Source organism: Rhopalosiphum maidis, chromosome 3 (genome assembly GCF_003676215.2).
Source record: "Rhopalosiphum maidis isolate BTI-1 chromosome 3, ASM367621v3, whole genome shotgun sequence".
NCBI lineage: Eukaryota > Metazoa > Arthropoda > Insecta > Hemiptera > Aphididae > Rhopalosiphum > Rhopalosiphum maidis.
In genome coordinates this window covers 65,884,029-65,939,474 of record NC_040879.1, presented here as the reverse complement: position 1 = coordinate 65,939,474, position 55,446 = coordinate 65,884,029, and the positions used below count along the sequence as shown (strand labels likewise).

Sequence of the window (55,446 nt, the reverse complement as noted above, 5' to 3'; positions counted from 1 at the left end):
TATACTGACAAAAATTACAACTATTTAGTGACATACTAACACATTATATATCTATCACTCAAAATCTTTATCTTTATTAACTGCATCGGATATATTATGTACTTAATGAGTAAAACTCGTCAAACCAGATAACTAAAATAAAAACAATAGTTTTTGATTAGAAAAATCGAACAGTGTTCAAAATATAAAAAAGTAGTCGTGACATATGTATATGTAACAACTAACAAGTATTATAATTTATAATATTACCTACTAATTTAAAGTACCAAACGAAATTATTTGTTAATTTTGTCAAGTAAATCATTTAAATAAAATAGATATTAATACTAACTGGAATATTAATTGTGTATTATATATTTATTGTATATACACTGAGTTGTATTATGGACTTTTTTATCTCAGAATTTGACCGGTGCCCAGAATTTTTATTTACTCGGATTTTGTAGTAGTTTACCCATAAAAAATATTCCGTTTTGAAAACTTTCTAGTATTATTTTAAAATATGCTCTAGGTGTTAAAAAGTCTTACTGGCTACTAACAAGTAGCAGGTAACAAGTGTTCTATTCACCGAATATCATCTTATTGTCTATGGTGGGCGGCGGTGGTATAATTTATTGGTGATCGTGATTTCCTCATTTCTGACGTTTGTGTACGGCACCCCGACAACGCTATGACTGCTGTGTCAAAGTCACTTAAATATACACGATCATTGATCTATAAAGAACAAAAATAAATAGATGTTGGTAGAGCCGTACAAGGGCAATAGCTCATTATAGTTATTCATTATGATGTATCGCTATATTGTATGTCAGTGTGTGTATGTGTGGTGTTGTGTGTGTGTGTGTGTGTGTGTGTGTGTGTGTGTGTGTGTGTGTGTGTGTGTGTGTGTGTGTGTGTGTGTGTGTGAGAGAGAGAGAGAGTGGAGTGTGTAAACGAATGGTAAACTAAGACGTTTCAAATGTTTCAATGTCTCTAACTCTGTCACACAACTCATACACAGTCACACATATACATAAGACCTAATATAGTAATAATATATACTAATAATTAATATACAAAATTTGCATTACACCTTGACGAAACAAATGTATTTAAATTAAATTATTTTGTCATGCATAAAGCTCAGATGTAGGTATTATTGATATCACCTATCTATACGATCTACCTTTCGTTACGCTTACGCATTCCTATTACAGGCTATAGCTTTGTTGTTGCTGTTAATATCTTAATTAATTAAATTAGTTATTTATTTTTAAACTGATTTACTAATTAGCGAACTTAAAGCTATTATTGGTGTTTACCTAATATTCAATCGACGGTTTTTTTGATTTTAAAAGAGGTTATAAATGTTATAATTTATAAATACATTTATTTACTATTCTGTTATATTGTAGTCATAGTAGGTATCAAATCAGTAATGACACTATATTAGAATTGTTTTCTAAGTGGGCAATAATTTTTTTCCGACGATGGGGTTACGATATACTAACATTATCGTTATTTCTTCACTTAATATTTTTAAGCACAATATTTTCTCAAACAATAACAGACATAAAAAGTATAGAGAGTAATAGAGAGTATTAAAAATGAATTACCTACTTTAATTATGTATCTCCATTTATAAAATTGTAAAAAAGTATACCTTAAATCATGTTACCTACATGAATACATACAGCTATGTGAATATATATTATTATATTAAATACACAAATACAGTTATCAGTTAACATTTTAATTTAATTTTGATTTGTCAAATTTCAAGGAAGGCGTTGGTGGACAATTGACATAAACAAAATATAAAAAGGGAGAGACACGGGCCTCTAGTGTAGTGCCATCACTGAATGTGAATAATAGATCTAATATACCAGCAGTCTTATAGAATATAATAGTAGTTCACTAATCTTTTTTATAAATACTTACTAGTATTTATAATCAATGGTAGTAGATACAAGGTTATTTATATGTATCTTTTTTTCAGTTTCAATCGACGACTTCGGATAACTATATACTAATATAGTTTCCTAATACACTTTCCCGTTGTCCGAAAGTAACTATATAGGTATATCCTATGGGAATTTACTATACAATAGGAGACGTGTCAAATTGGTGGGATATATAATATACTAATGTACTTATAGATGTATACGCAATCGATTTTAAATCGGATAAATATATCATATCATTCATGTTTTACATTCTACGAATCTACGATGACATAACAATAAGCGATGACAATGTATATAATACAACAACTATAGTAGGTATATTTATTTTTTTTAAATTATGTCCTCAAGGCGATAACCAACTCTTCTAGCCTACTTCGTGTATTTTTTACTACGGTCTGCACGGTGTATATCACTTCCAAAGATGTACTAGCGATGTCTTCTTTAATTTTGTTTTTTAGTTCATCAATATACCCCCACAAAAATAAATCAGGTGATTAAGGTGGAAATTAAAGATCACCATTTTAAAAAAATTTTATTTACTATTTGGAAAATATACGAAGTAGGTTAGAAGTGCTTGAGATCATCTTGGCTATCATCTTGACTCTGGAGGACATAATTTTAAAAAGTAAATAGCAAGTTATATGTACTTTTTTATAATAAATAATAATTCATTTTTATTCGTTTTTTATATTATTTTATAATCTTTTAATATCGACTGTTTTTGTGTCTCACTCTGAATACATAAACTAGATTATTCATTATTATGCGAAATTAATACCTATAAATATACATATAAGTACGTATAACCTAATAAAATTTATCTAATGTTAATTCGATATTCAATGTTATTGGTTTTACAATATTCAAAAAAAAAAAAATCATGAAATAATAGTGTTATAGTATAATTTTCATTAAATACCTACACTGGCTAGTGGCTACACTAAAAAAAGTGTTGTTGTAGAAACACTAGAAACCAAAATATAGTACTGATAGCTTTAAAATTTAGTTGCCTCAGTGACAATATAATATATTTCATTTCTTCTTTATTTTTATTATTTTTGTTTTGGTGTGATAGTATGAAATATTTGTAAATTTTTTCAAAACAATTAATTCTTACAAATAATTTTCATTAAAAATACATCAACGGAAGTATTTAAACGATAATTATATTTAAATTATACAATAATTGCACTAACCATGAGTCAACAATGAACCAACATTCATTAGTATACTATTATACTAGGCATTAATGCATTATACAAATAAGCGCAGTGGCGTAGCCAGGACTTTTTCGGGGAGAGCTAATCAATTTATAAATTAAAATGTTGAAAATGTAAATCAATTTAAAAATGATTTCGTCAAATTTCGAATGGTCAAAATAGAAATATAAAATATATGTATAATAATAATATATTAGTAGGTATACTAAACATGATAATATATTAAGTATGATGTTAACTATTAAATATTGAAATAAAAAATTGAAAATAAAGTTTTATAGAATATAGTTTTGAATAAAATAAAAAAATTAAAAATATGTTGATTTTATTTATTTTACTGTAATATTCATATTTTATTCATAAAATATTATATTTGTTTTTTTTAAAATTATTATTAGATATTAATACATGATTTAAAAAATGTTTTTATTGTGTAGCGTAAATCACATAAAAATGTAAAAGTACTGTACGTCTATACCTAGGACTTGGGGTGATCTAACAATGCATACAGTGTTATTTTTATGATCATAAAAATAATACAAACTATTTTGAGATCCAACCAGATCTCTATGTCAAATTCGATTAATTTGAAGTCAGTCGCACAAGTAGTTTACGAATTTACTTAAAACCAAATAAACAGACATTCATTTTTAATATATAAATTATTGTTGCACGGCCCCTGCAGAGATTGTTCTGAAGTCCGTATATGTTACGGTCTAATCAAAGAATTTTATATTATTTTGTACTTTCAGTATCGCAATTCGCGGGTGATTGTTAAAAACACGTCCGTTTATAGACTGCAGATAATATAATATGGATATATATATAGATATATACCTATATTATAGTAACAGCGAGTTGGCCTTAAACGCCGTCGCGCATGGACTTCAATACACAGTTAGACGTGGACCTACTGTTTAGTCGCAGGTATTGTGAATTTCGATAAGTAGTAAGTATTATCTAAAACTATAATAATAGTTACGGTTGGAAGTTGGCACGCTGCGGTGGCCCGTCAACTGTGACGGAGACGGCTCTTGCAACGCGCGTTATAAATCGTATCACATAATATTATAATACGCATGTAGTATTATATTATTTTGCCACGGTAGAATAGTGCAGTGTTCCGCGTTAAGAGGCTCTATAATTCTATAAATTATAATATTATATCCTGTGACCGCACACCAGCCATATTATTATGTATTGTAAAAATATCATAAAGCAACCACCAACCACCATTTATCATCACCTAATACCCATATAAATTATACATGTAGTATGTAGATAGTAGATACGTTACAGAATAAGATAATCACAGGCCACTGCTGTGTTTATTAGTCATATTACCAGGGCTTACACATAATATTATTTTCCATAAATATCCGTATTAGATATATTTCACATTTTGACAATTATTGTAATAATATTTACACTGAACACTTATTAATTTCACGTCAGATTTTCAAACTTTAGGTGGTGTAATTAAAACTTTTAAGGATTTTAAACTACAAAATTATTTATTCTTGATTTTTGTGAATTTCTGTAAAATCCTAATAAATAACCTTGGAAATTTAACTCGAGGTCTCTCATTAGTTGTATTTCCGGAAAGAAATACCGGAAATAGTTAACATTTTTGGAGGGAAATATTTTACTCATTAACTTTTTATCATACACAAATTGAAGAAAAAAACTGAAAAATGTTAAACATTTAAAATATCTATTAATTGTACAAAAGGATCCAAAATATTATTAAAATTATATCATAATTGGTAAATGCAAATAGGTACAAAGATTTTGTGAAAATTTCAAGTCTCTACGTTTTGAGTTACAACAAATTGATTTTATCGAAAATTAGTTCTGTGAAAAATCCTGTTTTCCCTACATTTTTTTCCGATTAATTTAAATAGTAGGTTTCTACTTGACATTTCCGCTTTAGATCTTTCAAAAATACAAAATGGTTTGAAAAACCATCACCTAAGTAGAAAATTTAAGCATTTTTCATCATAGCCTATGACAATAAGCATTATACGATACAAAAATACGCAGGGAACTATGACGAGAACGTTGAAATTAGTATGAATAAATAGTTAAGTCGCCAATAGGAGTGATTAGAAATTACCGAATTGTAAATATAATTATCAGTAAAACAATATAAAAACCTTGTATTAAAAATGTACATACAATCATACAAATAACAGTCCAAATTGTACAGTCTTTATAGGTATTACAATTACTTTTGTCGTAACTTGGCGTTGACAATTTGACGTTAGGTACCACCTTGATAGGTTTTATTATTAGTTCTTATTCATACTTTTTATTCTTACTTCGACTTAATTATAATACAATTTATAACTTAATTCATAGGTTTATCGGTCTATGGTAGTAGCATTGGCGATAGGTAATTTTTGGTTTACGTCTACTGAAAAATATTAAGAAATACACTTGTCATTTACATAAAAAAAATCATACCACAATACCACCGACCGTACAAACGTATTCGGGTATTCTACTTTCTACTCAAAAGATAAAAAAAAAAGGGTCCAAAATGCATATACAATTATTATAATAACAGACGAGGGCCCATCGAAAAATATCGTTATCCTTCCATCATAGGTAGTTAACCGTACACAGAAAACTAACAACTAGTTGTAAATAATTGTAATACTCGGTTGTGTATTACAGACATATAGTTGAGCTGTCAGTTTGACAATTTGTATATAGTAATACTGTAGTAGTAGTTGTTGTTGTAGTAGTAGTAGTAGTAGTAGTAGTAGTAGTAGTAGTAGTAGTAGTAGTAGTAGTAGTAGTGTACTGCAGTACTGCGAGTATACGGTGTTCTATGACAACAATAATAATATAGTGGTGGCGTCTCGTGTCGTCGAGTGGTGCGATTGTCGTTTACCCACCGCCGCGCCGACGCCGCCCGTGATTCGTGTACAACACCGGTCACCGTTGTCTGTTCACTGTTCACCGCAGCGCGCACACACAACGTTCGTACGTAGGTGATGCACACCTCACAGTAGTGGTTACTCGCAACTGTATCTTTACCGTTAACGACAATATTGTTATATCGTGTTGACTGTTGACTATTATTGTTGTTGTTGTTGTTGTTGTTGTTGTTTACGCGGCGAGACGTTGTTGTTTTGAAATACACGATTTCCCGTCAACGTGCACGTTTCGGTGGACTTTTCACGTTTCGTCTGTTTTCATTTTTTTGTCCCCTCCCCCGAATTTTCGACCGTTCGCCGAGTCGACCGCCGTCCCGCCGAGTGAGAAAACTCAAAAAACGGTCATTTCGCTGCACCCTTTGTTCGCGCCCGTTCGAAACACGCGCATTCCGATCCGCCGTCGCGTCCCACACAAACGTTACACGTATTATTTCTTCAGCCTACGCGTTCCACGTCGATAACATGACCAAGCCTCCGTGTGCCGTGTTCTTGCTGGCCATCGGGTCGCTGTGCCTGTTGGCCGCAGCCGCCAACGGCGTAGACGCCGGACACGGCGATCACCATTCGTTAGAACTGGACGAGAACAACTGGACGAACGTGCTGACCGACGAATGGATGGTGTTGTTGTGAGTATTTGGTCGCACGTAGGCACTGTAGATATTATAGTATCCGGTTTTTAGAAATGGTTGTCTTCGGTGTCCGTACCGGCGGAGGATCGCCAAACTGCGATCGGCAATCGTTTTACACGTGTCGTATATTTTTCGCAGGGGCGAGTGTGTATGTGTGTGTTTATGCGGGTGAAAATAATTGTTCTCAAGACGTGCTATGCAGAAACCCAATGTGAGCGACGCGCTACGTCGTAACGACAATGTGGACATTATTAATTATATTGTGACGAGTGGTTGAGATAGTGAAGATGGTAATTTAATTTAATCTATTTGGTTTTGAATTCCTAGCAACACTGCCAGTCATATGAACTCTAGTTTAGACTTTTACAAACCTAATAGACCCATTTTGCTTAACTGTTTTTTTTTTCTATCCAATGAGTGTATACTAATTTACCACGATGAACTAGTAAGCGTAGATATATTTTGACAATGAAATCTTACACATTTCTTAATAACTCTCTTAAATTGTAATTTTGGTTATTAATCACAAATTATATTAATAGAGCAAAGACTTTAATGCATTTGCATTTTATGATTCTTGTTGATTGTATTGCATTCTAAGGAGGGACCATGCAATTAGTTTTATTATCTATACATTTTTAAAAAGATAGTATAGGTTAGTTTATTTATATTTTAATAAATATTATGGGTTTTGTACTTGTCATAGCTAAAAATATTTAAATAATGTCAAAATTATAATATTGAAAACAAATATGTTTTTTTGCAGAATTACCTAGGTAGTTTCCCGTGAACAAAATAAGAAGTGATTTAAATTTTTTTATTTAGTTATTTAAGTTGAAATATTTATGAATTGATTTTAGTTTATTCGTTCATATTTTTAATTACCTGAAAATATTTGTAAAATTTTGGTGCTGATTATTAGTATTATATGCAGTGGTAAATCTAGTATTTTTTTATGTAGTGGGGGGGAGGGATGGTGCTTAAGATAAGATTTTGTATTTTGTTTAATCCATTCTGATGGCATATCCTTTTTTTAGTCTTCAAAATGAATATGCTTAATATTCAAGAGGTGGCTACTTTAAAAACAAATACACTAGTACTCTAGCACCTGCCCTTTGGATTTTGGATTCACACTTGATTATATGCTATAATGTTTGAAAGTCCTTGCTCGAGATATAAAAATATTATAAATTCTGATTTGTATTGTATAGCTGCTCAGTTTCGGGTTATCCTACAGGCAAAATAATCAGGCGATTAGAGCGGTAAATTTGGCGCACTTAAAAAATAAAAATAAAATATATCTAATATTATATTATATTTGAGACGATGGCAAATAGCTTAATTCGCCCCTGTAGCTACTGCAAAGTTTTTATTACTTAGAAAATATTAGGTACAACTTGAATTAATCCTTAGTTGGGTTATGACATTAGGTTTTAAATGAATATTATAAACCACGAGTAGACCGTGGTTAGGTAAGCATAGTTGCATACGGTAATAGTTCTTGTAGAAAGAAATTTTATTTCAGTTCGTTTATTATAAAATGTACATATCTCATGTACATTACTACATTAGCTAGTACAATATTTTATTACCTTGTATAATACTTATTGCATTATATTTTCATAAAATTCAGTTTAATATACTGTTAAGCACACTATGTCTATTGCATCGAAGGTTACACATATGTGTTATGATTAATATTTAGACTCTAGCTAAGAGCGTTAATAATAGAAAAGGCTTATATACTAAAATAGCGATTCCCAAATTATGTGACACTTAAAAGTTAAATGATGCTAAATAATTCTTGGAGCATTGATTTTAAACTATCAATGAGTTCAACCATTCAATTATAACATTTTTAAATAATGTTTTACATTATTTTGTGATATATAACCCAAAATAAGGTATTGTTTCTTTTGACATTAACTTATTATAATTTAATGAAATATTAAATGTATAATTTTTAAATTATTTTATATTATTCATAAGAGGCATGAAAATTATTTTCTATTTTTAGGAAGCAAAGTTTTATAAATTTATTTTATTGTACATAATTTTTAATGTTGGCTATTCAATCTTGATTCAGTCTGTTGGATAATACTGTAAATATTATATTCATATTATTAACTTACTATTGTTCTACATTTAAAAGATTTTATAATTCATTATAATTTAAAATCGCTTAAATTGTTTGAAATTTATCTTCTTTTATAGGTATATGTATATAAAAAAATCATTCCTTCAATTTAAAATATTATCTAACCAAAAAAAAAAATGTAGAAATTGTATGAAAATTAAATATTAAAATTACTATTGAGATACCTGTTGATGAATTATAAAGAATTTTTTCTTAACAAATCATCAATATGTTGTTATCAAAACTAGTATACATTTTTTTCGAAGTTTTTCTGTTCTGTTATACCATATTGTAGGTCAGATAAGATTTGTATGAATTTATCTAATTTAATGATGAATAGTTTAAAGGCATCATAAATTATGTAATAAAGATAATTATAATATAATAGTAGGTACATATTTATGCAAATATTTGCGTACTCGACTTTAAAAAAAATTCATTTTAATTGGTCTCCTATTTTAAAATCCTAAAGTATATTAAACAACATATACTTGGCAACTAAAATTAAATAAATCAAAGTATAGATAATCTATTTTTATATAGTTAATTAATATTATACTTTAAACTTTTCATTTATTTAATTAAATTCAACAAATAAGTTAATTTTACTTATTCTTACAATATTGTAGATGCAACATATCTAAATTTTAATTACATCTACCTAATGTTGTAAGTATAACCTGGTTCCAAAGATCAAGTACCTAAATATAAATAACTGTTTATTATACATTTATACATAAACTACTTAATAAGCAAAGTTTAATTTTAAAATATGACACTTATAAATATTTATTTTTCTTACCTATGTACAATATTTTAAGATGTTTATTTTGCTGGATGCCAATAATAATAAGTCCTTATATTTTTTTTTAAATCAATTTGATTAAAAAATAAATTATTAAATTGTTAGCATGGTTGAATTTAGTTTATTTCTTGCATACCTATAACGTTTTATTAAATTTATTTTATTAATGTTTTTATACTTTATACAATACATATACACTATTATTGTCAACTAAAAAGTAATACTAGTATACTACATTAATACTTTAAAATAATAAAAATATTCTTTTATGGTTCTAATATTATAAAATTGCAATGAGAGTAATGAGAGTATAGATCCTTACACAATAATTGCTTGATTGACCATAATTTAAACGCTTAGTATATCTGTTAAAATAAAATTGTATATTTATTTTGTATAAAAATTACCTATAATATAATATTAATTTTGGATAGTAATACAAAAATAAATCAAAGATAGATTCAATATAATTTTATTATTCAGTATACTGTTAAGAAATGTAATAAATCTGAAGTTAAATTGTGTACTCGTCTATAATTGTTTGTTTTTTTATTTAATTTATGTATAATCTGATTTAATTAATAATTTATATACCATTAATTAGAGTATTTATTTGATTTTAGCTATGCTCCTTGGTGTCCTGCTTGTAAATCACTTGAACCTGAATGGAGAGAATTTGCAAAATGGAGTGAAAGTCATTCATCGATTTCAGTTGCAAGTACAGATATTACAATATCACCAGGACTTACTGGACGTTTTATTGTTACAACTTTACCTACCATTTTTCAGTGAGATAAATAATTTAATATTTTATTTTAATTACCTTGCATGGTTGATTTTGATCTAGTAATAATTTATAATGTTTACTTATTATAGTGTTAAGAATGGTGTATTCAGATACTATAAAATGGGCCGTGATAAAGATTCTATGATATCATTTATAAAAGAACGAAAATGGGAACAAATAGAAACAATTTCATCATGGAAATCCCCTAATTCAATTCAAATGTCTCTAGTTGCTCAATTCTTTAAACTCTCACAAAAAGTTAGGGTAAGTGTCGACTTATAATACTTATTTTTATATAATACAATTCATTATCAAAATTAATTTAATATTTTTAACACTTGTTGTTATTTAGATTTTACATTCAACTCTGATGGCCGAATATGGACTTCCCACTTGGGGATCATATTTGATATTTGCTATAGCCACCATATTTATTGGTGCCATACTTGGTTTAGTAAGTACACCCTTTTGTTTATTAGTTTTGGAATTTCGTCACTTCTTAAGCTAAAAAAAAAAAAAAACAATCATTAATTGTTATCTTTCAACAATACTCTTACCCATATTAAAAATGAAGAAAATTAATAAATTTGATCCAATTTGTTTCTGTTGATATAAGCATTTAACTCATGTATTATTATTTATTATTTATTTATTTAAATGTATGATTAGGATATTTTATATAGGACATGATAATGATGGTCTTCAATTAAACGATGTTATTTTCTAAACTAGTTCTGAAATTACTCTTTAATGATTAAAGAATGTTTGGTGATTTTTTTGTTATAAAATTAATATTTGTTCCCATTAAGATAGCCATAGAAGTGATAGTAAACTTAATTAGGTTATGTAATATTTTATATTGTCAAATGTATAATATTAATTTTAATTATTTTTAGGTGTTAGTTTGTATTATTGATTTAGTTTATCCTCCAAGTCACCATAAAATGCCAGTTAAAGATGGAAAAGATGAAAACAGCGATAGCGGTCAAGAATCGGTTAGTAATAACTTGAAAATTGTTTTGTTTATTTTTTATCTGGCTATTAATAAAAGTAATAAAACGTAATATTATTTCAGGATGATGATGATGAACTTGTTAAAGATGAATTGTTGGATGATCAAGCTAGTGATGAGCCAACTGAAAATGAACCTTTATTGAGGAATAGACGCAAAATACGTAAAACTGACTGATAACTTTTTTTTTTATGATAAGCCTAACTATTTCTTCAATATAATTCCAATTAATATAATTTATACCAATTAATGTATAATAGTTTTTCTAATATAAAGCATTATATTGATATTATCATTAATTTATTTTTAGGTTCACATTTAATTAAGTTAATTAATATTGAATACTTAACATAAGCAGTCAATTATTTTTTTTAATTAATTGCTTTTTTAAGAAAATTTAGGCTTAAAGCATTAGCTGTATTGCTTGCTTGTTCCTAAATCTTTGTAAGTAGTCATTTTTATAAGAAATTTTTTTAAATGTTTCATTCATGTATATAAATATAAATAAATAGCCAAACCTTATATTAATTCTGTTATTATTCTACGAATTATCTAAACTATTTTATTTTATTTAAAAACAAAACTTAGATGTTAAGAAATTTAAAACAGTATTTATTAAATTAAAAATTTTATAAATTGTAAGAGTTTACACCAATATATTATTGCATGCAGAAAATTTGGGGATAGAAATAAATATTTTTGTTTAATCACAAATATAATATGAATAGTAAATATTTTATCTTAATACGTTGATTGTTTACTCACACCAATTGGCATCATGAAGATCATTTTATCATATTATATTAATAGTAAATGGTTTATTATTCTCTAAACGTGGCTGAATGTTATTTTATTGTTATTTAGCATGATTAAACATATGTTTTATAATATGTACTCATACATAGTTTATGACCATATAAAAGCAGTAAGTTTCTTTATGTTATTTAAACAAAAATATTTACAGAGTCAACATGTTAAGAGGATGTCAATACGAGTACACCATTTATTTATTTATTTTTTGTCTGTGCGTATAATAGACAAAACATATTCACTCAAAATCATTTGTTTTTGTTTGAAGTCTTGCGTAAATCAGCTATTACAAATATTATAGAGAATAATACTTTAGTGCGTTTGAAATGTGAATTTGACCAAATTGTTTGACTTTACTAGTGCATAGGCTTTCTCTTCTCTATCTTTGAAGTCTAATAGTTTTTAATCTATTTATCAGAAAATGCCTAGTAAATTATACACATTCATATCAAAGTCATCAGTAGTTATTTGTACAATTATGTTACTTACTATTCTGAAAGTAAAATATTTGTAAAACATATGTAGTGTTTCATATGATATCACAAATTTTATTAATTTACTTGCCCAGCTCCAAGGCATGGCTAAAATTCACTAAAAAAAAAAATTTTTGTTTTGAGTTTAATGGAAATTATTAACTCTAATAACTAATAAACAAAACTGATAGGACTGTATATAAAGACAAGTTCACAGAAAGTATAAGCCTACATTTTTTTCCAATCAATATTATATTAGCTTATAATTCTCAAAACATCAAAATATGTGTATTCAGCATAAATAATACCATAGTTTAAGCTTATACTTTATCTCAAAGTAGAATAAATCAGGCGGCGACTGGTTTCTGTTTGGCAGCGTGCCTCTCCCATATAAAGGTATATGTAGCGACCGGTGAAAGGGGAAAAAGTGCTCAAAACTGATTCTGCTTTGAGACAAAGTATAGAGTTGCAATTAAGAGTGTGTTGATTTTAAATTTAAATATTGTTTTAATTAAAAAAAAAATGTACAGTGATAAATGCATCATACAAATTTCATCAAATGCCTAGTGTTAGATTCAGGTGCGGATTGGTAAAAAAGGGCACGAGGACGGCCAAACGGTCGATTGCGGATCATGTCGATCATGATAGAATTTATTTTAGTAATTAGTTTATAATACTTGTATATATACACACTTTATGCAAGTACGTTTCTTAATAATTATAGTTATTCAATAGTAAAAAAATGTTGTATGGAAGTCGATCCTCAAAGGTGAAGTATATTTTTAGTAGATTGTGATCAAAAATAGTTTGGCCACTCCTGCTACATAATTTAAAGGGCAAATAACAAAGAATTTAATGTTACATTGTGTTAATAATAAATTAATAAATAATGTATAAAAAAAACTGCTCAACTTGATTAACTTATTTCCTTAATGGCTACTTATTCTATATGATTGTTATTAATATTATATAAATAATAGATCTACCTACAAGTTTATTAGAGGATTGTAACTTTCACCTTCAAAATTTACATTCATTTTAAGTAGAGTAATTAAAGCACATTTATATTAATAGGGGAAAATATATTTTAGAGCAAGGGATGCTGTAACATTACTAAGTATTATGGCACTTTATAACCTGAAATGAGCAACACAACTTTTTGTGAATAATGTATCAATAATTTATACATTATTTTATAATTTTTATGTCTATAGATAATTATAGTTTGCTTAATTTTATACATTTCGGAAATAAAATTTGTTTAAACTGCCAATTTCAAATGGAATTACATTCATACTAATAAAACTTAGTTTTAATTTGCGATTATATTTTTAAATCAGATCTTTACTATCTTGTTTTAAATTTCAATTGTGTTTGAATTCATTATATCATAATAATTTACAAATATAATAATATTTTGGACATTAATATCATATAAATCTCTATATACTTAAATTAATATTGTAAATATTGATCGTAAGATACATTCTAAATTCTATTGTTAAAGCTAGTTTCAATATTTTTAGGGTTTTTAGTACTATATATTTTTAAATGTTTGATATCTATTTTTTCTTTCTATTTTTCATAATAATTGTTTTGAGATATGATTGTTTACAAACTAAACAATGACTAACTTTTTATCATATTATACGGTTCTAAATTAAACAAGAGAGGTATTAATTAAACTTTGTTGTATTTATTTGACATTGCACAATATAAGTAGATAGCTTATTCAACATTTATTCATTGTGTCTTATAATATGACAATTTTTAATTTACTAATTTATTTTTGGTTTTAAATGTATATTTACCCTAGTGAACTTCTACATTATACTTGAGTTTTTGAATCAATGTCAAGGATAAAAATAATGCGGGTGGTGAGCATAATGTTTAAGATATATATTTGGCTATTTCAAAAAACTAATTTTCATTTTCATGTGTATACAGTTTAACTATTTTTATTCAAAAAAAAAATATTAAATACATAAGACCATAAAAATTTAGTTTAAATTATCTCCATTTTTGTACAATTCTACAATTTTTTGTCATTTATACATTTGTAATAGGTCACATGTTCTTATAATATAATTTAGCCATCACTTTTTCTTATGTTAGGTTATGTTTGACCTTTCTCAACCTCTGAATCTCTGATTCAAAATGTTGTAGAACATGCTGCAGTTCAATTAAAAAAAAAACTATTAATTCAAAATCTAATATTTATTTAGTAAATAATAATTGTATTTCTAACCATTAATTATCAACAGAAAATATCTTTCAAAAATGTAATTTGTAACTTATTTCAGAAAAAAAAAAACTTTAATATTGAATAGGATTTTGGAATTTAGTTACTAATTCGAGACATATAATATGAAATATAAACAAGTAATAAAGAATATAAGCCTATTACTAATAAATTTTATATTTAGGTATTGAGGTCCTATGAATGTATTATATATATACAAAATATATTAAATATTTGACTATGACATTGACACCTCTATTTTAAAATTATGTGACTTATCAATTTTCTACTTACACTCTTATCTCATCATATCATATACCTTATACATTATTAAAACATGTGGCAATTTCTTGAGAACTATACCTGAAATTGAAAGTTGAATACAATAATATTGTTCAGGTTATGATGAGCGATGAGCTATCTAATAAAAAAGTTAAAAAATTAACTTATTAAATAGTTACTAGAAATATTAAGTTAATACAGTAATTATTAAGATGTATAGTTCTAAACAGACAATAGAAAATGTATATAAATTAGATAACCTCTTATAAATTATAACTGGGCTTATAGAAATAAGTTAGAGTAGACAACTACGCACATTTCCCTTCTTGTAAAAGTCTTTTTTTGGGTACATACATATTTATAGTAAAAGGTGTTTGAGAAGATTTCAACCATTTCAGCAAGTCTATCAAGTTGTATAGCGCATTTTTTCCCCTATCCATTATATGTTTGATATATTTTTGTAGCACAAAATATATAATATACTATGTATCATATGTATTGCAGGTTGTAGCCAATAAATTGAATCCAATTAATAAAATCATTTATTATATTATATACAACATAATTATGTGTATGAAATATGAATATATAATTAAGTACTTTTTTAATGACCAATGTTTAACATTTTACAGATCACATAAATAGCCAATTCCAATACATAATAAAATAATGCAATCGGCTGAAGTATTATATATTTAGCCAAGTGCTTTACATAATATATTGTAGGTACAATAAATAGGTTTAAACTACCGAGCATATCAATTAACATTAAATTTATGAAACCTTCATTATTTTTATCTCTTCTCTCAAAGTAAACTTTAGTCTTTGAACATAAGCTTAGTAAACCTACCTTCTGATTCATTCCACAATTTATACATTAATGTAATTTAATATATTAATGTACTATGTAGACATGCAGTATAATTTGTCAATTTGTGAATCATTTATTTACAATTTTGATTTTAATTTATTTCTTATAATCTATCACATGCAATTGTGTAAACAAATACCTACTTATTTAAGAATGTTATATGCATTTTTTATTTTTATTATTATCAATAGCCAAAACACCAAGTAAAAGTGACTAAAATTAATGACTATTTAGTATAGATGTTTATTTTTAGGAAATTAGGATTTTAAATAATATTCTTTAATAACATTAGAATTAGAAAATAGTTTTTGTAAAATATTATCAAAATTTGATCGGACTGTTCGAAGATGATAAAAAAACTGAAAGCAATTATCAACAATGCCTAACCCGGCTAAGCTGTAATAAAATCAATTAATTCTACTGAAAGTCTGAAAAGTCTATAATTTATATTTATATTGAGAACAGGACAGTTATCTTTACCGACTAAAAAATGTATACATATGTATTTATACAATAAATGTACAGAAATATAGAATCAAGCAAGAAATTTGGTCCCCACCAAATGCCAATGATCTGCTTTACAGTTTTCAATTATATTTGCATCGTAGGTACACTGATACTCGTATTTATTTGCGATAATAATATATGATATTGATTCAATGACTTATGTGGTGTAGAATTAGATCATTAGTATTATCCACGTGGCCACAGACACACAATAATTATGTAGATAAGACTGATTAAATAAAAAAAAAAAAACATTTTGGAATTCGTTCAATTTAACGTTTTTAGATAGTATTCGTACATTAATCTGTTATTAGTTATACAAACTCAATACTACGTGACTTACGTGATTATAATAGGTTTAGGTAATACACAAAAATTTAACAATTAGGGGGGGGATAGGTACCTACTTATATTATTATTATTCATTACCATGAGACTTGTGTTATGTATAGTTGTAAAAAAAAAAAAAAGTTCACTACTATATCACATGTGTTACACGGCAGGTGAAATAAAACAAAGAACTGCGTCAATATGTTATGGGTATGCTTAATATAATTATAAAAGGTAACAAAATGTATAAATGAGATTAGAAAAAAAAAATTGAAACCTGGTAAAGTGGTAAGCATTAAATTAAATTAAAGCATATTATAACGGTATATATATATATAACACAGACTTGGCCGATTCTCGCGAAGAAGCAGCTGCAAGATAATATATATATATATATTATAGTGTCGTATACGTCACGCGATGGTTTAACGTATAGAATAGGTATCTCAGTATCCGATTCCCAAACCTGCGGTAAGCGCTTGCTCAACAATCCTTTTTGGTGACCACCAGAGCCATAACAAACTCATTTGACGCCTGAGGCAAGTTTGAGTATATGCGCCCCCCTTCCGTCAAAAAAATCTCATTTTGTAAATGTTAATCTATTATATATTTGTTTATTAGATAAGTAGTCAACTAGTATTTATTTTAAAATTCATTTTAATTGACACATAAAAGATAAATCTTAGTAAATTATACTCTTTTTGTTCAAACGTCGTTTGAAATTTATTTTTTTATCTAGTATGCCTCTTCAGCAGTCTTGTAAAAAAGTAATAAAATATTGCTGTAATACTAGTGTATTCGCATGAAAAAGTATTAAAAATACTTATAAAATAATGTATTTTACGAATACTCACAAAGTAATTTTTTAATTTTTACAAATCTAAATACCTAAACCGTACCTACCTAATACTGTACATTTTAAACTCTTTACAGTCAATTCTCTGAAGATTTTTAAAGATAATAGCATGTTGGCCCAAAACAGTTAAAATATGTTCTTTTATAAAGTCAATTTTTTTCGAAATTTTATCTGAACTTTTTTTTTAATATTTAACATTTTACTATTTATTTTTATAAGAAATTGATAAAACCGATTTATTTATAATATTTAAATACAAATATTAAGTATAAAAATACCTCAAAATGTATTTAAATACTAGTTTCCAAATACCTGTATTTGAATACTTTACAAGACTGCTCTTAAAGTCTTAATAAGTGTTTTGTGCCTGGATATAACTCTGGGTTACCCAAACAAAATAAAATAAATAAACAGCAGGGAATAAAACTACAGAAGACGTGAGCTTAAAGTAAGAATAAATGCATTCAAATGCATTATATGCCATACAAACTTTAGTATGTTATTTGAGCCCTCATCGGGAGTTAGCGCTCCCGGTGACAGTTACAAGTAGTGTAATTGAATAGTTAAATATTTTTTTTTAAGTAAGACATTTTTAAATGCTCCTTAAATACTATATATTGGTAGGATAATATTTTAATTTAAACAATTTATCAAAGTTTAGCGCCCCCATTTCATTGGCGCCCGAGGCAAATGCCTCAGTCGCCTCACCCTTGCTACGGCTCTGAGTGACCACTATAACGAGTACTTGAAGAGAAATAAGGTATTATAGTGTCTTGCTATTTTCTACTTAAGTGTTTCCTCGCCACTGACGCTTTGGTGCGTATCTTGATATGAGAATAAAAACAAAAGTTATATTAATCGAAATAAAATAAATATATAATAGCACAACGAAATAATTAAAGATATTAAAATAAAACAGTTGTCAGCCGTAACACACCACGACTGCCCGATCGCTCCGTGTTTGTCGTCGCCGTCGTCAATTTAATTATTAATTTTTGTTGAATCGGCATTTGTTGACTCCCATTCCGTATACGAAATAATATTTTGTTATATATACAACATTACAACAATAGTATATACATATATACGCAGCAAGGCAGCCATACATGAATATTGTATTATAAGTACCTTATACAAAAAGTAGAACAAATTTGTGAAAGTTTTTTAGTTTTTTTCTGGTGTATCAAATTTTGGCCTACATCTGAGTTATATCTCAAAAGTATAACTGCCCTTATTGCAGTTTATAAGTTCATATGCACTGCACTTCGTATTTTCATATATTATGTATATTATTGTAATGATTACGTCATTACGTGGGCGATGACTGAGGGTATACCTACCTTCGACATTCGAATAATTTGGCTAAAGAGTAAAGCTAACTTTTATCGGCACATTTTCGTACTAATTTTGGCGTTCACGGTCGTTAAAAATGTGAAAGGAAAGACATAGTAGACTATAGGTAGGTATCTCGCTAACAATACAACAGATAGGTATAGGTACAATAAGTTCCTACACAATTAAATTTACAACAGCGCTCCATTTAATAATACCCATACATGTGTTCCTATTATAGTTTAGACGAAAGTTGAGATTTCGCACAGACTAAATCTAATATAATTTTATTATCTGTAGTTTCGCGAAAATTTTATTTTCAATGGCCCGGTGTCCATAATAGCACAAATGATTTCAGATTTCCGTTGTAATAATCAAAAATTATGAAGTCTGTTTTTAAAATATTCAACCAATAGGTACATATTGTAATAACACAGTTTTCACGCGCGTTACAAAATGTTTAACAACACGTCAACATCCCCATGGCCTATCCGCCTCTGTCTATGTTTAATGTAGTCTTAGTTTTCTCCTCGCATCAGTTTTTTTTTTTTTTTTAGACAATTCCACATATTTCTCAGACGTATCGGCGTGACAGTGTTTCGGTTTCAGACGATTCTGTCAACAGTTGATTTTCACAGAAATCGTCTCCAACAAGCGGTTTAATTGTATTAAAAATCAATCGTGGGTGGTAACCCATCTTTAGCACACGCCGTATATTTATATTGTTTATATTATATACACAATACATCGTATTATATACCCATGTTATTGTACAGTGAAGATAAAAATATTATCGAACGAGCGATTCGATCAGTAAAAAATGTGTCACTGCAGCAGAAGGCCAGTGGCCACCACCTGGCGGTTTATATATATATATATAGACGTATATACGGGCATACGGTAGATGTATACAGTACAATTTTTTTATTTCGAATTATTCACATATTATTTGATATTCGTGTAATCGTGTTCATAACGAAACGTTGTCCTGAAAATATTTTTCGCCTGTCGTGTTCGGCCATCATAGCGGTAGGTCCCTGTGTACAATGCGCGCGTATATCGATATCCACCTACATTATACCTATATTTTAATAATATACGCGACAACAGCAACCAGTTTTTGGCCCTACCTCTTTCACAGTCAATAAAAATGAAAAAATAATAATAATATTATTATTATAGTCGTGTTGTAGCGCAGAGCGTATACAGATAACATAATAATAATAATACTACGGGTGGCAGCAGATGCCCCTAAATGGATTTGTGGACGACGGCGGCAGAGGAGTGGCGGTGTCTGGACAGCATTATGGATTATTGTGTGTTGTACGGGCGACGGCGGCGGCGTCGTCGTCGTCGTCGTCAACTACACCGTCACCGCCGTCGTTTGTGTGTGTGTGTGTGTGTGTGTGTTGCGCGCGCGTGTGTTATATTGGCGAATCGCTGCCGGGAGGCAATAACATCAAGGTTACCGTATACCGCGCGCTGACCAACAGCACCGCCGATCCCTCCCAGTGAGTGGGCACGTGAGATAACGTCGCCGTCGACCGTCGTCTCACAGTCGACGCACAAGGTACACAACTGTGCGACACTCGGCGTCGTTGTTTAGTTATAAATTATGTAATAATATTGTATTTACGTACGATTGTTTGTTAATATTCGTCATATTATTTTGTTATAATCGTCAGTTGTAGTACCGTTCGTTTAGTTGACACGACCGTCAAGTGCGTTGTATATAATAATAATGATGTTATGTAGTTGTGTTGTATGTACTTGCTCATACAATAATAATAATAATAATAATAATAATAATAATAATAATAACAATAATATCAGTTGTTGTTGTTATCAACAATGAGACGGTAACTCACCGAACTTGTCTCATCGGTGTTTTGTTTGGGTCGCCCATTCGTTTCATCGAGTGTCCCCCGATAGTCGCCGACCAAGGCGTCTCCAACCGACATCGAGACCGACGACGGCTGTGTATCAATATCGATATCCGTTCGACGATAAGCGTCTCCGAGTTGCCGCCCTCGCGCCCTTCGATAGGGAGTGCTATTATGTGACAGCGGTCGCTGGGATATGTGCGACGACAACAAGCGATTACAAAAGCCCACCAATGGATTGGGCTGCCGTCAGGTGCACAGCGGTCACGCGACGTACGACGTTGGCATTCCGTTGGAGAAGAGCATGGACATCATCAATCAACAGTGCCAAGAGATTTACGAATTGAGGACACAGCTGAACCTGGTGATGAATGAGAGGGACATGTTGCTCAGCGAAGTCGGTCGTCTCAAATTTGATATGGAACTCTACGACCAGCGCATGATGTCCCATGACACCACCACCAGGTAAACACTTACCAATCACCGATTTGTTACATTTGCTATATTCAATTTTAATACACTTCTCACTTATTCCGTTAAAATCATACTAAATTACAACTTTTTACCCAAATTTAAAACTCATTAAGTCAGTTTTTTTTGTTAATAAAAAAATCTGTGTATGGCATTACAAATTGCAGTAATAATATTTTTGTCTAATAATTATGTAACACTAATTTTAGCAAAGCCGTGCCGTTAAGATTTGGTGCCCAGGGCATAATTAAAAATATTCGCCCCCTATTTTATTCATCATTATGCATTTCGTTCATAATATATTCTATTTAATTTAATTTTTTTTTTACAACGTATTTTTTACATTGATTTGACAAGTAACTTAAGTTGATTGTAATAGTAATTATTAAACAAAATAGTTTGATTTACAATAATTAAAAATTAATACAAACCACAAATTATATTTACAAACATATCATAAGAGTATATCATATAGGTACTTAGTTTAAAACTTAATTGCCCGTGGCTTTTTTGAAGCAAAATCTTTAATAATGTCTTCAAAATTGATGTTAATATGATACTTTATTATAAAGCCTAATAATAATAAAAGAATAAAACGTTGCAGTTGACTAATTGTTATTACTCAACCATAGTCGGAATTTGTTCAGAAACAATTTGTAAAACAAAATAATGGTCCAAAATAATTGTAAAACAACAATCTTTCTCATTGTATATTTTATTTATGTATATTTTAAAATATTATAAAAACCCTTTAAACCATACACTCAGGATGCATGCAGGCCAGGCCCCCCACCATGGCACGGCTCTGGATTTTAGTATTAATTATTAATAATTTTCTTAAATATTTACCTTATTTCCTACTGTAATTATTTATAAATCTTAGAAGCATGAAAAGTTTTGTGTTTATTTTTAAATTTATCTTATTTATTATTTTTAAATACATTTAGGTAATTAACTAATTGTTAAGTCTATCAATTTGTTCAAATGACATACCAAATTTATTAAATATCTAGGTTATTTAGGTGGGAACCTATCAGGTTATTTATGTTTCCATGCATTCATATTATTATGAGTGACATTTGTACCAATAGTTTTCTTTATAGTTAATCTTAAGTGAATAATTTTCGTTGAACAGATTAATAATGTCAATAGTAATAATATTGTTATAGTTAATAATGAATTAATAGATAAGGTATTTATGCTAGTACAATATATTTACTTTTTAAAAACTTACTAATATTTAATGCATATCTACAAACATTTGATACCATAAATACCTACTACGACTTAATAGTTTTTTTTTTCACATTTTAAAATAATATTTGAAACCATCAACATTTGGATTAAGTTATAATTTAAAATTTAACATAATTTACTGTGTTTAATAGATACATTATTTTTATTTTATGGGATGTCAAGGACTTATAGTTTTATTGAAACAAATTATAGACTTTGTATAGGTACCTATGACAATGATTCATTATTTATTTTGATAGTCTGATAATTGTTATACTTTATTTGTATGTATATCATTTTGTACAATTTCTATTTAAATACTCATGTTTAAAATAGTTTCAGTTTTTAATAAATACCCGTGTTTTATTTGTAATAATTATTATATTCTTATTTATTATCGATGAAAATATTAGTTTATGTTAGGTAGGTAGGTATTAGTGGAAACATTACAATTAGATTCTTAATGACTTAGCAATACTAATTTTATTGATACATTTATTTTTATTAGGCATATAATATATAGCCTACTTATGCCTTTCTTTAAAAAACTATCTATAATACATAAAATCCACAGGTATGTTAAATTAGTAGTTTCATAGTTTATTCAAGACAAATATTCGAGACTTTCTTTTATACATAAATACTGTGAATCTAGTTAATTATGACTAGTTAAAATTGTTTAAAGTATCTAATTTCAATTGTATTAAAATAATATTAAAAAATATTAATTACCTTATGTGTAATAAAGAGATTTATTATATTTTTCAGAGAAGACAAATATGACAAAAGCAATAATCGAAATTTTTTGAACCAATGTGAACAATATAGTCATTGGACAGGCACAATGTCCAAAAATAACATGGTTCAACCAGAACCATTTCATACATCTGCCTCGTAAGTTTTTTTTATACTCAAAAGTAAACAATATGACCAAGTATGTTTTCATATATTTAAAGGTATGAGTTATCACAAGATTTGATTGAAAAGCAGATTGAGTTACTAGAAAGAAAATATGGAGGTGACAGAGCCAGACAAGCTGCACTAGTCATTCAACGAGCATTTAGACATTACATGCTGGTAAAAAAATTTGCTCATATTACAGCAATGGCAAAAGCTGAAAAAAGACTTAGTAAACGATTGGAAGATACCCAAAGTTTACGATCTCATGATAGTCAGCTGAGCATAAGATCAGGGTCATTAAGAGAACGACGATCAGGTTACTCACCAACCAAATGTAACTCTCTGCCACGTTCTAGATCTGGACGATGTGATTTAAATTATTATTACAGCTTGGAATCTTCATGTTCTCATTTTTACTCAAATAACTACTCCTACAATGATATGAAAGTAAACAACGTTAGTACAATGAACCCGGAGACAGCATCTGAACAATTTTTTTTCCAGGACGATATCACTAGTCAAGTGGCACATCAAATGATGCCAAACTTTTTATGTGGAAACAGCCATAACAATAGTTCAGATACTTATAGACAAGCACATTCTGGTTCTGATTGTAATCAGTATGGGAGCAGTAGCTCTTCATCGTGTATGTTTTCAGGGAGCTCAACCGGGTACCCTTCTAACATTTCCAAAAATAAAGTTCCTCCTGAAGTTCCAAAACGAACTTCGTCAATATCATTTCGTTCTTTACGGGAACAACATCAAAACATAGCAGCCAGTACACTGAATAAAATGTCAGATAGTGGTAGCTTATCAAGTGTTCAATCTTCTGGTAGCGATGGTAGTCTTTCTAGTCAGTCACATAATTTAAATCAAACAAATTCTTCAGTTGACTCTTCCATGTTGTCAAATTCTATAGTGTCTTGGAATAAAAAATCACAGGTATGGATATTATATAGATTTTATTATATTACTTTCATTTTAATACAAAAAAAATTGTTCTTAGATTTCTGATGTGATTAGAAAACGTCAATATCGTATTGGTCTCAATCTCTTTAATAAAAAACCTTCAAAAGGTATTATTTACCTTGTATGCAAAGGATTCTTGGACAATGCTCCCCATGCAGTTGCAAGATTTTTAATATCTCGTAAAGGCTTAAGCAAACAAATGATTGGTGAATATTTAGGAGATTTACAAAATTCATTTAATGCAGCTGCCTTAGAGTAAGTAAAACTATTTAAACAACCAAATAATACTTTAAATCAGAATAATTAGAACATGTTATATGAGGCTTTTTTATTTTAACTATTAGTTCTATATTTATATCTATAAATTCATCCAATTGAACTGAGTTAAAAAACCTTTATATCTGCTTTGATAATGTACTGAATAATTGTTTTATTATATTAAATTATAGTGTTATATAATAAATATGCTCTAATACATACATACATATACGATACATTTTAGACAAGAAAAATCGAATTTACAAATTTTTAATATTTATTGGTTTAATTTGTATTTTTTTTTTTTTTTAGGTATTTTGCTCAAGAAATAGATCTCTCTGGTATGCAGGTAGATGTTGCACTACGCAAGTTTCAAACTTACTTCCGTATGCCTGGCGAAGCACAAAAAATTGAAAGAATCATTGAAGTTTTTAGTCATAGATATTGTCACTGTAACAGAGATGTTGTGGCAAGATTGAGAAATCTAGACACTGTATTTATATTAGCATTTGCAATTATCATGCTCAATACTGATTTGCATACTCCTAATCTTAAACCAGAACGTCGAATGAAAATGAACGATTTTATCAAAAATCTAAGAGGTAAAAATGCTTACTACTGTTAATGATAATAACATTATTAATACTTGATATTTTTATTGTTTGTCTTGCACTCTCATTAGGTATTGATGATTGTTGTGATATTGATCGAGATATGTTAGTTGGAATTTATGAGCGAATTAAAGCAAATGAATTCAAACCTGGATCAGATCATGTTACTCAAGTTATGAAGGTGCAGTCAACAGTAGTGGGCAAAAAACCAGTAAGTTAAATGAAACTGAATAAGAATCATAACTAAGTCTGTTCTGTATACATTTTATATGGTGCAAACATAATTAACAAAATCCTGTATATTGATTAAATATATTTTATACTGTAATATAGACAATGACATATCAATTGATTTTTATTGATTTATATGTATTTTATAAAAGTTGTAACAATAATAATTATTATAAATAATATAATAATATTATTATTATTTATTTTATATTTAAATATTATTTTTTTAATTGTTGACAGGGACTATATTAATATTCTAAGAAATACTAAAGTGTGTTATAATTTATAAATATAAAAACATAAAATAATAAACACTCATATTCCTGATAATAATAATAGTAATAATACTCTCACAATTTTTAATTTTTATTATTTCTATTACATTTATGAAAAATATAAATCATACAAATATAATAAAACATGGAAAAACCAATATTAAAATTTTCCAGAATTTAGCATTGCCACATCGTCGGTTAGTGTGCTATTGCAGATTGTATGAAGTAGCTGATATTTACAAAAAAGAACGACCTGGTGTTCACCAACGAGAGGTATTCCTTTTTAACGATCTTCTAGTCATTACCAAAATACTTTCAAAAAAGAAAAATTCAGTAACCTATACTTTTCGTCAAAGTTATCCATTGAATGGTCTTACTGTTTCTTTGTTTCAAATGCCATGTAAGAACATCTTTTACTAAAATATAAAAAATACTTGTTTTTTTTTATTAAATCATTGTTATTTCAGATTATCAATTTGGTATCAAACTTACTCAGCGTTTAGACAACCGTCTATTGATAACATTCAATGCAAGAAACGATCATGATCGTTGTAAATTTGTGGAAGACATTCGGGAATCAATATGTGAAATGGATGAAATGGAAAATTTGAGAATAGAGTCTGAACTCGAGCGTCACAGACATGGTCATAATAATCGGTACATTAAAATCTGCATTCTGCATACAAAAAAGATGATTATTTTCATTTATTTTATTGTATTTTAATATGTAGATCAGTTAATAGTAATTCGGAAAATCGAGATAGTGGAGTTGCAGATATTGATTTGGGTCCATTGCCCTCTCCACCTGTGCGCAGTCCCAAACAACATCCGGATGATACATTTGAAAACAGCTCACCATCACAGCAGGCTACACCAAAACGGGCTGCATTGACTGTTACTTGATAATACAACTAAATTTATTTTTAACATAACTAAGAAATTTCTTTTATAGAGCACCACCATATTTTTATTTGTTTTTTTTTATTTAATACACTTATTTTATTATATAATATTTGTTCTTTATTTTTTGGCATTAAGTCATCAGTATTAATATTGTATGACAAATTAATTATTATTACACAACCATGAGTGTGGTGCAGCTTAGTCAATTTTATAGCACAATCAGTAATGTAATTATCAGAATGTTGACTATGGTATACCTTACATCATATATATTTTTATACAGACCCATGCCAGAGTAAGAGTATGATCATGTGCACTTGTGGGCCAGCACAAAATAACTTCCTCTGCCATCAACGCTAGTATATAGACCTCGCGTATCAATTATTATACATATTATACACCATGCTCAAGTAACACACAACTGACGAGAAGCTGGTTGCACATAACAAATGTAAATATGTACGCTTGGTCATATTCTTATTCTAATATAAGTGATATCTAGTTTAAAAAAATCAATACATTTTTATTTAAAATTTTAAACTACAATATATTGAAGTCTGTAATCATAGAATGTTCTGTAGATGTAAGGTATGTGGCTATTTATGCACCACACTGTGTATTAAATTATACAAGTATACACAACTTTTTTATATTTGTGTTACATTTTTTAAAGTCAAAATGTTTTAATATAATATTTTTAACTAGATTTGCCGTGTCCTTGCTTTTGAATTATAACCTTTAAAAACATATTTACTATAATTTATTGTCTTTTAATGTAACAACTATATGTGTAATTATTTTTCTTTGTCATTTGTATTTATATTGTGAAATGTCAATATTTTTGACAATTTTTAATATAAACGTCAAAATGGCTTATAACGAAAAAATATTGTATTTTTATCTGTTATAAAAATATTAAATGATGTACCTATGTAATAAAACCAAATTGATAATTAAACGTTTGATTAAAGAATATCTCTTTATATTATGTTTTATAATAATAATTTTTATAAATATATAATATTTGATGCATTTAGATGTGTGAGCTCTTATACAATGAGAAAATTTAAGCATTTACTGTAATATTTCATAAATACTAGAAAAACTAAAAGTGAGCCGCGCACAGTGTGGATTTTGTATTTCTGTATTTATGGTTTTTTTGAACATATATGCAATACATTATTTACTGTGTGCTGCGCATATAAACTCACATTTAAGACAAATGCATGCTCATGTATAGTCATATTAAACAGTAAACATTCATATGACGTATTCACTCTGTTCAAATTCGCGTCTTCATGCATCTTGAGACAATTATATGTAACTTAAATTTTGGATAACAATCTTTAAAACAAACTTATTAATGGATTAACTATTAAATAAGTGTAGATTATTCATGGAAAAAAGTTAACTCATTTTTTTAGTTTTCAATCAATAATAACTAGTAGGGTTTTAAAAATAATTTAAATAAAGAGATATTGGCGTCAATAATTACAATATTATTATTTAGAGATAAATATTAGCTATATATACATGTAATCCATCAGTTTAAGTTTATTTTATGATTACAAGCTCACAGACATATTACACATTTTAACTAGGTAAATAATTTAATTTGTAAAATTTCAATAATACATTTATAATTAAATTTCAATAGCTATAAGATTTAAAAATGTAATACAATATTCCTTATAAGTCATAAGTACTTCATACTGGAACTAAAAATGTATAAAAAGATATAAACATAATTACAGGCAACATTGTTTGAAACGTTTGAGTATAAACTTTTTATTGCTTTAGGTCAATTAGGTTTTGGCTTAGGACTGTTCTGGTTTAAATCATATCATTCACAAACCGGTCTCAATTTACCAAAGTTCTTAAATTATTAAAATAAATTGCTTTAATAACAACATCAAAAAACATATCATGTAAAGTACTTGGTCGTGATATAGGCTAACAGTGTCGTTAGTGTGTTATATTATATTTTCATATACAATATCGTCTTCGCTAAGAATCATTTTTCGTTTATAAATATAAAATAATTACCCATGATTAACTCATGAACTTAATCATGAATATACCTATCATTGAAATACAATTTACCGGTCATGTACGTACGATTGCGTACTTTTGTCTCTTATCTTAGTAGTAGGTACCAAAATGAGTGCAATATTGCTGAAATTTAAAATACCAAGTACTCAGTAGGGAGTATCAGTTTTCCGTCAAAGAAAACATTAATAGTTTTAAATATTTCGTTTACGTTGTCGCAGACCGTAGTTTCAACCACACCTCAATTCGTGGTTTCAACTGACAAATTCAGACTGATAGCGAACAATAATTATTAAAACTCGGCTTATCAGTTGCCGCTATTTTGTCAGTTAGCACAACATTTAAGAATTTAAGATTATTCCACATGATATTCCATGACAATTAGACTATTGTCATTATATGTTGTAATTATATGTTCTACAACGTTTACGATTTACTTATTCAATTTATTTTTTATTATTTAACTAATTAATACAATTTATTTAATTTAAAATGCCTGTTTCGTGTGCTGCGTATGGGTGCACAAAAAAATATAAAATGGAACAGAATATACATTTCTTTCGTTAAGTTAGGTTATAATAATAACCAATTAGTAAGAATATTAAACTTTTAAATAACAAGTTAATGGTTTTTGGCAGTGTTCAGAACGTCCATAAAAAGGAATATTATAAATTATAATAATATTATTAATCAATATTTTAATATTTATTAAATAGTTAAAAAAATTGTCTTAAGAATCGTTCAAATTGTTTAAAAATATAATCGTTCTTCACGTTTACGCTCTATTTGATAAAAAAAATATTCTTTGTCTATTTTAATTTCATAATTGTATGATCATAGGTTTCCCATTTATAACAATGAGTTGCGAAAAAATTTTGAAGCAAGTTAATTGTGTCGGATATATGTAGTGTTCATTTTACAGAAAAAGAATTACAAGTTAGACCGGATGCACATAGATTTTTATTAAAGGACAATGCAGTCCCATCAGTATTTCCATTATTTAAGTCCTACTTCAAAAACCGGTTACAATTCTAGGAAACCACCTACAATAAGGAACATTTGGAATAATGGTATATTGTCATAAATCATATAAAATTAATTTGCTGATAGTTTGTTTTATTTATATAATACAGATCTAACTGTAGATAAATTGGAAGACAATATTAATGAATTTATGAATGTGACGACATGAAGTATCCAATTAATAATTGATTGAAGAGTGTGGAAAAACAAACTGACACCTATTATACAAATGAAAAAATTCTTAAAAATAATATTAAAATTCTACAACAAAAATTAAGAATGAAAAATAAAAAAATTGAAAATTTGGAAGACTTATTAAGTAATTTAAAAAATAGAGGACTTCGCTACTAATTTTAAAGGTAAGAGTCGGGGCTCTCTGCTCTGGACTTGACTTATTGCTTGTGCTTCCTTATAGTAATTATTAGATACTTTACAAATTCTGCTATAGTATGCGCTTGCTTAATTTCATAATAGGAATGGTATTAGATTTATTCAAAAACCAGTGTAACTATGATAATAAAACTCATGGTAAAAAATACACTAAAGCTGTGGTTTTTAACCAGTGTTCTATGGACTTGGTATAAGTGTTCCACCAAAATTTTTAAATCAATAAGAAAAATATTAAAAAATTATAAAACGTATATAATTACTGTTGTATTTTATGGCTGTGTTTCGTGAAAATCTTATAAAATGTTAAGTGTTCTGTTATTTGAAAAAGGTTAAGAACCACTGCACTAAATAGGAAATAAAAGAATTTGCTTTGACATTCTATTATTACTCGCCTAAAGCTTATACCTTTTGCCGGTAATAAATATTTATTATGTTTGATTATAAAATATTTGACAGTAAATATATGTAGATATGTTTTAGAGCACAATATTAAACCAGCCTCATCCACTCATCCATCTTCATTGGATGTCTTCTGTTGATGCATAACTAGGGTTTTGGAAGAAGTATTTGAATATGTATTGATGATAACTTGAAAGAACTAGATTTAAATGACAATTGTTTTGTTGTTTTAAAAAATAATTTCCTTTATTAGATTTATGATTTTATTATAAAAAAAAATATTTAAGAAAATTGACTGTACAATATGCACAGAAAGCCTTTTAGAAGGTCAAACTTTACGTAGTTATTGTCATAGGCAGTTCCACAAAAACGGGTATGCAGAGTGCACATGAGCCTCAAGGATTAAATACATTTGAGGGGCCCCCGGATCCAGCCTGGAGCAAACCCTGCATAACTAGATTACTTATAAAACTTTTTAATATCATTGTTTTTTTTTTGTTTCAAAGGATGTTATTAGTGATCTTAAAAAAATGACTATAAAAGATCTATCATTATTTATTCTGAATGAACTATTTTTCCTGATGTATTTACAGCTACAATGATATTTATTACTATGCCAGTCCCTTCTGCTGAAAGGTAGTTTTCAAAACTAAAATTAATAAAAAATTATCTATGTATTTCCATGTCACAGGATAGATTATCAAGCTTGGCTATATTAAATATTGAAAGGCTCCAAACTGCTGAAATAGTTGTAGGCAATATAATAAATATTTTTGCAAACGCAAAAGCCAGAAAAATGAATTTTTTACATTAAAACTTATATTTTGTATGATATTTTAATTTTTTATTTTATTTAGTTAAAAGGTATGTATCTAATATTTAATTTTGTTAAAAAAAAATTGTGTGTTTTTAATAATTATAATAGGTACCTATTATAATTCTATTAAGATTATAATATATTGGAGTAATAAAATATTTATCTAACTCGATAGGCTCATATTGAGTATTTGAGTACCTAGTTATACAATATAAACTAAATACTTAGGTATAGGTACTTCATAAATACATAGTGTTGTACAATATACAACAGTAATAGGTAATACCTATATAGTTTTATATATTATACTTATACATATACAAACAAATTGATGTATAACGTATTTTAAAACCTAATAATGTTGATATACTTATAGATTGTAAGACTTACAACAAAAATTAATCTATAGGAAGAGGCCCAATTTAATCACTGCACACAGGCCCCTATTCTGTAGTTGTAGCACTGGACTCATAGGAATTAATTTTCTGTTTAAGTAGTTTTAAAAAATAGAGGTGGTTTGGTTAAAAGTTCTGTCGATACCATCAAAATAGTCAGATTTGTTGAATTTACAATTTAACAGTATTAAAGTCCTGCTTGAACTCTAAAATCATAGTTTATACTAAAAACCATGTGCTTAATTCTAATATTTTTAAGAATTCAAGTTGTGAAGGTGATAGTATTTTAAAAAACCATAAACTTAATTAAATAATACTTATTTGTAAATTTTACTTGAAAATCCTTTTACATTATGCTGCAAAGTTCAAAACAGCATTACAGCAACCGCTGTTAGTAAATGTCACATGTTTTCAAAATTAATTTTATTTCATAACCAATAGGTAGGTTGGCTTATTTTATAAATAAATTGATATATTTCAATAATTTCTTTATTATTTATTTATTTTCTATCTTTAAAATGTGGTTTTTATTTCCTCGTATATCTATAGTTGTACATGTATATTTTCTATTAATAATACGTTTAATTCGAAAATTTACTGAAATATTCTTTTAATCCAAAAATATGAAACAAGACCATAAAATATTCAAAAATGTGGAAAATAACAATAATATGAAATCAAATTTGTATCCAAGTCAGCATTAAATTGGATAAATAGAAACAAATATGCAATTTCATAAACATTCGTGACCTATTAGGCTATTCACAATCATCATATTTTTATTTGAGATTTACGCTCAAAATAGTTTTTTACTGTATAGGTACTACAATACCTACCTATATAGTATAAACCTTATTAACCCGGTATAATTTTTACCAACCGACAAAAATCATCATCTTCATCCATAACAATGTAAGTTATACAAGAGTTACTTATCTAGTGTAGTATAGATGTCTGTGAATTATATTATCTATAATTTGTGTTTGATTTTTTCAATAAAAAAAATTAATTAATACCGCGGAATATAGCTGATAATTTAAATAATTTATTAATTTTTTTGTAGGAAATCGGAGTATAATCTTTGTTGGAAAGCGATCATGATGATAACGGACGAGGGGGTCATTTTGGCGGAAAATGATTATGCCCATTCAGTATAAATAACATTAGTAGGTAATATTTTCAAATACAAATTATAAATTAAAATCTCGTCGATAACCAGCCCCGAAAAGTTTGGCACTAGGATTAATAGCCACAGCAACGAGTGAAACTTTATCAAAGATAATCAATAATTTCCCAAAACAAGTTATTTTACAGATTTTCATGATTGTGAACCATGACAACGTAGCACTAAGTATGGGCAGGTACAACCATTAGAACGTATACAATTATTGTTGTAATGTAAAAAGTCCACGTGGAATCGTAATGCACTAATTCAACACATCCATCATTGCAGTGACCCAAGCTACTAATATAAGGTTAACTAATGCACTAGGTTTAAAGCAGGGCGCAGGCCGATACTGAATACCAATTATCCAGCTTTTTAATTACGGTCATTATAAGTCTAAACTATCAAATATGTATTTATATAAGTTATCCGACTACAAATACCTTTGATAAATGCTTAGTATAAAATTATTTAAAATACTTAAATACCTACCAATAATAGTATTTAAAAGCATATAAACCGTATTTACTATTTTGTGAATCTATACCTAAGAAGAGTTTTATTTCTTTATAATAAAGAATATGTGGTTTATATGTTATAGTAGAATAGGTACATATAAATTATAAATTAATTCAATTAAAAATATAAATACCAATAAAGTACTTACCATATCGGAAGGTCCATACAGGGTTAAGTATAGTAACAAAAACTAACTACACACTTTTTAGTTCATGTATTAAAAATATTTACCCCCCCCCCCCCCGAAAATTGTTCCGGGATACGTGCTTGGTACTTACAATACTTTTACTACAGTTTTTCGCTGCATTTAATTTTTGCTGTAGACCATTGAGAGCTCGATTGTCACTTAACATCATGTTAATAAAGATACAAATTATTTTTACAGCGTGTCACGTTTTATCTCAGGTCTCAGGACGAATATAAATAATATGTTTAACAATATAATATGCTTGTTATTATATTTTATTATATTATTTAAATTTTAATTATTTATCAAAATGTATAAGTATAAGCAGTGGCTAGTGACAAAATATTGACCACTCGTATGGATCTTTTTCAAATCGTTGTGACCGAGTTGCGGTCATATAAGGTAATAATTGCGGTTTGTATTCGATTGTCGATTATCCTACGAGTATAAGCGCTTACTCAAATTCTAGTCAGCGTTAGGTTTATTTTTTAGTTTATGGCAAAACGAAATTCTTTCAGAAAATGTATACAGTAATTGGTTTTAAAAATAATAAATAATATTTATGTTCCTGTTCGACCTAGACTATTAAAAGATAAAAAGAAATTATTGTTCAGAAATATTGTGTATACGCTGAAAAGTAAATGTTTACAAATTAATTTAATATTTAAGCCACAACAAATAATAGTTTTTGACTTTGATAAAGGAATTTCTTCAGGCTCACCACTTGATTGGATGCAGATTTCATTTCAGTCAAGTCTAGTGGAGAAAAATAGTAAGATTAAAACTGACTATAGAGTACAAAAATAATAACTAGGAAATTGGAAAATGTGTTTTTAGAATTTATCGCAGAACAATATATGATGGATTTAAGAGTTACTCAATTTAGTGAGTAGTGATAATTTGGTCGATAACTATATTGACTATGGTACTACTTTTCTTTAACCACACTTCGGGCAGCTTTGGATAATAACTTTTGGGGAACGAATAATGGAAGTGAAGTTTTCGATTCTAAATTCAAAACTAAAAACCGATCGCTACATCCTAACATATTTATATAATTTTTAAAGTGTGTCAAAAATATTCAGATTGATACCTACATATTTAAAAATCAATTCGGTACATTTCCAATCTAATAAAAACGTTGAGAGTGTTAATTCAAAATTTATAAAAAATAAAATAAAAAAATGAAAAAAACGATTGATTTGTTGATATTTATAAAATATGTTTTATATACAATTTTAAACCAGTATAATTACAAATATATTATTTGTATTCATTAAACGTTTAACTAACAACAAACATCATAGACCATAGTTGTATTTGCCGACCGCATTTAGATACCTACCTATCAACCTTGTAAATACTGAAAATACTTATCAATGTTTGTTCTTCCGAAGATTTTTTATTTTTATAATACAAGCAATTCCTCTGTCCACTGCCATGCCTGTTTCATTGATTTGCCTATATTAAATTATATAAATAACATTAATTAAAATTTTTTTTAATGTTTAGGAGACGTAGTCAGATCTAAAGATTCTAACACCAGCCCAGTATAAATCTATAGAAAATAAACGGGGGTAAACGTTTTGTTTCACCTCTTCCAACTGCCATCAATGATGAGAAAATATAATATGTCTTATGTGCGCAGGATGTCGGGTGGTGTTCTGATAAAACAATAAAACATGTTTCTTCTGCTGTTCAAACCAGACCCGTAGCCATGAATTCTTAGCAACGTAGGACGTTATGAGTATAATATAACCCTATTGGAAAAAAATAAAATGCGCTACCCACTTTATAATTGTCAATATTCAATAGCAATATTTATACTCGGAAAATTTATATTAAATAATGCTTGTAATGTATACTGTACTATAATATATATTTTTAACCATTTCGTTGTATATATAACATATATACTACGCAGTATAGATATCTTTACCTGTAATAAATAAAACGATAGTGGACGAGGAGTGTAAAGTGTAAGTACATCTGTACAACATTCTTTCCCGCCACGTCACTAGTCTAAATCGAAAACTTTTATACGATCCTGGATTCCATATATTTGTAAGACTTCTCATCTTTACAATCGTCGTTCATCATGTCTCGTATATAGACTGTATTTTATACCTATATACCTATAAGGTTTATAATATTTTGTATTGCACGCATGACGGGATGACGGGCAAATAAAATAACGCAGTTATAGCGGTGTAATAACGACAATTTTATTGAAATAAAAATAAAATTTCAGTTTTTTTTTTTTAATAACACATACTAAACGGTATAGTCAATATACACATGTAACACTAACAATAAACAGAACAATAAACAATATTAGTGTAGGTACATCGTAATACAATACAAAAACGTGTCAACTAACACAATATAATATGTAATAATAATATATTTTCATTAATATGCGTATGTATGTGCGTGTACAAAACTATAGGTATACCTGCGCAATATTAACATTATAATCGAGATCTATTCGGTAGGTATATAATCAAGCAGCTGCAGTAGTTAAACGGCGTGATGGAAAACGTATACAATTTATTATTTATTACATACTATATTATTGTATAGGTATAAGCAGTGGGGCAATATTCCTATCAATTACTTAAATTTTTAATATTTTACCATTGTTATGAAAGGTACTCGTCGGTTCGCGACACGCGACCGTAACACTACACGCGCTGATAACGAATGATGGGTGTCCGGCAGACACGAACTGAAAAAAATCGTATCGGAATCGTTCGTCAACCGCAAAATTCTACTGCACGAGTAGACATATTATACGGCGGGATGGGACACAAAAATCTGAAGAAAAACTATCGATTTATTAACCGAGCTAGGTAATATATAGTACTACGACCCTCTCCCTACGGGGAAAAATCTATATGTTTAACTGTATAGAAAAGAAAAGCGACGCGCGAACGAATTCGAAGCAAAATGATGTATGTAAAAACGTTAAATTCCAATTGGTACTTTGATATAGATATTACTTATACAATATAATATATCGTTGTAAAGGTAAAGTGATGGGATTTCGAAGTAAATTAATTTGGTGGTGATCTTTAGACTTCAGTCATCACACGTGTACGAACTTTCCGCGGGTATAGGTATACATAATATATAATGTCATATGGCTTAAAGATAGGTATAATATATAATTTTATACGGTTGTAGTGAGCACTCAAAAACAGCGATCTAAATAACATTATTAACTATATGCCTAAAAAAAAACATAATAATATTTATATATACAGGCGCTTATAGAATATTTCTTATAACTATGTAGAGAGTTGCTGCTATATAATATAACACACACCACACGCATATACCTTATAAAAACGTTTACAAATGTATTTGTGGCCTGTTACACGCTATATAGTGTGTATACTTGTGTGTGTGTATAGTGGCGCAACCAAGGGGGGGTGTTTTGGGCGTCTGGACATCCCCTTTGAACCGTAACTTTTGTCCATATAGTATACAGATTTGGAAAATTATTGGGGAACTATACTGTATACGATACTGGCGGACACCCCCCTTGAAAAAATCCTGGTTGCGCTACTGTGTGTGTGTATGTGTATGATGTGAGGGAGGTAGTAACAGGGTCTCTGAGAAAAGAGTGGACGGTTTCTAAGTAAAAATATATTGCAGCATTAAACGTGTGTGCGTGTTCTCATGCATTTTTGTACTCGGGTTTAGTTACACATGATATGAAGTCGGTCCAGCCCTTATTTTATAGTGTGTGGAGAACGACGTAATATATAATGTTATTGTGTGCAACGCGAAAATACACATGCGTAGGTATAGGTGTACGGTTTTAAATAAATATGCAGCTTAAATAATGCGTTCAAACTTTCCGAATATTTTTTTTTTTTTACAACTTCACGCCTCCGCACATTTTGAGCTTGTTGCAAATAAACAACATGTGCAGTGTAATGATTTTTTTTTGCATTTGTTTAAAATAAAAACTGGAAATCACTAGGTATAAACCATTAACATTAGGACGTTATTAGGTACATATTGTTATTATATTAATTATAATTATTCGTACTATAAATTTGGCAGGGGATTTTTGTGCGGTTGTCGTGAGAACACGTAGTAACGATAATGATGCCCAACTATCGAACGAAAATTTCTGTAAAATCTACCTATGTCGTATAAATTCATAATGTTATATAATTTAACATGTTTACATTATAGTGTTAGGACGCACACGATGCCAATACCGACAGAATCAATATTCCGCTGTGTACACAACACACATACAAACATGAAACACTACCGATCGAAATACATACACTATACATATATACTGATAAGTAATAATTTGAAACGTAATATTATGTCAATACACTGTTATTACCGACCGAAATTGTATAGTAATATTTTAATATGTCGAGAGAATAGTGATATTTAAGTAAGGCGCCGTCGGCATTGCAGGGTGGTGCCACCTCTCGGATATGAAGTGTGACATACCATTATAAACATACAATATTATATCATAAAATTTCGATATCTAAAGCATCTATACATTTGACTCGTGAAATAAAAAGTTCACGCCGTCAATGGGATCGTATAGCCTATTCGCCGTTACCTATACGCTTCGATACCGGGACGACATAGGCGTGTGGATGGTGGTACGAGAGGAGCGAGTCTAGTCTATAGAAGCCGAGAGGAGAAATCTAATGTGTACGGTGGTTTTAAATTACGCATTGATGTATTAGGGTTTAGGACAATTGTCAATTGGGTTTACTTTAATGAACGTGTTTATCCATCGCGGGAGTAGTATACCCATTATCATCTATCACGCAAGTGTCTCGTAAATAGCGCATAATGTATAGAAACTTAAGTTAACGCAATAGAGAAAAAAAAAGGACATAAAAGGTTAGGAACCTTTCTAAGCAGGGACTCGAGAGCGAGATGACCGCATTGATTGAATTACAACAATCTAAGGAATAGAATCTGTTATATGTATATTGTATGTATGTGTGTGTATATATATACACACAGACATACATAGTACATACACATAAATGGTTATCTACGCAATAAAAACGATGAGTTGAATAAGATACTTCTCGCAGAATGAAACATTAAAACTTAAAAGTCATAACGTGATAATAAAATATGGTTATAAGTGCCCGTCACTGTTGACCAGGCGGATATTGATGCAAATATCAGTTATACGTGGATCAGAATAGGACGGACTTGGTAATTATTCGAATTGTTGTTACTTGTTGGTTGTTATCGTTACTAAAAATGAGGGAAAATGACAAAACCTTATAGAAAAATTCGTTTCAACGTGATTGTAAGCTGTTGCAGATATTGCAAACAGTCTTAATACGGATTTTTACATGTTTTTATAATTGATATAATGAATTGGTGTCATGAAGTTCAGTTTTCTGGAGAAATATCCATTAAATTATAATCACATTGTACTACTTAACAAATGTTTCTATTGTGCATATTTAATAATATAACACTGTGAAGCAAATTATACACATTATTTTATGTAAATGTCATATAAATTATAGTATTTTTGATAAAAAAGACCTATAAAACCTAATTTAGAGTCAATTTTAAATAATTAATGGGTTTGAAATTTGAATTACCATCTAAAGCACATTTAGAGATACAAAATAAATTTATCTATTAAGCAGACAATAACAAAAAATAAAAAAAATATTATTTTTGGTTTGAAGCCACTGCCTTCAGTACAATAAAATATTATAACTAATAATTAAATAACATACAATTTATAATTCATATTTCATAAACATCTAATTCATTATGCTAAGTTAAAACCAAATAATTGGAACAATGTTGTTGGGTACTTAGTTATAAATTGGAAAACGAAGCTTGAAATTCATTTAAGCTTTTGGGACAATGAGACACTGATTTGTAATAACGCATTTTTATTAAATTAGTTAAAAATAAATAAATAAATAATAGTTGTATTAAAATATTAAAATACTATTTAAAAATATTTAAAGTTGAATAATTAAACGATGAAATATATGAAATTCAAGTGTTGAATATAACATACAAATAAAAACAAAAGTTCACAATTGATATATGATCATAGAGGATAAATAAAATGTAAAAATGTATGTGCAGTTTGAAAGTAATTATGTGAAAAAATAAGGGAAGACTTAGTAGTCAGCCAATAACCGATCTAAAAAAAAAATAGGAGTAATAATGTGGCATATTTTAGCATATAAGTATAGTCAATAGTAAATAAAATGTAATGATATAAATGAAGGTTTGCTTTGATATAAAAAAATTAATTAAATCAAGCATTAAGTTCAACAGTAAAATTTAAAATGAATAATAAGAGGAGGAGGCTGTTTGATAATTTAGAAATATAATCTATTATTACTTTAATAGACGACACAGCCGTTTGATGAAAAAAAAATATACAAATAATTCAATTTTGTGACACAACCAAAAATGCATTTAGAGATATCCATAAATTCAGAACTATTATAGTTTATAAATTGAGGTTTTTTTTTTTTAAATTATTGAAAAAAATATTGTGCGTTAATATTGTAAAGAAAAACATCAGGAACGTGAATCCACTATAACACGCAATGAAGCATTATAATTTCTGAAATAAGGACATATCTAAATACATTTTTAGACTTAGTTACAATTAGATATATAATAAGCATTTAAATACATACTACATATACATATTTTAATAAAATATTTATACCCATTACTAAACACAAAACATTTAAGGTTTAAATATTAATAATGACTCGAAAGCTATCACAAATGTTTGACATCATAGGTATTCTATATAGTAAATATAGGTATTTTAAAAATAGCTCAGTAACTTAAAATACAGGCACCAACATCTCAACTATTCAATTAACATAATTAATAAATATTATTAGTTTCACAAATTTTAAATCTTAATTAACAAATGCTTATTAATTACAATATTAATCATTAATATATAAATGCATAAATATTTAATATCCTCTCATATTTTATATTATTAATGATTAACTTTGTTCAAATACTTCTCCGCCTTACAAGTTAAAATATATTAAAGTTAATGAACATTAATTAATTAATAGTATTTGAATAAATTTACCATATATAATAAATTGCATTTAAAAAATAACTACAATTATTTCTTTTAAATTATTCCTATTTTATTTTTTATTTCTTATAAAAGTCATAGAATGGTGTTAAAAATATTTAATTTTCATTGCTTTTATTTCAATTATTAATTAATTAAAAATATTTTTTGGATTTTATTTTATACTTAATATCAATAAGAATAAAAAAAATTAAAGTTTTATTATATAAGAAAATTGAAATTAAGTAAATATTATATGAATACTTTTTTTAAAATCTATGTTCAAATCAGTTATTAAAATTAAATGCGAATAAAATTATATAGTTATTTGAATTATTAAAAATTATTTGTGCAGATGGAAGACTAAATAAGATGCCAAATATAATGCATGACTAATTATTTCTATATAATAAGATTATTCAAAGACGGAGAAGTACAATTGAAAAAAATCTGTTTTTTTTTTTTTAACAAGTATATATCATAAAATATAAGGAAGTAAATAATAACATAGAAACAATATAAAGTATCAACAGATTATTCACAATAACTATTAAATAGATAAACTAATATTTTATAGATATAAGGTAGTAAAGTCAATATTATGACCAAGTGATGGTCCTTAAATATAACAAAATATATATATTGATCTAGTCTCTAATTTAATCAGTGTAGGCACAATACAGATTTCTGTCTATTTAACAAAAACTATTTTGAAAGTAAATGCCCTAAAATTTATAAAATAACATGTGATGATATATTTGTTTCAATTACAATTGTGCACATTATTGGTTGTGGAATTCTCATAAAATCAAATCATTCAAACAATATTTTTAATAGTATATTCTTATTTTTAACAGTCTATAGTAAATACAATTGATGGAGGTTGATGCATTATTATAAAGTTTAATAAAATATTGATGAATATACAACTAACTGATACGGTAAAAATAAATAAATAAATAAATAAATAAAATTCACTAAATAAACAAACATTAACAACCTACGATCAATGTCTAATATGAGATTAGAAGATCTAACAATGATAATAACAATCTTAGCTTGGAAAATTTAAAAAATATTATATCGAGATAATCAATTTACAGATCAGTCTATTCGAGGAATTTTATAGGGTGGTTCATTACGGTACCAGACTACTTGACCGAGTATTGTCAGATCTATCATAACCTGAAGTGTGCCACACATCCAGAATTGTAGAGGCGCTTTTCGACTTACAAAGTAACAAGTCTTAAATGCATCTCCAGTTGTCCAAAGTAATACCATTGTAACACTATTAAAAAAAATTTGAAGTTATTTCTAAGACTCTTAACCATTAACAAACTTGAAATTTATAATACTTTATTTGGTTTTAATTCATAACACTTTAATATTCTCTAAGAATAATAAAACCTACTATAATTTATAAACATTCTAAATTAATAAAATTGAAAATTTAATTAGTTTGTATATCACAACAAAAACAAAAACATTTTTACTTTAATTATTGGTAATTAAAAATGAGATTCGGTATTAATTTAATAATATTTAAATATAAAATGTTAACATATTAGTTAAAGCAACCATAAAGATTAAAACTAAGGCATTTTAATATAAATTAATGAAAATTGTGAAAGTATCTGTGTGTGTGTGAAATAAAGTTTGCTGAACTTGATAATAAATAATATTATGTAATTGGGAAATATTTTTTTATAGTTAATGCATGTATTGTTAAATAATTATACTATTGTCTTTATTAAAAAAAAAAAATATAATGAGTATATAAATTAGAACATTCAACAGAGTATAATATATATATTGTATGGGCATCTTAGACTATTATAATTATTGTGAAAAATTTATCTTTATTAATTATCAGCCAAAATATAATACAATTTTGGTCATAATACTATTTAATTATCAAAATTATTTATAACACATCATTTGTAGTACTTACCTAACACACAAATTAAATAATATTATATATAGTAGAATCTCGGTAATTCGACAGATATCAAACCCTGTTACTACCGAATTAATGAGGGTTCACATAAAAACGCATTTTTACTTATTGAAAAATTAAAATTAATTTATTAATTATTAAAAAATTAATAACCTTATTGTACTTCAACATTAACTGAATAAAAATAAAATATCTAATAGGTTTATTCGGATTTTATTTGTTATTACTTAATTTTATCGTTTACGATAGTAACTTTATATATAAATACATATTGGGATGAATGGGTTAATATAGCCTGATTAGTTGACATATCGGATTATCGAATGACCGGATTACCGAGATTGTACTGTAGTATTATAATTTATAATACATTTGAAATATACATAATTAATAAAAGATATATACATAAATTTAAATTTAAAATATTGTTGATCACTCTTCACTCATTTGTTTAATGTAGCTTATAATTTAATAGAGTTCACCTAGAGATAGTTTGTAAACTTTTTTTCACACATAAATAAATGGGTACTATTTTATTTAAAAGCTCCCCCTTAGTTTTAATCTTCATGGAAAATATTAAAAAATAAAATCAACTTTTAGTTTTGATGTGCTAATAGGCAATAGCTATAGGAACTATATATTGATGATAATTTAAATTATTTTATAGCTTTTATGTTAATTTTGTTAAAAAATATTTAGGTACTTAATTGCATACCACCTTAGGGTTTAAGATAAGTCACAGTTTAATAAGAAATAAGTATTTTGTAATTTCATAGGTAAAACTTAGAAATAAAAATCATTTTAATTATATTTATAATAATTTAAATTCAATAACTTTTTTTTAAGATACATAAAGTAAGAATATGTGTGGTCATAGTTAGTTTAAATTTATGTAAATATTAATAAATACCTCATTCCTTCTGTAGATCGATTTCTTAAGTTTTTGACTAATTGAGGAACACCCAACATGGCTTCAGTTAGGAGAGCAAGAAATCCAATAATTTCAATAAATATAACATTGTGCAGAAATATGAATGTTATGATGGAAAGACAAATACTCATAGCGATTAAAAAATCTATGTACGACTGAAAGTCTGTCCATTGCCAAAAGTAATGCCAGTCAAAATCTACAAAAATTATAAAAATGATTACCTTATCTGAATATTGAATAATTTGTAAACAAAATTAATATGAGGCTAAAAATATATTTTATAAAGTATACCAGTAAAATATCTGTCTGGTCCTCTGATTAACTGTGTTTTATTACGAACTTTTACACATAAGTGTATCATAAGTAACATCATAATATTCATTACAATGCTTTGGAATAGCAATGGAAGCTCATAACGTTTACCAAACCTATAATTATGTTTTTTATTTTAAATAAGTGTTTTGAAATAATTGTTAAGTAATTAATACTTACCAAAATAATATTCTCAAAGTGTTCGCAACTAAAAGTGCAAGACATACATACATTGAGAAGCCTTCTGCATCTTGTTTGATGTATATTTCTCGATATTGTGGAATGTATGGTACTACTCCTCCGAATACCATAATTGTTGAACAACACCATCGTGTTACTTTTCGAACAGTAATGTCTCTTACTTCTTCCACAACTGGTTCCATATTGACGTGTCAAATTATTTCCTTTATGTTTGGAATTCACCTTGAAGATTTCCATACTATTGAATATAATTAATTATTAGTAACAAAATTAAGATTATTCAAAGTATATTATACTAAAAAGAGGTCAGTGCACTATTTGTTTTCTATCTAATCTCGTGCAACATAGTAAATTTGTATTTTGTAGAATTAACTTTGTGTTATTAGCTTTAGTATAAGAGTGAACCGATCTATTATCAAACTTAAAACTAAGAATATTATCTGTATTTGTGTTAGCTTTTTTACAATATTAAAATATTTTTACAAGTCATATAAAATATAATAATTAAAATGTCTCATGTCTTGCTTTGAATTTGAAATATTGTAAGATATCCAATATACAAACACGGATAATATTCTTCACTTTCAGTTTGATAATAGATTAATTAACTCTAATATTTAAGGTAATAACACAAGGTTGATGCTATTGAATACAAATTTTCTATGTTGCATGTGTTCACATTTTTAAAATAATGTATAACCTTTTTCACATTGATAATAAACATATAATTATTTTATAATATGAACAAAATACAGATACTTGATAAAATGTTGTTAAGACTTAAAGTGTTAGATTTGTTAAACAACTACTAAGCTGAATAATCTAGTATGCCTAATGCAATTAATCACTTATATTTTTGTGATTTATTATTAAATATTTATATTCCTATAGAGGTTGGATTTTCCTAAAAAGAAAATTTATAAATTAGATTTTTCTATTAGAAGGAATTAAAGAAACTTGATTTGGCAAGTTATAATGTTAAGTAGGTATTATTTTATACTTATGCATATACACTGTATAAATAATAAAAAAAATGAATAATCTATATTTAGACTATTTACTGTAATTAGTAATTTTAGAACTAAATAATACAAAATACAACAAAACACATGACCAGTATAATGTATTTTTGCCAAATAATCAAAAAAGAAAAAATTTGACAAATAACTATTTGTCTGTATAGTCATACAGTTACTAAAAAATTGTATCGCAGAATAATAATGTAATTATGTAATAATGATAAGAAGTTACTACTGTATTTAAACAATTTACAATAAAAATAAGATCACTAATATTCATAGCTAGCAACCAATTTATTCACAGCAAAATTTAGAAAATAATGATGTTTTATAAAGAAGAAAATCAATAAATTAAATATTTAACACAATTTATACAAATTATCCTTGAAAATATTGTTTAAAAAATAAATATACATATAAATGAATAATGGTTGAAAATATATTAACACGATAATTAATAAAATACTGGGCAATTAAATACAAGGACAAAATATCAGTTATAATAATAGGTTATAAAGATATTGCTATAAACGAATTAAGGTGTAAATTTAAGATTATGATGAGCAATCTGTGAAAATAATTTAAAAACTATATTCAATATTTTGTGTTACTTGATCAATTTAATGTAAATAAGAACAAAAAAAACTAAATTCTAATGAACATCTAAAATACTAAAATAATTTATTACAGAAAAGAAATAAATTGAATTAAAATATTCACAATAAATTTATTTATAGTCAAGCGTAAATACGCGTATTTATTATTTTTAGTAACTGTTATGCTAATATAATAATAATATAATGTTCCAAAAGAAATTGAAATAATTATAAAGTTAATAATTTTTCGATTAACTTCAGAAAATAACATAACAGAGTAATTGTAAAAAAATAAAACTATGCAATAGCAATTATAATATTATATTGTAGATTTACGGTTGATAAGTAAGTTGGTAATCTAAAAAAAACATTGAATGATTTATTATCTTTTTTAAATGTTCTCAAAAAATGTTATGCCAATAAAAATATCAAAATAAAACAATTAATTTTGTAAATCAATACTGTTTACAATAAATAGGTCATAATATACGATATAAAATAAAATTATTAACAGTTCTATTTTTTTTTTTTTACATTTGACTAGGAATTCGCTAGGAAATTAAATTTGAGCACAAAATTCAAGCATTTGAAAATATTACAAATAATACCCTCAATTCAAAACCAAATAAACACAAAATATAATACGGTCATAGTATTTAGATAATATAAAATAGTTATTTGAATTATATTTTATAGTACCAAAGTCAAAAAAAGTTGATATGCACTGATGTGCATACTTGCACATTATTTATGAAAAGATACCATTATGTATAATATACTACTAATAACAAAAACAGTTATTGTAGGTGAACTTTATTTTCTTAGCTATTATTTTAATAAATACAATTATAATACTCAACTTGAATTTATATTTAAAATTAATGTATTTTTTAATAAATAAGGACAAGATTTTTTACAGACATAATTTTTTCCAGAAACCTTGTAACATATTTATACCAGGAGATAGAAAAAAAATCACACATCACACGATAGTATAATTTCAACTTTCAGGGTCACTTTCGCAAGTACATTATTTTATTTTTATTGTAAGATTATTAAGAAATTATAAATTGATATATTTATTTATTATTAATATTTAACTTTAAAAGCTAATAACTTCTCAATCATCAACAATTGATTTAAGAATGAAATTTATAATTAATTTTACTTAAATATTAGTTTAAATTAAATCTTTAACTCTTTGTAATTTATTCATGCTTTAATTAAAAACTTTTATTGTTATTATTAAAATATTTACTATACATAAGTAATTTTTTAATATAGTTATAGCTAAAAACACAAAAAGGTAAAATATACAGTTATAGAACCTATTACAGCCCATTATTATCAAAAGTCACCATAAAGTTTATTTGGTTTAAGTAAAAGTAATTAATATAATAATTGGTCTTCAGTTTTATATTCCCTCCCTCTTCTAATAAAAGCAATTTGTGATATCTTGTCTGCAGTATCTTCAGTATTATTAATTATCATTGATTAAAAAAGGTAATAGGTATGTGTATGCAGTTAAATTGTGAAATTTTAACAATACTTCATAAGCCATAATTGTATCCCTTATCAACAAATCTTTTGTATACATTGGACTCACTAGTTTAAACTTATTGGTTTAATTAGAATAGAAACAATAGATTTTATATTCTATGTATTAGAAAACAAATTAATACTGATTAAGTCATAATGAACCAATGTTTCAAGGAAGTGTAAAGGTAATACATAGGTATGTAAATATAATTTATATTTTTTATTTCATATCAATAAATGGTATTATCTTGAGAAATATAATGAACTATTACTATTTAACTTTTATGATTTACTATAGGTTCCAATAATGAAGTATTTTATAAATTAACAATAACTATAAATATTTCAAAACTTTATTTTAAATACAACATAATATAGTTTAGTTTCCAAACAAAATGTAATTGAAATATAGTTTAATATATACTTCAAAACTTATAAAATAAATTGTTTGCTTATTGATAAGAGCATATTGAGTTTAATTAAATTGAAACTTTTGGACTATGTACTAAAAGTGTATGGAAAAAGTAGAAAAATAAATGTAGAAGTAGAAAAACCAATTCGGACTGTTATATTTATTTTGTTTACACTATCTTTTGGTAAGCGTATTGTGTTCATTTTATAATTGACACAGAAAAGCAATTTTATAAAAATCTAAATTACAATGAGCTAGTTTCTGAAAATTTAGTTAAAAATGAAATAAAAAAATTTTCTTGAGGTAAGATAAGAAAGATAAACTAACTATTAGTTTTATTATTCTATTTCTAAAAATTTAGCAATTTATGAAGCCTCTGTTATACATTTTCACTTAAAACATGAAGAAAAAATTGGTTTTTATTCAGTTATTTATTGTTATACTTAAAAAAAAGAAAGATACTTTCTAGCATACCAAACATGTAATATCCAATATAACTAAAATATGTAATTGAATACGCGTTATACATTTTAAATTTAGTAAAGCAATGTAGTGATGTATTACAGAGGTAGTACTACTAGTACTTAGATGGGAATGTCACTGTGTAGGTAGATATATGGGTGTTTGTGTAGTGACATACAAATAATATGGTTCTGATAGTAACTGACAGTATTTATTATTTTTGTATTTGTTGTAGCTCCCAACCCATGAAATATTAATAAAATTTAAAACTTATTTTAGTTTTAAATGGTCTATGAAAATCGCTACAAAAGTATTAAATTGTATTTTACAAAAATTGATCAGACCCCCCCCCCCCCCGACTACGAAAAACCCTGGCTACACTACTGTAGTAAAATAATATATTGTTTAATTTGGTTAAATGAATTTAATTCATTTGGTTCTGATAGTATAAAAAGCTCAAAAAGTTGCATGCATTTCTTTTATATATTTTTTCAATAAAGATACCTTAAAAAATTTCATAATTTTTAAATAAATATGACGCATAATAAATAAACACAAATATTCAATAAAATAATGTAAAAAAATGTCAATATAAATTATTAAGTGATGATGTATAATAGTAACCTCTAGACCTAAATTGTTAAAAAAGTATGAAAAATTTTCGAGAAAAAAAATAATTTATTCCTACATCAATATTATCCCCTTCAAAGTTGTGTATTTTAGATATTATACACTCATCACTTACATCAGCTCTTTTTTCAAGTATTTTTTTTATATATATATATATATATATATATAGCCTAATATGAAATATATCACACATTTTATTCACATTAAAAATTTTAATAGGTAAAACATTATCTTAAAATGATAATTTTTAGAAAATAATTTCTAATTATAATAATTTACTTTAATTTACTGTTTTTTGAAATGGTTTATTAACTATTGTTATTATGCAAGTTGATTAGTCTACCTAAGTATTTATGCAAACAACATTTACTATATTAAATACAATTTTTTTAAATTAATTAATTAATATAATTATTTATTTCCTAAGTATTTAATTACTAAGTGCTCACAATATATAATTAACAAAACTCTAAATCAATATTTGATAACAAAATTAAAATTTTTATTTGAAGCTTAAAAACAAATGTACTGTTGTAAAAACACAAAGGAACATTAGGGTTAATTAATTTTGTGAATTATTACCTAGGTATTGTATTATTAGGTATAATATATAATTAATGGTTCACCCATTGTCATATTTTTAAAAATGGTTATCTTTATGAGATCATAAAAATCACTTATTATTCTTATTGCATGCAACAAATATTCATAAAAATCACTGTTACCTTATCTTTTTGTTTTAGAAAAATAAATCTCATTAAGTAGGAGGTATCATTACATTTGTTTACTGAAACTAATATGTTTACTATCAAACAAATGTAAGTCCTATTTATTACATAATGTGTATTAACCATAAGCACATAATAATACATTTATGGTACTATATTTCACAAACATGTAATCCTATCTAGTCACACAATGGACTGTTGTGGGTTTAATTAATATAAAAAATTCTAATTATGTTTATAATATTAAATAAATAAGCAAATAATTTTAGGTAAAGAAGCAACCAGTAGGGGTTTGTGGGTAACCCTTCATGATATGTTTTTAAAATACAAATTATCAATTTTTGAGTTATACAATACAATGCGATAGTATCTTACAAATGAAGGTATTATAGTTTTAAATATAGCAACAAAAATGTTGTATAGTTTGTGTTCTAAGTATTTTTCTCTAAAAAAAAACTATATTATTTAGTTTTTACATATTTTTTCTGTCAGATAACATTTAGTAACATTATTTTTATCAACAATTATAATTGTTTTTTTCTATCAAAATATTTTTAAGATTTAAATTTTAACACAATCTCAAACACAGTGTTTTTAAGCTTGTATTTATAATCATATACATTTCTTATAAATATGTTAATGGTATTTTAATTTATGTTAAAGTAACTTTTAATGAATATTATTATTAGTCTGGGCAGGTGGTAATAAATATTATTTAGGTATTCATAATAATGTGATTATTATATTTACAACAAAATATTGATTGTTTTTCAATGACTAACACATTTTATATGAATTTAAAAATATTACAAATAAAAGTACCTACCTGGGTAATTTTATAGATTTTTACGGATTTTTATTAAAAAAAATAACAATTAATCTGATTGTTCAAATAAGTTTAATAAAAGTTATAATAACTTATTAAATAATAAAGAAGTTTTGTTAAAATAAAATTGAATATAGTACCTATAAACCATATTATATTTTAAAAATTATATCTAAAATACATTTGAACTAACTGATTGAAATGATAAAACAATTGATTTCACACACAGTAATTGCTGTTTTTTTTTTTTTTTTTTTATCAGTTCAATTCAAGATCAGTGTATTTTTTTTTTTTAATCGATCGTTGCATACAGTGTACCTATAAAATATTTATTCTTAACAATTGCTGTTCAATGACAAAAACATAGGCATAATTGTGTACGCATGACCAGATCTATACCAAGTCAGTGCGATCAAGGTCCTAACTCCTATAATCTGAAACGAAAAAAATTACTACCAATCGAAAAAAACTAGAAGTGTGTAAAAATGCTCTTGTTCTTGATCGATAGAAGCCAAAGGAGAGCGGATGGATATGATGGGAGTTAAAAAGAACGTTGTGGAAAATTGACTATTTCTATCGTATGAATATATTTTCACAGGCTCTCGAATGCCCAATAAAGACCACCCGGGCGTTTAAAGTAGCGCTTGTAGACTTTAAAAACGTTTAGAACGCCGGATTGATGTCCGGCGCTCAACGGCCGATGGCGTTTTGCGACACACACACACCCCACGACCGAGGACGGCAGTAACAGTGTAGGTACACACGAGGGTAGAGAGGCAACACCAGTGCAGCGGGATAGTTACCTAGAATTCAAGGCATCGTGACGACGACGGCTTTGGTCGAGTCGCCGTTGTGTGCGGGTTCGCGCGGACACCGTGGAGAAACTCCTGCTCACGCCGTACGCATGATCGCGGGCAGCAATGAAAACGGTGGCCACGAAACGCCAAAAGTCTCACTGGTAATGATGCGCTACGCGGACACACGAGACACAGCGGCCGAGGAGCTGGTGGCGGATTCGTAACGCGACGGCACGCCGCTGACTGGCGTCTGACGTGCGGACGGCGATGGAGCGGTGCGATAGCGTGCACCGCACTGTGCGTACGGTCGCCGATAGCGGTCGACGGTGTCGTCGTCGTCGTCGTCGTCGTCGCGCGCGCGTTATCTGAGACGACGTCGGTGGCGGCCGTGTGTGTGTGGACGACGACGCGGAGCGCATTAAACGGACGGCGACGGACCGACTGGTACGCTGACGTTGGTCCTACTACTTACTACTATCACGACAACAGCAGCAGCTATCGGCCACTGATGCCGCTGTCGGCTGTCGCTGGCGTTGCTGTTGTTTTTGTCGCTGTACTCGGCGGCGGCGGCGGCGGCGGCGGCGGCGCTCGTATTGTTCGACTCATTTGCGTGCCCGCACGAAACGCCAACGGTGCTGTTATATATGTGTTATTGTTGTTTCGCGTTTTCGACAATGAAACGCCGCCGCGACGACGGACGGCTTTAACAATTTTGACAAATCGAACGTTGATAGTGAAACAATAATAATAATAATAATAGTAATAATAATAGTAATAATAATAATAATAAAAAGCCCTCTCGGACGCGTTATCGCGATAAAAGTCGACGGCGGGTCCCGAGCAGTGGGGGGTGCGCGCGTAGAAGGCGGCGATGATGATCGAGGAGTGAGAAAGACGCGGACGGCGGCGACAAAGGCCGCGTGGAGGGCGAGGCGCGTGGAGGGACTCGGGGAGAGGCCGCCGGCGGTGTGGAGAGCGAACGATGAGTGAGAGTGTCGTTATTCGCGAAACACTATAACAAACGACGACGGTGTGTATAGAGCTAAAAGAGGCGCGTGATTTGCCGGGGGACGGGGTGGCGAACGAAAAAAGGAACGAACACGAATATACACTCTTATTGCTATGCATAGGCCTTTGTAGAGAGAGAGAGAGAGAGAGTGACACGTCGCAAGGTCGTTGTGTAAATAACGTCTATGCGTCATGCCGTCATAGTGTTCAAAAAAATGTGTTACAATAATAATATTGTTTCATAATTGTAATAGCGGTGTAATCACGACGATAATATACGTCATGCGATGTACACACCCAAACGATGAAACACGTAGGAATTTACGATTTTTACCTGCCCCGCTGCCTAATATGAGTCTATTACCACAGCCGCGGTTATTGTCATGCTGCAGCAGATCACAGGACTCGCACTCAGTGTTACATATGTTATGTATATAACTACCGTACGAGAATGCGAGATACGATATGCACACAAAGTGTAGGCCGCTAGTCGTTACAAAATCTGTATATTAATCGATGTAATCACTATTGATAGTCATCGGCACTGGTGCAGTGATGCGCTGACGGGTAGGTACCAGCCTACCAAATTTCCAGTGTATATGGAACAGTCAATTGTTTAATAAATAATGTATGAATATAAAAGTGTGACACGTTCATTGACAGGCCGTGATCGGGGTGGGGTTAGCCTCCTAAATAATTTATACGAGCCGGAATACTTTCAAAAATAAAAATAATTTCTACTTTACATAGGTAGCTAAAAAAAAAAATGTAATAATCAATTATTTTTGATTTATTTATTAATTATTTATATTATTTTTTTATTCTGTATACACACGTTTTCATGTAGATAAATATATATCTACTTAGTATATCCAGTAGATCCAAATAATTAATTTAAAGAGGTACCTTTCCATAGAACAGAATTCGCCTAAACTTGGTACTTGAGAGTTTAGAGAGGTGATTTTCCGAAATTCTCAATAATTCAATAATTATTTAGAAAAAACTCAAAAATTGAAATATTTCGTTTAATTATAAATGTTTTAAACAATTAACCTATTTAAACTATTAAAATTGAACTAAAAATAGTAAATTTGCCAAATCATGATTGATGAATAAAATTTATTTTAATTATTTACTCATGCGGTAGGTATATGATCCAGAATGACAATTTTTAATTTATTTTAATATGAACTTCTTACACCAGAGTTTAAGGTAAACCAACAGTTTAAGAAATGTTTTAGTTCCATAAAATATTTTATTTATTCTCTATCAGTTCGATCGCTTTAACATAACACACCAAAAGTTCTATAAAAAAATAAAATATTTTAACTGTTAGGTAAGACATGCTGGTGGTGGTATAGCGGCAAGGCACCCGCATATCTGTTTATTACCAAATACTTAAACCCCTGCACCCCCTCCACATCACAAATATGTAACAGGATCACCGCCAATATAAAGACATATTATTAGACTTGATCAAATTACCTCATACTTTTATCACGTCATCTATGATTTATTGTCATGTATATATTTTCAAAATCGATTTCTATAGGCAATTATTATACTATATTTTCGACACGTACACACCCAAATTATTTAAAATGACGAACAAATTATAAAGACCAGTCAAGGTTTTGTGGTTGTTTAACATAATAATATGTTTGTTATTAAATTTAATTATAGCTGTAGGTATTCTCAATTTACGCATAAAAAGTAAAAAAAGAAATTCTCTCATTTAACATATAGAAACAGAATTATACTCAAACACGAATTTATTCAGTGTGGAAACCGCATTATCTTTTTGAAGATTATAATAAAAATAAAGTACAAATAAAAAATTCTATATAGTAGGTATATTACTCACATTGGTAATTTGTATAATCTCAATTTTCTCGCACTCGCGATGTTTACGTTTAGAATAATTATGCGGTAATTATTGAACACGTGTAGAGCTGAGCTAATGTATACGCCTATAATAATGGTCGCAGCGAATAATTATTATTATATTAATTTTGAGGTAGGTACGTTTAATAATATTTCAATATAATATAGTCTACGACCGGCGGCAGAAGAACCGACCGACTAATATATAATATAATATTATAATAATAGTATAAAATTATTTAATGTATAAGTGTTCCGATGTTCGCGTATTATCGTACTGCAGCTGTGGACTCGATAAAATTACTACGTGCCGATGAGAATGATTTGAGGTGATAATATTACGTTAAAAATATGATGCGGATATTTTGATAGATATTTATACGTACCACTCGCACCAGCATTATTATTATTATACGATATTATGTTTTATAACGGCGTGTTGTAAATAATAGTATGACGATGACAAACGGCGGAGAGCTGTAGGACCGAGTGGCCGTGCCTTTGTGGACTACGACGACGAGTTTATTCCGCCGGGACGTGTCCGCAAAAGCCGATATTATATTCAACTGCCTGCGTAGCATTTATATAACGGATATAACGTTGGCCGTTGCCGCCGCCGCCGCCACCGCCGCCGCTGTTGCTGCTGCCACCACGGCGCGGTGAACGCGTTGTGTGGGAAACGTTTTGGAAAGGAAAAAAATTGAGTAAAAACCACTCGTACACACCTTTGTACCTATTACCGATACTATACGGTATACGTTTACGTATACCTAAATGCGAGTATATTAAATTATATGTTAAGTGCACGAAAATGGAATAGGTCTTGCAGACGATGTATAAATGTACAACGCGTAGTATGTTTAGGTACCTACACATATTATATACCTATACTGTGATTAGTTATTACGTTATTTCATTATAATTGTGCACATTGTAGGGTAATTATGTATTTTTATGGTAATTATTGTTATATACTTATATTAATGTATATCTGTACATATATGTATACACAATATATACTATAAAAACTAAAAAAAAAATAAATAAAATAAATAATAAATAATATATATATATATATGTACACGTATAGTTTATATTATATTATATGTACTTACTATGATAATAGTAATAATAATATTCCTATTATATACATTTTCTAATATAACGACCACTAGAATAT

At 27.9% G+C, this 55,446-nt stretch overlaps 3 protein-coding genes across 4 annotated transcripts; 2 read left to right on the top strand and 1 right to left on the bottom strand.

Annotated features, from left to right (window-relative positions):
• The first annotated feature begins 6,121 nt into the window (after positions 1-6,121).
• On the top strand, positions 6,122-12,123 carry LOC113556808 (thioredoxin-related transmembrane protein 1). The gene is made up of 6 exons (XM_026961966.1): positions 6,122-6,737; positions 10,306-10,470; positions 10,559-10,733; positions 10,822-10,923; positions 11,366-11,464; positions 11,545-12,123. The coding sequence occupies exons 1-6, from the start codon at positions 6,574-6,576 to the stop codon at positions 11,656-11,658; spliced, it is 819 nt and encodes a 272-aa protein (XP_026817767.1). The 5' UTR covers positions 6,122-6,573; the 3' UTR covers positions 11,659-12,123.
• Positions 12,124-20,722: 8,599 nt separating this feature from the next.
• On the top strand, positions 20,723-27,715 carry LOC113557448 (IQ motif and SEC7 domain-containing protein 1). 2 transcript variants are annotated; one of them, XM_026962976.2, is made up of 10 exons: positions 20,724-21,532; positions 23,543-23,668; positions 23,731-24,121; positions 24,179-24,616; positions 24,681-24,898; positions 25,214-25,503; positions 25,584-25,723; positions 26,193-26,418; positions 26,486-26,675; positions 26,750-27,715. In XM_026962976.2, the coding sequence occupies exons 1-10, from the start codon at positions 21,264-21,266 to the stop codon at positions 26,919-26,921; spliced, it is 2,460 nt and encodes an 819-aa protein (XP_026818777.1). In that variant the 5' UTR covers positions 20,724-21,263; the 3' UTR covers positions 26,922-27,715. The 2 variants fall into 2 exon arrangements, with proteins under 2 accessions (XP_026818776.1, XP_026818777.1); XM_026962975.2 differs by having other exon boundaries at positions 20,723-21,532; positions 23,731-24,616.
• Positions 27,716-41,475: 13,760 nt separating this feature from the next.
• On the bottom strand, positions 41,476-51,827 carry LOC113556881 (PQ-loop repeat-containing protein 1). Its single transcript, XM_026962093.1, has 5 exons — positions 51,381-51,827; positions 44,345-44,603; positions 44,144-44,280; positions 43,832-44,048; positions 41,476-42,252 (listed from the first exon to the last, which is right to left on the bottom strand). The coding sequence occupies exons 2-5, from the start codon at positions 44,545-44,547 to the stop codon at positions 42,069-42,071; spliced, it is 741 nt and encodes a 246-aa protein (XP_026817894.1). The 5' UTR covers positions 44,548-44,603; positions 51,381-51,827; the 3' UTR covers positions 41,476-42,068.
• Between the last annotated feature and the right edge of the window lie 3,619 nt (positions 51,828-55,446).

Coding starts and splice junctions, on each gene's coding strand:
- LOC113556881 (XM_026962093.1), bottom strand. CDS start 44,547: ATGGAACCAGTTGTGGAAGAAGTAAGAGACATTACTGTTCGAAAAGTA. Junction 44,281..44,344: donor ACTTTGAGAATATTATTTTG/GTAAGTATTAAT, acceptor ACATAATTATAG/GTTTGGTAAACGTTATGAGC. Junction 42,253..43,831: donor CGATCTACAGAAGGAATGAG/GTATTTATTAAT, acceptor TTTTTTTAATAG/TGTTACAATGGTATTACTTT.
- LOC113556808 (XM_026961966.1), top strand. CDS start 6,574: ATGACCAAGCCTCCGTGTGCCGTGTTCTTGCTGGCCATCGGGTCGCTG. Junction 6,738..10,305: donor GACGAATGGATGGTGTTGTT/GTGAGTATTTGG, acceptor ATTTGATTTTAG/CTATGCTCCTTGGTGTCCTG. Junction 10,924..11,365: donor TTGGTGCCATACTTGGTTTA/GTAAGTACACCC, acceptor AATTATTTTTAG/GTGTTAGTTTGTATTATTGA.
- LOC113557448 (XM_026962975.2), top strand. CDS start 21,264: ATGTGCGACGACAACAAGCGATTACAAAAGCCCACCAATGGATTGGGC. Junction 21,533..23,542: donor TCCCATGACACCACCACCAG/GTAAACACTTAC, acceptor TATATTTTTCAG/AGAAGACAAATATGACAAAA. Junction 24,899..25,213: donor TTTAATGCAGCTGCCTTAGA/GTAAGTAAAACT, acceptor TTTTTTTTTTAG/GTATTTTGCTCAAGAAATAG.